This window comes from Saccopteryx leptura, chromosome 3 (genome assembly GCF_036850995.1).
Source record: "Saccopteryx leptura isolate mSacLep1 chromosome 3, mSacLep1_pri_phased_curated, whole genome shotgun sequence".
Lineage (NCBI taxonomy): Eukaryota > Metazoa > Chordata > Mammalia > Chiroptera > Emballonuridae > Saccopteryx > Saccopteryx leptura.
The window spans coordinates 295,269,180-295,341,268 of record NC_089505.1 but is presented as its reverse complement, the minus strand read 5'-3'; the positions used below and the strand labels follow the sequence as shown (position 1 = coordinate 295,341,268).

The 72,089-nt window shown below is 37.1% G+C and overlaps 1 non-coding gene across 1 annotated transcript; it reads right to left on the bottom strand.

Moving 5' to 3' along the window:
- Nucleotides 1–54,986: 54,986 nt before the first annotated feature.
- TRNAG-GCC (transfer RNA glycine (anticodon GCC)) lies at nt 54,987–55,062 on the bottom strand. Its single transcript has one exon. It is a non-coding gene; the product is annotated as a tRNA-Gly (tRNA).
- Nucleotides 55,063–72,089: the final 17,027 nt, after the last annotated feature.

Sequence of the window (72,089 nt, the reverse complement as noted above, 5' to 3'; positions counted from 1 at the left end):
AGTGCAGAGTCGATCTTCTTGGACTCTGCCTGGGGCAGCATCAGAGAAGCCTCAGCAGGATGCAGGCATTACCTGGGTCGGAGGGGAGACCCTGCCCATTGCACCTGTGTGAAGCCTATTGAAGTTTTTGTGCAGCTGTTTTATCACAGTCAGGTATGAAGTGGAGGGGAGACCAGGAGGAGTTTGAAGTGTATCAGAAGTATCCAATATATAAACCACCTTTCTCCTCTTAAAAGTGCTTATTCCTCACTCCTGACCTTAGCTGATGGGAATCTGAGGATATACTATATATAGCAGCTACTGACTAGAACAGAGGAAGGCTATAAATATGATAATGTATGAAATGTCATGAAATTTAGGAAGAAAAGTATTCTATATGAGAGGCTGTCTTTTGTTAATTGATAATATCAAATTTCTTGTGTGGAAATTAGAATTGATCTCGAAACATTCATCAGCTGATTGTCATTCCTTATGTGATCCTATTGTGATTTAAAAATCCCAAAGCAATTATGTTTGATAAAACTAAAAACATGAGTAATATTAAACTTAAGGAGAACACAAATTAGCATAATTTGCAATACAAGCATTCTTTCGATACTTAGTGATTAGGCATCTGATTTCTATATAATATTTCCCAAGTTAGTCATCATTTTAATTCAATTTAATCATCACAACAAAAATTCACTGACTGAAGAGCATTCTGGCTTTAGCCTTCCAAGAGGGACAAAGACAAAAATGTGAGCTGTTAACATGGAGGTAATACATTTTGACTTGACTTTGGGAAATTATTTTGGCTTTTGGAGGATTTGATTTTCTCACCTTAAAATAAGAGTTTTAATAAAATGGACTTCCTGTTCCTTCCATTTATAGTATCTTATTTTGTGAATTCTCTTAACATGGAGCCTATGTTGTTACCTGTCCATGTTTATCTCAATATGAAATAAATATAAAGTTGTTACAAGGCTTTCTCCAACATTCCATCTTGCATAGACTTTTAGAATCATCTTGCTAAGCATAGGCCTTGAATTTTTTTTTAAATTCCTAAACAATATGTTTTTATTTCAAAAATAAGCCCAAACCTGGCCCCATCAGGAAAGAGCAGTGAAGCCATTAATTTATTAAGGCTTCCTGGAGGAGACAGGCTGAGTGGGGTCTGGGACCAAATCTGGACTACTTTCCCGAGAAGATCCCACCTGGGGAAATTCGAGGGCATGGTTCTGGGAAGATTGCTGAGCACAACGGAGACAAATGGACAGGGCAGTGGTTGAACATCAGGCAAAACATGGTGCCTGGGTTTCTATAACTATTATTAACTATTCTCGCCTTTTCTAGCTGACATTGTACTGTCTGAAACATTGTTTGAATCTGAATCATAAATGTGTTTAAAGACTTTCACAGTTTTCCCTAAAAGCATATGGAAGTGACAATTGATTTTCTTGAGCTTATCATTGTACATGTTGACCGTACAATAATGTCTTATTGGTTTTCGTTTTATTTTTAGCCAAAATGCAATTAAAACTGCTGGTTCATATTTATTTGAGTCAGGAAAGTTTTTTCTATCATTTTAAAAAATGTTTCATTTAGATCTTGAAAGTAAAACATTATGAAGCTCCTTATTGCTTGCTGTCATTTTGATAGACAGAGTTTTATAAAATATTCAATGAAATTGAAAATTAGCGATGCAGTTTTTCTGTGCCTGGGTGACAGAGAATGGCGCATACACTTGCACTCAAAGATCACTCGATGCGCTGCCAGGTTTATTGGTTAATTTTAATGGTTACGATTGCTTGAAACTGAAATGTTGCAATGTCATTCCATTAGAAATTCAGTCCTTGCAAAATGGTAGGCCTTTACATTTTTTCATTATTTTTGTTTGTTTGTTCCTTATTTGAACCTGAAATTCTTAAAAGACTTGGTAAGTATCACAGTAACAGAGAAGAAACAAGTAAAGAGGAAGCCAGAAGAATGATTAAGCTCACTTCTTTCCAAGTGGACAGCCCTGCGATCACAGGGCTTCATGCAGAACTTCCAAGGCTGCGCGGAACACTCACATGCTTGGGTACCACATCTCCACATCATCTTCCCTTTGGTGACTGCTACCATCCTTAGCCTTGTGATGAGGACAGGGCTCTGCGAATGCTTCTATAATAACAGCTGCATTGTCAAGGCATAGAAACCAGATTGATTTCAATGGTGTGAACCTTATGTTCACTCTCCTTGCTGTTGCTTAGTCTTACAGAATAAAAGGCATTGGCACTTAACATTAAAAATAAAATAAACTAGGTTGAATCCCTAATTCTATCTCTTTTTGATTTGTTTCTGTCAGATTCAGTTAATTAAAAATAGAAATCAACACACTTGGCTTTTCAAAATCATTGAGTTGTGAGAATCAAAATTCAAATAAGGTGATGCAATCATGTGTATAAACCACATACTTTTATAAACGTGTGAAACTTTTTTTCTAGGCCTGGCAAGAAAACTTGGTTGGTTAGAGCATCATCTTATGATGGTTTGATCCCTGGTCAGGGCACATGTAAGAATAGATCAATGTCCTTTTCTCTCTACCCCTCCCATCTTTTATCTAAAATCAATAAAACATTAAAAAATTTAAAAAAAAGACTTTTTTTCAATATAGACAAAATTTGTTCTAGATTTTTTTTAAAAATGTATACATAATAAAGTTTGTAAGAAAGAAATTAATTATCAAGCCATAGGCTGCTTAACACAAATACTGAATCTAAAAATTTTCAATGTTTATCAATAATTTAAAGTCTTAACACAAAATGCACATAAACAACCCTGGCTGGTTGGCTCAGTGGTAGAGAGTTGGCCTGGCATCTGGAAGACCCAAGTTCGATTCCCGGGCAGAGCACACAGGAAAAGTGCCCATCTGCTTCACCATCCTTCCCCTCTTTTTCCTCTCTACCTCTCTTTTCTTCTCCCACAGCCAAGGCTTCATTGAAGCAAAGTTGGCCCAGGCACTGAAGATGGCTCCATGGTCTTTGCCTCAGGTGCTAGAATGGCTCTGGTTGCAATGGAGCAATGCACCAGATGGGCAGAGCATTGCCAGTTGGTGGGCATGCAGGGTGGATCTTGGGTGGGAGAATGCAGGAGTCTGTCTGCTGCTCCCCGCTTCTTACTTCAGAAAAATACAAACAAAATGAAGGCACATAAACAGAATATCTAAAATGAAACTGATGGAATTTTTCACATCAATTCAGTGTGTAATTTAACACCTCAAATTATACTCTGCAGACATGAAATTAAGCACAGGCATCATCCTATGTAAATAACTCTGCAACCAAACCCTCCAGGTTTGAGCTTCTTTTGTGTTTCCCCAATTCTTTTATCAATGGCCAATATTAAGTTTTCTTAAGAAAGCTTATTAATCAGAATCCCAATGAAGCATATACTAAGCTTTCTCATGTTCTAAACAAAATTTAGGAACTGTTTGGTGCAAAAAATACACAAAAACCTGTTCAGTGCTTCATACATGCTTACTGAAGGGACTAGTCAACACCACAAGTCTCAGTGAGTGCCAATGTGGTCTCCAGATTGGGGGTTGGAGGGTGTCTCACTTTCTGCTTGAGCCAAGCAGCTTCTTGAGAAAGTAAAATGCAAAAATGGACAGAAGTGCTGTAATTAATTGTAAAGTTCTTGTTTTAATGCTTATATGAGTGTTTTTAAGGATATTCTTTTATACAAATGTTTTATTGATTTTAATAGTGGAGGATAAGGTTGATAATTTTATTAAACTTGAGGTTTTTCCAAATGTATAAAATCCTGGGATTATCAGTCTAATTATATAATACTATACTATAAATTATCTCTTAAAATGTGGGAATGATTATATGCATAATATTTATATATGTTACTAATATGGATAATATATATTACACATAGTATATATTATTTATATATTATATATATGTAAATAAATATATAGTCCCTCTTTCACTCTGTTTATGTATATCAGAAAATTGGAGAGTTTATATATCTGAAAGGAGGCTTTAGAAAACACGGTGGATAACAGCTCTTTGTCAGGACTTTGAAAAATAAGGAAAAAACTAACATAGGCCAGAGGTTCTTTAGAATCTAGATACCTAAGACATTAGGATCCAGAAATAGAAGTCAATGGATCCTATCCAAAGAAAGAACCCAGCAACAACAACATTTCCAGGAAGGTAGGATTGGATTGCCTTGTCATTGCCCTAAGATTAATGTTTACTGTAGGGTGAATTCTCCAAGTTCTGCTCTGTTGCCAATTGGCAAGTATGGAACAGTTCCATCCAAAAATACTAGCTGAGAGTGTATCCCATTTCCTCTTGGCCATTCAAAACTCTTCTTCATTCACGATGCTTTTGTCTGACTTGTCATCTTGAGGATATTGTACTGAGGACAGATATTAAATTTTGCAGGCAGAGAAGAAAAGAGTAAAGAATCAGGAGAAGATTCTGGTGTGTAGTAATTACAGCCTTTGGTTCCTGTTCTTTCCACATAAGTATTAGGATTCTGTAACTGGAATACTAATATAGAAATATTATTTGCTATGAAGGATTTGATAACGTATTAAGAGCATACAACTATGCCAAAGTTTTATTCAGTTAATGTAAAGAGAGATACATAAGATAAAATAAATAATCCTGAATCAAAATACAGGCAGGAAGGTAAAATGCAAGAAATACAAGCTAGCTTTATACTGGCATTAAATGCTAAAATAGATGTTCAAGGTGTGTCATGCTCAGCAAAAATGTATTTATTATAGCTTACTTATACACTCTAAAACTTGATAGTAGGTAAGAGGTTTTTAAAATTTGCCCTAGATTATTATTAGCATCCTCAAAGATTAAAGTCTTAGTTATTCTTGTGGTGAAGATAGGAAGAAATGAGCCGGCCCCCGATCCCTGGACAGAAAGAGAGAGAGAGAGAGAGAGAGAGCTATAGGTAGATAGATAGACAGATAAACAACTCTATTTCCAGTCTTTGCTCAATGAAAGGGTTCTACTCTTAAACATGCTCAAAACACTTGGTTAAGTTTTAAGCCACAATGATACTTAGAGATCAAGCAAAGCATCTTCCAGAGATGTAGTCAGATATTGCTGGGAACACTTTACGGCCTGACATATTTTCATTCAAGAAGTTTACTTACAATAAACAAAGCTGCCTAACATGTAGTCAGAAATAATGGCAATGTGTTAAAATTATACCTTTTTGCACACTTTCTTCAGGAAAAGTGAGCATTAGAGTGCTTGAGTCTGAATGCCTGTTAGACTCTGTAATGCGTGATGACCTTGTCAGGATACTGACGGAAAGGTGGCAGGTAAGTATACTGTGCACGGGTCACAGAGCTCGGGGCTTGTCAGAGCTGTGACCCACAGCCTCGCCTACCCTCAATTCTCAGCAGGAGACTCTTGGAAGTTCTAGTACAACAAAATGCACAAAAGTGTGTGTGTGGGAGGGGAATAAAGGTGACTTGACAACGTAAAAGCTCCATGAGCTATCTTACTGCTTAGTTATCTCACACTAAGTGGCACTGTAAACATTTAACTGTACATATTAGCGAGAATTGATGCCGAATCACAGCAAGAGGTTTGAGCTTCTCCATTAATCAGAAATTTATTTTTGTCTTTTTTATTTTCTTCGCAGCCCTTTTCATAAGGTGATCAATTGTCCTCCTTTAGGGAGGACAGTCTTTCTTTTGTAAGTTCTGTCCTCCCTCAAAAAGTATCCCCCTGCATGTTCTCCTTTTTGATATTGGAAGACTAATCTGTAAATGTCCATATTTGATAAATGCAGTCGATCCATTGCGTGTGATGTGATGTATTTGTATTTGACATGATGATTCGTCAAGTATCAGTACAGTGCGGTGAGATGTGATTATGAGACGCATGTGCTCTGCACGGGAGACCTTGAGAGAGAGCGCGATATACTGAGTGCACAAATGGCTTTGTGTACTTCTTACTGAAACACGACACGGCACATACAACATTGTAGACTCACAATTATTTCTTTCTCAGTGAATATTCAATCATAGACAGGTAAGCACCATGTATGTTTTATTAATTCATTATCTATTTAATAATTTCCAAATACATATAATTTTATTTACAAGTATTTTCTCAAAATTCAAGTTTTAAAGTGGAAATCTAACCTCATACCATATCTATTAATAACGCATTTTGATTAAATAGTTGTATAAAACAGACTAGTGAAATAATGCAAATCGGCAAAGGACATTTTTTAATGCTGCCTTTTGTGTCCCCAACTACCCTCCTAGCAAATTCCCTTTGAGTCTCTAAAGCTATCCTTTCTTCCCCACTTCTTCTCATTCCCTCTAATTTAATAAGATGCCTACTTTATCCACCTACAGTGGAGGCCACTATCAAAATGACTATTTGTAAGAGTGCGCACAGAGTTCATCTCCTATACTTACATCCCCAATTTGAATTTGAAACCTTGAGCACGCATTAGCTGCTACTATAAGTGGTGGTCACTGAGTGTTGCCATTTGGCAGGTCAACCAAGATCTATAAAATCTCACAACTGTAGGAAAATCAATATCTCATTAAACTTCCATCATCAACTATTATTTCATTCATGTCTTAATGTCACTCTCGCACATTTCCTAACAGCCTGCCAGGTGTGAATGCAATACGCTCTCATTAACGTTGTGGGTACTTGCACCAATGAACTATCAGGCATCTTTTTCTTACTTTTGAAGTAATTTCATGGTTATGAACTCAAGGCATGGTTCTGACTGATAGGGGAAAGTGTTTGGAACAATTTGTGAATAATAGATAATTATGATTTTGTAGAAGGACTTACCCCCCAAATTGTCTCACAGTGGAATTTCAATATGCAAACATTTCATTTTATTTACATCTACCATACAGTGTAGTTAATTACAACAATGTATTTAATCATGCATTGATTATCTTTAGGAAATACTGAAACACAGACTGGAAATTCAATCCTTAGAAAGGTTCTTATATTTGATTTTTCATATATGATGATAAAATCTGTCTAAAACTACATTCAAGATTGTGTTTTTAAACAAGTCATCTTATTATTATTTGTGTGTGTGTGTGTGTGTGTGAGAGAGAGAGAGAGAGAGAGAGAGAGAGAGAGAAAGAGAAGAGAGAGAGAGAAGAAAGCAAGGAGCAGGAATCATCAACTCCCATATGTGACTCGACCAGGCAAGCCCGGGGTTTTGAATCAGCGACCTCAACATTCTAGGTGAACACTTTATCCACTGGGCCACCACAGGCCAGACATTTTTTTTAAGGGAAATATGGATGAACTTAAACCACAAAGTTGTAGCAACAGTTCTGATAGTCAATATGATTTCTCAAGTTTCCTTTGCATTTCACCAATAGTCAGGATCTAGAATTACCTCTCAGTACAGGTAGAAAGGGAGAAAATTAATTAGACTGGCTTTCCACTTCTATGATTTCCACAATATGTAATCAGGAAATTTTGACAAACCAGTCTTAACTGTCTGGAAATAGTTACATCATATTTAAAGATGAGCAGCAGTGTTAGTTTGGTTTTATTCATTGTTCAAAATGTAATAAAAGTATATAATTTTGAAGCAATAATAAGTTTCACCTAACAAGAAGCAACAACAAAATGCCCCAAAAGAACAACAGAACTGTAACCGGTCCGTGAGTTCAGATGGTCAGACAGACAAGACGGTAAGGGGGCCCTTCTCCCAGTCCCCCCGCAAAAAAGATGCTGAAAACAGGTGATGAGTAGGATAGGGTCATCCCGGCTGAAAGAGAGGCAACAGGGTAACTGGGAGGCGGTAAGGACAGGAAGAGGGGATGAGAGTGCTGAGTTGTAGACAGAGAAAAAATAAGAGGATAACAAAGGACAGGGGGCAGAAGGGAAGAAGAGTGAAAGTAAGATACAAGAGAGTGAGAGAGGGAAGATCGTCTTAGAAATTCCAACTACAATTAAGTGCAATCAAAGGTTGAGAAGAGAAAAAGATGACATTTTAAAAATGAGATAACATAAAGAATTGCCATCAGGATCCCAGTGGGATGCTGTTAATCCAGGTCCTTCGAACTCCCCGGCACCAGCCAGCCCCAGCAGCTCTGAATGGCTCAGGGGCTTCCTCAGCTCCAGGCTCCTAGAGGCCCCACCAACCCAGAGATGCAACCCATCATGGAACCTGTCAGCTGCCAATGCTCCAGAGGGCCATGACAGCCCCAGGTTCCCAAGGGGCTCCCATACACCAGGCTGCGGGCACAACCCTGATCAAGGAAACAATGATACCACCACATACACACAATGATATATTTAAAAGAAGGAAACCCTGTCATTTGCAACAACATTGGACCTTGAGGGCATTATGCTAAGTGAAATGAGTCCTACAGAGACAGAGAAATGCTGCATGTTCTCACTTCCACGTGGAATCTAAAGAGAAAACAGAGAGTAGACTGGTAGTTATCAGGGACTGGGGGTGGGTTGGGGAGACGAGAACATGGTTGGTCCAAGTATCAGACCTCCAGTTATAAAAAATTAAAAAGTTCTGGGAATCTCATGTATAGGATGACTACATTAACAATAACTTATTATATACTTTAATGTTAAGAAAATAAATCTTAAATGTTATCATCACACACACAACATATACATTATGTGAGAGGATGGAGGTGTTAAGTAACCTTACTGTATTTTTTTTTTATCACATATGCATGGATCGAATTATTATGTTGCATACCTTAAACCTGCATATGTTCTAAATCAATATCTCAATAAAGCAAAATATTTAAGAACTATTATAATTTTTAAAAAGACAAAATAAATGTATACAAAAAGGTACAAGTTGATAAGAAAGAAAAGAAAAAAAAAACTGGAAGAAAAGCCAAGCAAAGCTCAGAGTCCAAAATCAATAGACATGGATGAGCCTATGCTCCCATTTCTTGGAAGATTTTGTAAGGACAGAAACCATTTTCCAATTCAGTCGGGAAGGCAATTGGTAGTACACAAAGGCACGCTTTAAAGTTGCCAGAGTTGAGTAGACATTTTCATGCAAAAAAAAAAAAAAAAAAAAATCTAAGGTCCTTTCCCCCAGAATTTCCTAGCTAAGCAGATGCCCGAAAGTCCTCTATGGGCCACAGTGTCCAGAGCCTTCTGCCCAGAGATAACTGTGAAGCTTATTAGGGTTCGTCAGTACCCCGGTGTGATTGACCTAGGCATCCTCTGCTGGATCTCCACCTCGGTGGACACCTCACGCCTGGGCTGTTTAATACACTGCAGGGCATCAGCTGGGTCTGGAGGGTCTTGCATTCACGCACAAACCCAACACCACCGGGCATGCCAACCTCACGATGCCATGCTCCAAATAAGAGGAAGCAAATAAGCAGGGTCTTCGCCCTTGAATAAATGGCGTTTTATACAGAAGGTCACCATTTAGCTTTTCCAGAAAGAGCCATTTATCAAAGGGTGCCCTCAGCTTATCTCAGTTGCATCTTAATTCATAAGTGCTGTACCATCAGAAAAACTGCATTGCTACATTCAGCATTTGCCAGAGTGACATTTCTTTCTGATGATGAAATCTTATTCCTCTAATAAAATGTCCTCTTTGGGGTCACACAACGTGGATCACCGTGGCTTGTCTCTCCCAGGGTTTTTGCATCTATTTCTATTAATTTGACTCATGACAGATACCCTCTACTGAGTCTTCATTACAGAGAATGGAGTCATCTAATTCACATGGACAAGTTTCAATGATAGCTTTAAAATTCTTCCATGCTATCATATCCAGATGCCCAACTGTCACAAAATTTACCAAACAAACCTGAGAAAACGGGTCTGTTTTTCTGCTTTCAGGGTTTGAACATGGTTCCCTGCTTTCTGGCTGCTTCTACAAGGGAGGCTGGCTTCTGAGCCATGGCATCTAAAGAAGACCATCTGCTCTGTTAGAGGGCCCAGTGGCTCCTATCCCCGCCATTGCCACTTGGATGCAATTAAAGCACAATCTCCTTAAATAGTTAATATGTATAAATCATAATGTTGATGTTTTAAAGGTTGATTGTAATTTTATACAAAATTAAAACTCTTTACAATAACCTTTTATCTGGAATTGTAGAGTACATGATTGAGTTATTTTTTCTCTCCCAACAATTTTCTGCTGAGGAAAATGCTTTTAGGAAGTGTTGTTGAGTCATATAATTAAGGTATGTCTGCTGTGAGAGACATTGGTCATCTGTGTTACATATTTGGACAGAAAAGGATGCCCCTGTGTTGCCTTCATCAAAGATTTTGTTAGCAACATGACCAAAAAGAAAAAAAAAAAAAAAAAAAAAAAAAAAGAAAGAAAAAACAGATTGCAAAAGAAAATAAATTATTACAATGTCAATTCTTTATATACTCTCTAGTTAGAGCTTAATAAACTTGAGTCTCAAATTGATTTGTTATGCATTCTATGACCTTGGGGTTATTATTTGACCCCTTTGTTCTTAATCACCCTGTCTGTAAAAATGTAAATTTAAATTTTAAATAAGTGTACAGAATCTGCAAAATATTGCATCAGATTATTTATATTTTGATTGAATGTATATTAAACTATATAAACATAGACATAAGTATAAGTCGAGTTGTACAATTTGCTAAGCATAGTCTTTGTCAAATATCTAATAAAACTTACTTATTTAGACTTAGGTGGCAATCTATAAGCAGGCCTATCTATCAAATTACTTCTACCTCTTTTCAAAGTGGTTTTGCCACATGGAGGTGAATTACTCAGCTGTAAGTTGTTAGGAGAAACACCTGGTATGCAGAACTGTGATCATGCTCTACCTGTCTTCACCTGGACATGGAGCACTTATGTGGTGCGAGCACTGTTTTCATCTGCTCTGTAGATCAGCACCCAGCCCTTGGCCCGTGCAAATAAGTCTTTAGTACATGCTTACGGAATCGATGTTAAAACAAAGAAATGTAAACCTCTATGGTCATCCTCTCTCTAACTGAGCAGAGACACAATTGATTTGGGATAAGTAGAATTTAGGTTTAAATTTTAGATACATAAGAGTCAAACAGAGCAGGACTTCTCAAACATTAGTATATGTTAGAATCACCTGGGAACCTTCTGAACATACCACTCAGGTTCGGGAGGCACAAGGACCAGCCGGAAGTCTTGCATTTCCAATAGTCTTCAAGGTGATGCAGAACCGGACTTACTACTGTAACAAATAACCACACTATACATATATCTAAATAATATTTACTCAGTTGAAACCTTTCTGCATCTAAAAACAAGCTCTGTCATTGTATACTTTGAAGACTATTTCCTTTAAGTTTTTATCAGATTTAAGTTCCAAATTATTTTATTAACACAGCTTGGATACATAACCAAGCATCATGTAGATATGGATGAAGGAAGATGTAACTGGGTTTGAAGTGTATCATAAGCTACCACAAGTTATACTGTGAACTGTTGTGTCTGGTGTGTTCATGATGTTACAGGACAGAGTGGCCCATTTCCCAAGATAAAATAGAAAATGATCCAGTGCTTTTAGCAGCCAAAAAACGATCCACCAGGTTGCACTCTGGAGTGTGTTTATGAATCCACTAACAACAATTCAAGATAGATTAGGGGGATGGCTTCCGTGTTTATTCCAAGAAAAGTAACAGGACAGAAAATGTAAATGGGTTTGCTTTTGTTGAGACTATATTTTAGCCTGAGCAATACCACTCTTTGAAATGCGAACAGCCCTTTGGAGCAAAATCAATCTGCTTCAGAGACATCTATTCATCTTAATCACCACCAAACCCCTATGTGAGTCGATACTCCATCCAGCAATGCCACAGTATAATTAGATGCTCATCATGTGACCAGACATGAAAATAAATGCATAAAAATGGGAAAGCCGGTAACATTTATTTTCATGAAATTAAAGTCTAAAATGTGAAGGGAATTGAGGTGATTAAAAATGGCTTGCTTCCCTTTAGTGCAGATGAGGAGATGGGTAAGAAAAGCCTTCACATGACACTTAGTTACAGGGCACCTCTGATGGTATTCAAGTTAGTTTATCACAACATCTCTCCTTCTCTATAGTTCTAGAATTTCTTCATGTTCTGTTTTTTACATCCAAAGGTGAATACAAATGACAAGTTGTGTCCCAAATGGATCCAATCAATGCTTAAATGTCAATACCTTGGACATGCCTAGTGATTTCTATATTTATCTACATTCTGTCATCATAGATACAAAGACTTTAAGGTTATTTCCTACAAGACAAGAGAAGCAAATGATACTGTGTGAGCAGTTACATACACAAACAGTCTAGAGAATACTGGCAAATAACAGAAGCCGACGTGTGGTGTGGCAGGCAGCATGCAGGCATTTCATACCAGCTGTCCCGTGCCAGCCACACTGCTTTCACAGGCAGCTCCATGTGTACCACATGCATGTTGCATTTTATAAAACATGAAATGTGGAAATCATATTGAAGCATCCTTAGAAACAAAAGCCTCAATATATTCCTTACAAAGTTCTACAGATATGGATGACATTTGATTATGAATAGGGCTACAAATGGGTAGCTATTTTTCTGTAAAGTCGACCAAGGACCTGTTCTCATTTTTCCAAAATACAGGCCCTTCATGGTATAGCACATTAAATAGGCAGTCATTTTGCCATTTAGCTAATGACAGTTGCTTAAGAAAATTATTTGTTTTGGACAAGTCATAATTGACTTGTAAGGCAACTTCTTGTACTTACCAAAATTAATTTGGAAAAATCCATTAATAAATTTACAGTATATTAAGTTTGTAGTCCAAGGTATCTAAATTATTATGATTCTTTTCATGTCACCAAACCAAATATGGTATGATTAAAAATGGAAAAGATTAAAAAATAAAAAGAACACCATGATACAGTGATTAAAAGAGGGAAAGTGGGGTGGGGTAGAAGAGGGTAAGGAGAGATAAGGGTGATGGGAAGATATTTGACTTTGGGTGGTGAACACACAATACAGTATACAGATGATGTGTTATAGAATTGTACACCTGAAACCTACATTATTTATTAACCAATGTCACCTCAATAAATTTAAATAAATAAATAAATAAATAAGTAGCATAGACACGTAAAAAAAAAAAAAAACTTGAGCCCTCAGACCGAACCACTGATTACACCAGCTGACAGTCTGCTTTGCCTTAAATCAGTGGTGGAGGGCTTTGAATTTTGTGCTTCTGAAACCAGTTAAGTTTTCATGTAATCATGTTCAGAGAAGCTTGTTTGCCCTCTCTGTGTGTATTTTAATACTTAATTAGACTGTACATTCAGTAATACTTGACAAAACAACTTCTGAGCCACCAGAGGAGAAATGAGAATAAGTCCTCGATATTTAGGAAACCAAACTGAGCCCTAAACTTACCTCATTCTTAAGAACTCCATTGAGTTCTAGTCACTAGAAAATACAGGCTCGTCCTGGTTAATCTGTGAATGGATTTGAAATCTTGCAGAGAAAGCACTGCCTACAGAGAGACAGACGGACGGACGAGCTGGCAGGGAGATTGTTAGGGACGCATCTGCTGGTTCCTGGAAGCCAGCGGAGCCCCATCTGTGCGAACGGGCTGGACAGCAAATCTCAGAGTGGCTGGGTCCACAAACAGCACTGGCCGCCAAGTGGTTTTGAAAGTGAATATTTAGAAATGAAAGCTGATGGAACTGAGGAAAAGGAATCCTCATGCAACGGCAATCTTACCAAACCTACAAAGAAGAAGATTTAGAAACCACGTGAAAATACTGTGTGTACTTCGCAGGGCACATTATAGCTTTGTCCTTTTCAGCTCAGATCGGCCTTCCTCAAGCCCCCACTCAGCCCACCTCCTGAATTGGGGCCTGAGGTGAAATATTCAGTGGTAAACATTTGAACTTAAACGAGATAAAATAGGAATAGTTAAGCAAATTAAGGGAACTGATACTAAGACGTCTGAGATTTACATAAATATGTTGAGAAATGTGCTGTAGCCTTTGCATGCAAGTTGATTGTAATGAAGAGACAGAGAATTTAGGGCTATGGACACTCATTTAACTGGACATTTGCTTTACTGGGATTAATGTAACTGAATACGTAAGATTTAAATGCTTTTGTTTTGCTGATTGAATATTTAAATTGATAGTATTAAACTTTTTTTTTTAATTCAGTGAGAGGAGGAGAGGCAGAGAGACAGGCTCCCGCATGTACCCTGACAGGGATCCAGCTGGCAAGGCTACTAGGGGCTGATGCTCTGTCCATCAGGGGCCCTTGCTCAGTTGCTCAGCAATCGACCCATTTTTTTTAGTGCCTGAGGCAGAGGACAGAGAGCCATCCTTAGCACCTGGGGCCAACTTTGCTCTAACCAATGGAGCCATGGCTGCAGGTGGGGAAGAGAGAGAGAGAGATTGGGGGGGAGGGAAGGAGTGTGAGCCTGACCGGTAATCAAACTACAACATCCACACGCCAGGCTGATGCTCTACCATTGAGTCAACCGGCCAGGGCATGGATAGTATTAAACATTTTTACCCATTTTGAAAAGCCAGTCCTAGACTCAAAATCAATGAAACTAATATTTTAAAACTATGTTAGAGCGGCAGCCATCTTAATTTACATAAGATGGAACTTGCAGAATTTTAAGACAGCATCTGGGTTTAGGTGTTTGGTGACTTGAAGTCAAAGCTTGAAAATCTGGAAAGGTGCCGCTTGGAGAATCAAGAGGAGTGCCACTATGAACAGGAAATTTGGAGCGCCTGGAACCAATTACCAGACTTTTAACACCCTGAAAAATACTCCAGATCCCAGAGCCTCCTGAGCATACCCAGGAAGAAAGCTTGCCCACTATATAGTGACTTAGTGCTAACCACGCAGCTCCCTGATCTTTTCAGCCATTGGCTTTGAGGAACATGCTGTAACATCCTATTGGCTGAGCCCATGTATATAAGCTAGTTTACTTCCTTAATAAAGTGGGTCTGCATCACTGAAAAAAAAAAACAAAAAAAAAAAACAAAAAAACCTATGTTAGGTTTGGTGAACAAGATAATTTATGAACTGAATTTTAGACTATTATCATCTACTATTAAAAATAAATAAAAATAAATAGAAAGGCAATATATTTCCATGATAGAATCAATGTATTCTCTAATGTACCAATTTGTTCAACTAAAACTAAAATGTAAAGGTGGCCATGCATCCAGACACAGCCTGTCATTTTTGTAAGTCATTATATCTCAATGCACCTGTTGAAAATCACAGGTGTACTATTGAGAATTGCAATCAGGTTAGCTGAGGAAAGCAATCACTAGGACATCAAAGACATTGTGGATCCACAGCCAGACCCCATGTTCATCCCTTCCAAGTGTACTGCCATTGGGAAACTGAGGCACAGTCAGCCAAGCACTCTCATTGCCCATCCTGTTCCAGAGTTCTGAGTGATTGTAATAAAAACAGTTGGTGATCAACAACAGAAGAGGACCACGTAGTTTATAACAGAAGTTATTACAACTCTCATTATACTAAATAAAAAAAAAATTCAACCAGCAACCCCTTTCTGAGGCTGATGCTTAAATCAATAGAGTTATTTTTAGCTCCTGAGGCCAACGCTAGAACTGATTAAGCCACTGGCTGTGGGAAGGGAAGATGGAGAGAAGAGAGAAAGGGTTGGGGAGAGAAGCAGATGGTTGCTTTTCTTGTGTTCTGACTGAGAATTGAACCTGGTACATCCATAACCAGGCAACACTATCCACTGAGTCAACTGGCCAGAGCCCTTACTGGTTTTTTTGTATGTTTATAACTTGAGAAATAGTCATCTTTTTCTTTAGTAAGCCTACATATTTCTCAATTTTTTTATATTGCCAATTTAAGAGGTGACCCCGCCAACCAGTAAACACACACATCCCAACTTACTTTAAGCACAAACCTGTATCTGTCTGCATTTGTTCACATCTTATCTGTGGTGAGCCTGCATGCAGACTCAAGCATCTGGCTACCTCATTAAGTCTATTGGGCATTGTTGCCCTAGAATTTGAATATTGATTGCATATTAGTTCACTGTCAATTGCTTTTGTTGTATTTATCCCTTATGCTACAATTGTCCTGGTTTTTAAAGTATATTTGTTGCTAGATTATATATATTATTGAGTTTAATTTCAAGATAGTGAAGATGAAGTTTTACAATGATACCTCATTTAAAAGAATGCTGTGTTTGGGCCCTGGTCGGTTGGCTCAGTGGTAGAGCGTCGGCCTGGCGTGCAGAAGTCCCGGGTTCAATTCCTAGCCAGGGCACACAGGAGAAGCGCCCATCTGCTTTTCCACCCCTCCCCCTCTCCTTCCTATCTGTCTCTCTCTTCCCCTCCCGCAGCCAAGGCTCCACTGGAGCAAAGTTGGCCCTGGCGCTGAGGATGGCTCTGCAGCCTCTGCCTCAGGCACTAGAATGGTTCTGGACGCAACAGAGCAACGGCCCAGATGGGTGGAGCATCGCCCCCTGGTGGGCATGTTAGGTGGATCCCGGTCGGGTGCATGCGGGAGTCTGTCTGACTGCCTCCCCGTTTCCAGCTTCAGAAAAATACAAAATAAATAAATAAATAAAAAAAAGAATGCTGTGTTACCATACCTGGGGAGAACATATGTGCTTTCCAATAAATCAATTCATGGAACTAGATTCTGGAGGCAGTCTGTAATGGAGAAAAACTAATAAATACACCCCAACTCTCAGATTCTGTTAGGGCCAATGGTATACTGCAATAAAATACTGTTGTTGTTGTTTTTTTCCCCGAACCTATCAATGATGGTTTAGAGCAGGGGTCGGGAAACTTTTTGGCTGAGAGAAACATGAACGCCACATATTTTTAAATGTAATTCCATGAGAGCCATACAACGACCTGTGTATGTTATGCATTATCCAATAAAAATTAGGTGTTGTCCCAGAGGACAGCTGTGATTGGCTCCAGCCACCCGCAACCATGAACATGAGCGGTAGGAAATGATGGATTGTAATACATGAGAATGTTTTATATTTTTAACGTTATTATTTTTTTTATTAAAGATTTGTCTGTGAGCCAGATGCAGCCATCAAAAGAGCCACATCTGGCTCGCAAGCCATAGGTTCCTGACCCTTGGTTTACAGCGTCATATTCAAATAAATAATTTTCAAGAGAATTCTACATGGTAGAAGGAAAAGTTCAGACTATCCTTCTAAATGAATATACATCTTTTTAGGAGAGCCCCAAGAGGTGCTAAAAGTTTATCTGGCTGAATATCTGAAGTAGAGACGGCTGTACAAGGTTGCAGTCTCCTGTTTAGCCTCAGCGATAGTTTAAAGTTCTCCCCCATGCAATCCCTTCTCTGCCCCAAATACTGGATACCTGACATAGGGAAAAGTTCTTTTTAAAAAGGAAGTTATCAGAAATGTTAAAAATCAGAAAGTGCCTAGAAAAATACTAGACATGCTACTAAAATACAATACAGATCATTACGCATCAGGTCCCTTATTCTCTTTAGATGCTCATCTACACTGCACAGGTGCAGGGTATATGGTACTCAAGATAAAATAGAAGTATAGGTATATTATTTTCCAGGCCACTCATGCACACAATTTAGCAAACAATATGATTCACATCAAATATATTTTAAACTGCTTGAATGATTTTCTTTTGCTTAGATGTATTTAAGTGTAATCTCATTTAAATAATACTCTTTACTTTTTTAGTGTTTTGTCAATAGAACTGGAATTAGATCTTACTGTTATAATTGCTAGTTGCAAGCAAACCAAATATTATATTTGCTTTCTTGCAAAGCATACATTTAATACCTGTTCTATTTGAAATTCCGATTCATTACCATGGTCCTCATTGTTTAAAATTATTTAGTCATATTGTTATTAAATTATCGTAGAAGCTTGAAAGAACTTCTGATATGAAAACACTCTTTTGTATTATAGATTTTTCTCAGGAGCTTAAGATCAGCAAGCATGATAATCGTAGCTTATATTGTAATAATATGTTTCCTAATTATACATCAAGCCCTTAGAATTTGACCTTATAAGTAAGTTATCTTTTTTTTATAGACCATGAGTTTATTACTCCACAATATTTATAAAATCATATATTCTCATCAAAATCTATATTTTAGGAGGAGGGGTAATTTAAAAACCAAAATTATTATGGAATTCACAATGCTATATGCCTTCTTAAATCTTAATGATTAGGACAGAAAAACATCTACTTGAGAATTATTATTTGTTAGTCTTTATGTGAAGATTATCTATTCTTATCAAGAGTCATGATGCAGAGAAAGTTATGTCTCTATACCTGAAGAGAGAGAGAGAAAGGAAAGGAGGTTTGTAGAAGATACACACACAAAAATTAGGAAAGTCTAGTCTACCTTGCCATAATCTTAGATAGGATATCACCATTTTTAGATATTGCATATTTGAAGTTTATATCTTTACAAAAACAGAATTCATCCTGATGTTGCCAAAATTAAATTTTATCTTAATTTGGTCTGTTATTTTGACTTTGTTCAGGACACATGATCTCTGACTAAAAGAAATGAGTAATTGTGATTCAATGTCTATTATGTTTGCTTTAAAGGAGTATTTTCTGACAAAAGGAAACATTTTATATTTCATCAATCTATATCTTTCTCTATTTGAGAATGGAACATATAGATATTACTATGAGATGAATTTTTAAGCCAAAAATACAAAATAGATCACTTCAAAAGTTTTACTGTTCACCATTTTGGCCACATTGTTAAAATGTGATCTATATTAGTTAATTATCTTATCACTTAAATCAAGCTCATCTACTTAGAAATTACTAAGGTCATTTTTTAATAAATGAATATATTTTAATAAAGTTTTCTAACATATTTTATTGCAATAGGTTTTGATGAAAATATTCAAATATACTGAAAAAGATAACTATTTTCAATGACTGGGTTATCTGTGGAAATAAAAGATACCTAATGATCTAACCAATATAAACAATATTCATGTTATTGTCTACATTTGTGAAATTATCATATTAAAGTGTAGTCATTGATATTAATTCAATTTCCATTTTTTTCTTCATATTCTATAATTTTTAATTCCTTTATGACAAAAGATTTTGCTTTCTCAATGATTCAGAAAAGAATAGTTCATCAATGGTACTTGCAGTTTAAGCAAGAGAACAAAACATTGTAATTTTTTTATTTAAGATTTTTTTTAAATTTATTGATTTTACAGAGAGAGGAGGGTGGGGAACAAGAAGTAGTTGCTTCACTCTAGCTGTTCATTGGTCGCTTGTTGTATGTGCCTTGATCAGGTAAGCCCAGGGTTTCGAACTGGTGACCTCAGTTTTCCAGGTCTACAGTTTATTCACTGCGCCACCACAGGCCAGGCAAAACACTGTAATTTTAATGTGTATCATTTCGTGGTGACGTGACAAACACCTTACGAGTGCACATTCAGAAAAATCAAAGTTGAAGTGATCGTTTTTTTGTATTTAACCTTATGCAATCCAAGCCCCAAACAACTCTGTAATTCACACAGTTCTTAAAGTTTTCAACTGGTTAATCTAAACTTGCATGGAGTGTTGGGGGGAGAAAAGGACTCACTAATTCATAAATATAAAATTAGCCAATTTATCACTGAGCAAGCCAATACCCGGAATGCAAGCAGCTAGTGAGTGAGTGGCTAGCAGGCTGTGTTGGATCTCCAGCTCTATTATTTATATAGAATTTCATTGTCAGTTATATAGTGTTACTTTTAGTAAAGAGTAGTTACATTGAGCTCACTCAGACATTCTTTGCCGGGTTTCATCTGAACTTTTGCATTTAGTTCTTTATCAGTCACCATGGATGACTGTCCCTGATGGTTTATCTATATACATGATGAGTCTCATCCTTCAATATTCCTCAGGAAAGACAGATTAAGGTCAGTTTCTTCACAGGAGTCATATTTCTTTCAAGTCACTAGAGTATCATTATTCTTTGCTGTTGTTTGAAAATGCTGAGATTGCCTACGATGGTGTATCTTTAAAATATATTTTCTAAAGAATCTTAACTACTGAAACAATACATATTGTTGAGTGTATAATAAAGCTAACATAGTCAATATCTCCCAAACTTTGTCTTTTTTATTTTTGTTAGAGTATGCAAGCAGGTTTATAGCCATAGCATACATGCATAAAAGTTATGAAAATTGACACGCTCCTTGTTTTTGCAATGAAATATAAGATTCTCCATTCTTTCTTGCTCACAATCCTCTAATTGTACATTAACTTAAACCGAAAACAACAACAAAGGAAGAAAAACTACTCAGATTTTCTATACTGAATTAATTATGGAATCATCATCATCTCTTGGGTTCCTACCTCATTGAGCTCATCATGGAGGCACTAAAGCAGGAGAGGCAGTGACCTTCGACATTACAGATATCCACCAAGTTCAGCAGTCGTTACTGGGCAGTCACTTGCAGATGAAGCCCAGAGAAACTTGAGCTTGACAAGCATAGGCTGAAGAAACTTATGCATCCCTCATCTGAAGAGCTTTTTTTTTTTTTTTGTATTTTTCTGAAGCTGGAAACGGGGAGAGACAGTCAGACAGACTCCCGCATGCGCCCGACCAGGATCCACCTGGCACGCCCACCAGGGGGCGACGCTCTGCCCCTCCGGGGCGTCGCTCTGTTGCGACCAGAGCCACTCTAGCCCCTGGGGCAGAGGCCAAGGAGCCATCCCCAGCGCCCGGGCCATGAAGAGCTTTTATAGTGAATGTATTTCCAGGTTGGATATAGAATTTCATCATCATAGTCCATGGTTTTAAGATTGTTTTCTTAGAAAAAGAAAACTAAAATAAATAAGTAATAAAATGTTTCTAGCTAGTATGTCTATGTTGACTAAAATAATTTAAGGGTTTTCTAGCAATTATTTTTAGTCAAAATTTTGTTTAACCTTCTATGCTTGTTTTATTGTTGGCTTAATATAATTCAAATAATAACTTGAGGGAAGGGAGGATTTATTTTGATGATATTTATGCATCTCTAACTTCTTGAAAATCATTATTTGAGATACTATTATGTACATAACAATTAACTGTAAATATTAAAATTTATAAACAGTATCTTGGATAAGGTCCCACTTGCTAAACCATGGAAAAATTGAGCATTAAAATAAAGAGTTACAGTGATGGATTTTAAATCATTGAATTATTGTCAATCCATGAGTCCATAGTGAGATGATCAAATAAATAGAGACAGAAGAGAGGAGCCACATCTTTCATTACAATATAATAAAAATATTAAACAAATAATGTCATTGAATAATTGCTATAGTAATTAATGTTTTGAGCAAAAAAAAAAATTAGTGAATACTAAAACTAGTAAGTGGGCATTTAGTTAAATGACAGAAGTACATAGTCTTAAATTAACCCTCCATGGTACTTTTTAACTACAAAAAGAAAAATTGTCACTTTACAGCTGAGAAATGTAAAAGACACTACCTTAACTAAGAGATTCAAATTAATATCTCCAACAAAGAATAAATAAAAATCATCTGTATATAAAGCATCACTTCTGTGCCATTCTTGTCAAAATGTCCACCATCATCATATCATAAGGAAATACTACACTAACCCAAATTGGGGGATGTTTCACATAACGAAAGCTCACACACTTCAAAAATGACTAGATCATTAAAGACAAAAAAATACAAAAGAATGAAACTGCTTCAGAGTTTACTTTACTAATATAAATGATGACATCAATGCAATGAGTGATCCTAACCTTGGAATTTTATCTTCTTTTGTTGTAAAGATATTAAAGAAGTAATAGAGATTGTCACTGAGGTCTGTAGATGAGGTAATGGTATATTTCAATTTAAATAAAATTGTTCATATATTTTTGAGGAGTTATAAAATATATTGAAAAATCAATCACATAAGTTGTTGGGGAGAGTATTAAAGCAACAGAAAGAGAGAAAGAGAGACAGGGTGCGAGAGAATGATAAATTATAATAAAGTTATAAAATCATGAACGTTTGTGAAATTTGGTGTGATTTTAGAACTAAGGCTGAAAATATAGAAAATAAGTCTTAATCATCATGTAGTATCAGAAAATAGGAAAGTCCTTAACAAATCCCCCAAAACAAGAAAATATTGATGAGTATGTCAAAGGGACACAGTAGCCAATGGGCAAAGCTAATGTCCATTTACTTTAAAATAAAATAGTACTGGAGTTAACCTAGATTTTAAAAATAAATATCCATAAGTTGACACCAACATAAATATATGATTTAAAAATTAATTAATTGGGTGAAGAGACAAATTGCCTATGTAAAAAATTTCCAAATAATTTGTGTAAAAGTTTCACCCTCAGTAGTTAAAGCATAACTCTCCACTTGGCTAACTGTGGACTTCCTTCCAAAGAGTAAACCATAAAACGGGAGATAAAAAGAAAAAAAAAAGTATCCATGAAAAAATCTGACATATACAAACTCAGCCAATGATAAGATTCATATTAACAGTGATGCATCATGTTGATAGCACATGCCCTTAACAAAGCGTGATGAAAATGGCACAGTACCTCTGTGGCTGTCCTCCCACAAACAAATTATTCCAACCTAATCATAAACACTTCAGCTAGATCCCAATGCCAAGGTCATCAAAAACAAAGAAAGTCTGGTCATTTGTCACAGCCACGAGGAGCCTAAGGATCCATGAGAACTGGTATATGTTTTTCTGGATAGATTCCTGGAGCAGAAAGAATTTATTAGGTAAAAGCTAACAACATCTTACCAGAATGGACTTTGCTTAAAACTAATGTGTCTGTGTTGTTTTTTTAATTATTACAAATGTACTATATTAATGTAGATTTATTATCAGAAGTATGGTTTGGTGGCAAGGTATGAGGGCTGGGTATGGAAAATACACTTTAATTTTAACTATGAAAACAATTTTAATTTTAACTTTAGCTTTAGCTCTAATTATCTAAGTATTTTAGTTTACTTATCTGTGAAACGAAGATATTACCTTTATTACCTGTATTACCAGCCCAGTATCAAGACTATACGAGATAAATAGATGCAATGGGCTTTGAAAAAGTTTTTAAAAGCATATATAAAAGTAACATAGTATTATCAAATCATTTTTAAAGTAAAATTTTAACTTTGAGGAGATGCTCTATTTTCATTGATTTAATATTTTCTATTAAAATTTTTAATAGATATTAATAGACTTCTTAACATAATGATCTAAACCAAAACCAGACGAGAGCTTGATTGCAATAGCTTTCTTCTCTCACTTCTTGGTGATACAATGTTCTCTTTTTTGCATAGTAAAAATTTAATATAATTTTGCTTAAATAAGGGCAAATATTTTTTTAGTATAAGTCAGACTTAATCAGTGCTGCTTCTAGTTTTGGCCAGATCTTTTATCTGGGCTCTGAGCACCACATAAGCTGCATTACGAAAACTCTTCATGGCCCACTGTTCCCAGTAGGCTCCATTGCAAACTATTCAATCATAAAACTGCTGAAGTATTTTTTAAATAATATTTTATCAGTGTTAAATAGATTAAATTAAGTCTCAATTGGTTGGATGAAGCAGTATTAAGTCAAAACGCTTTAACTTTCTGAACCTTATTACTCAAAATCTTATAATTATGATTTTGTAATACAGATGATAACTTTTGTAGGACTAGCTACATAATTAAAATATATGGTGGCAAGGGGGTAGATCTGAACTGAAGAGAAAATACCATATACTTGAAGGTAGGGATAATTCTGTTTACTAGAAAAAGTATATATTTTAACTCTAAAAAATATTGACATTATAAACCTAAACTGCTTCATTTTTTTTTAATTTTTAAAAAAAAATCAAGAACAATAAACAAAATACCAATAGTTAATTTATAAAAAAATATGAGTTATGAGTAACAACATAGCTAGTTTAACAAAGAAAAATTAAACCATATCCAGGAATACATAGAAACAGATGCATAAAAATTTTAATGTATAAACATTAATTTCATGATTGATCTAATTGTTCATTAGTATTAATTATTGATATTTACATCACTTTTTATAAATTAAAATATTAGAAAACTTTAAAATGTGCATGTGTATGAATATATGTAGATAAAGGATTTTAAAGAGTTTGTTACATTAAAAATATGTACAATATACTGTATATAACATTACCATTTATTTAAGGATTTATATGTATTTTAAATGCAGAATGTGACTGGGTAAGTAGGCTGGTAGAAACAAAGTGTTTTTTCACTTTTAAAATCATGAGATAATGTGACCGTGTGTATATATTTACTAAATGTTGAATTTTGTGTGGTATGGTAGGCCATGAGCAGCCCCACTGTGCAGACTTGTCTTTAGGAAAACATGTTGATACAGTGAGAAATAAAATATGAAGTCATGTAGCTTATGCTGCAAGTGGTGAAAAGAATTATTTTTGTTGTAACAGGGTAGACCCAGGTGCTGGGATCACCTTTCCTGTCCCTTTTTCTCATTCTAATAATGTGCCAACATCAGCAAGTTGGAATTCGAGGTACCTCTGACCTAGTGGCACAGTAAGTGTTTAAGAATGTGTGTGTGTGTATTTCAAGGCACACTTTAGTCTCAAAATTTTTATCTCTAATCATTCACTGAATTACTTGAGTGTTGGCTGCCTTTAATGTTTTCACTCAAGTCCATGATGACTTTGCAATTATCATTTTATTGTATCTGTTCTAAAATACCATTTAGAATGTAGGGGGAAAAATTGTAAAAGAGAACATGCTAATTTTTGTAGCTGCTGTGACTATAACCTTCAAAAAAGTAAATGGTGTCTAGATTCTGATTTTGACCTTACTCTGCTTGATCCATGTTTTCTACTGGAGGCCTATACCAATTTTTACATTTAAAAAAAAAATCATATCTTTAATACACAAACCTTGGTTAACAGTATGACTTCGTTGAAAAAAAATCAGGGATAAGGGACTACATGAAGGAAAAATAAATAAACTCCTATTACTTACCTCTCATTAACGGTCTTTGTGTGACAAACTCAACTACTTAATGGTTAATTTTAGATTTAAATTTACTTAAAAGTGATAAGTTAAAAATCAATGCTTGCAAATATGGCCTTTAACAGAAAACACTGTACTATGAGACCAAAAATAAGTGAAAAAAAAACACCCATATTATTAAATTAAATAATCCCAGTAGGCAAGGTGAGCGCTGGAGGGACAGGAGCCCCAGGAAGGTGGTGATTTAAGGACAGAAACATTCGTGAAACTGCTGAGGGTGAACACTGCTCACTTGGCATCAGCTCATTTGAATCAGCGTGCTTTCCAGCCAGTACCTGGAAAGTTTTAAAAACCAGAAGTTATTGAGGAAAATAAAGTCTAGTGTAATATAACTTGAGTTCATTTTAATAAGCTCTATGAACATCTAAAATCCCATCAGTATTTTCTGCCAACAGTTTTGTGTTTGCACAAATAAGGGTAAAAATATATAGTATAGTGTTTTCCATTTTTTTAAAAGAATGTCATGATGTGGTGAAATTTATTTTCCTGATTTAGAATAAAATTATGCAATCATATCTGCAATCTCAGAATAATAATAATCATGAGATAACTGGTCCATCAGCTTAGTCATTTACATAGGGCAGACAGAAATTCATTACTTTTAAATATTAGTTGCAATGAATAAGCACTCAAGGTACAAGGCTTTTATTGAATAGATTTTAACAAGATTTTTGAAACTGTAAAATGAAGATGTGATAATCTGATGTATTTGGGAAATGCTATTAAATTTCATTTAAGGTTTCAGATATCCTAAATTATAGGTCAATTACATTTTAGATGGAGCTTTATCTTTTAACTTCTTGCTGTTTTCTGTAAGATGTTCTTTGTCATCTCATAAGTTAAAAAAAAATTAAGAGACAAAATTTCTCACTCCAACAAACATCGCGACCTTTATTAGGATATAGAAAGTTTAACTGCATGTCATAAACATAAACAAATATAGCCCCATTTTTATGAAATATAATTAACTGAAAAAGATAGAGACCAGATTTCTCAAAAACAAAAAGTAATATTGCACATACTAAGTGTGATTTTCATTCTGACATATTTTATCATTTAGAATAACACTAAAATGAAAGGAAATTATACTTTACGGTCATACCTTAAAAATGCTAACCAAAACTATTTAATTCTAGGGCATATTCTATTTCTGAAAGGTGTAAAGCACTGTTAAATAGATTTAAACCATCTTTTTCTTTCTTAGCCATAGGTACTTGAATGCAACAGAAATTATAGCAGGTTGGGTACCACTTTCCATCTCTTACCAAGAACTAATGCATATCTTTGCTTTCTATCTAGCCAACAGAATAAACTAATTTTGCCTTTTTTTTTTTTAGGATTCATCTCTGCTTTCAGTTTTGTTCTATTTTGAACACTTCTGACAAAATAATCAAATCATAGCATACACATTTGCAAGCATATAAAATAGAAGCCACTCTGAATGGTTCATAACATCTAGTAAAAGCTCTCTGACTCTCCTTGACATGAATTACTCTAAGAGTGCTTTTTTAAATTATCATATGAGATATTTTTCCCCATTAATAAAAAAATACACCCAATCTCACTAAACTAATAACCAGATCAGCGAAGATTTTCCTGTTTCATTTTCCAACCTAAAGCAGAAAGCAAACAACCAAAAGCAAAACATAACCAGAAAGCACAGATCATGTCAAATTTCCTGTCACTTAAAGTACTACATATCTAGAAATTAAAAAGTGAGTTAAGAGTCATTTTAGAGATGTTCCTCTGAGACCCAAGAATGACATTGTTTGCAGGAATTTCTCTAGTCTTGCCATTTGCCACATACTTTATAACTTAATCCGCTAACTTAGGCAACTTCTCCATTGTCTCCAGACCCGAGGACATGGACTTTTATAGCACCTGAAGATGAGCTAAGGGATGGTGGGAGTGTTCGATCATTTTAAAGCAGGGGTTTCCAAACTTTTTACACAGGGGGTCAGTTCACTGTCCCTCAGACCATTGGAGGACCGGACTATAAAAAAAACTATGAACAAATCCCTATGCACATTGCACATATCTTATTATACAGTAAAAAAACCAAAATGGGAACAAATACAATATTTAAAATAAAGAGCAAGTAAATTTAAATCAACAAACTGACCAGTATTTCAATGGGAACTATGGGCCTGCTTTTGGCTAATGAGATAGTCAGTGTGCTCCTCTCACTGACCACCAAAGAAAGAGGTGCCCCTTCTGGAAGTGCGGCGGGGGCCAGATAAATGGCCTCAGGGGGTACATGTGGCCTGCGAGCCGTAGTTTGGGGACCCCTGTTTTAAAGTAACCAGTACCCATGGCCTTAACATTTGTGTGAGCTCCTCCTATAATTGATCTGCTGAGACTGTGCCTTAGAGTCATTCTCAATTTCTTCTTCTCCATTTCTCATTTCCTTCTTCCCTGTTTTAAAAAGAAAGGGAGGATCCTCAGCACACCTGCACCTTGGGACCACGCGTTGCCTCAAAGTGTAAAAACTTCTTTGGGCTCCGCAAAGATAATTTTCAATGTTTGTTCAGGGAGAACTCTCCTAATGATTGACCAAAGGCAGGAGAGTGGATGGCACTGAATCTTGCATAAGAGGAACCAGGTGCCTGGCTGGCAGTGCCACTCTGGCAATTTCTTGTGCCTTGATTTGGCCATCTGTAAAATAGAGACATTACTAGTACTTATGTCATAGAGCTAATACAAGGATTAAAATTTGAGTATGTTAAAAAGTGCTTAAAACATTCAACATACAATAAATGCTACATGAAGGTTTGTTAAAATAATAAAAGCACCTTAATCATTCTAAAATTCTGTGATTTTCTGTCTTGTCTACAGTTCTGAGCAGAGGGCAGCCCCAGCTTTACAAACAATAAATTAGACAGATGGTCTAACCATTCTCTGACATTTTACAAGGAATGGAGGCTTTTTCAGGGAAGTCCCAGGTTAGCCCCAGTGACATGAAATGCTTCAGAAAGCACTTGGGATGTTAAAGCTGCTCCCCACACCCGACTCATTTCACTCTCAACATTATTTTGTGAATTCTCAATCTCGTCTCCCAGATTTGTCATATTCTGGAAAGGACATCCCTCTTTTATTTATTTATTTTTTTGACAGAGACAGAGAGAGAGTCAGAGAGAGGGACAGATAGGTGCAGACAGACAGGAAGGGAGAGAGATGAGAAGCATCAATTCTTTGTTTTGGCACCTTAGTTGTTCATTGATTGCTTTCTTATATGTGCCTTGCAGGGGACTACAGCAGAGTGAGTGACCCCTTGCTCAAGCCAGCGATCTTTGAGCTCAAGCCAGCGACGATAGGATCATGACTATGATCCCATGCTCAAGCCAGTGACCCCATGCGCAAGCCAAATGAGCCCACGCTCAAGCCAATTACCTCAGGGCTTTGAACCTGGGTCCTCCATGTCCCAGTCCGACGCTGTATGCACTGCACCACCACCTGGTCAGGCAGGACATCCTCCTTTAACAGCTAAACCATACAGGTGAATGAGGCTGGTGCTTTAAAATAAAACTTGAATATTTTCTAGAAATATGAAAACATCTCAAAACTCACTGAATGTGACAAATGGAAAAAAATGTCCTATTATTTCATTCAGAAACACAAAACAAAACATAGATATAAGTTCAACGCATTTTATAAAACCATTTCGAGAAATATTTATTCAAAATTGTATCCATCTATATCAAGTTCCATCCTTTAAAATCTTTGCTGTCTTATCTCCTGTTGACAATAAACACAAGGTATTATACGCATATATGTACTAATTAGTTTTATAGTATATAACTTATTTATTAAATACATAGAAAATATTCAGTGATATTGCCTAAATAATATTTTTTAGAATAATACAATTACCCTGGCCAGTTGGCTCAGTGGTAGAGCGTCGGCCTGGCATGCAGGAGTCCTGGGTTCGATTCCCAGCCAGGGCACACAGGAGAAGCGCCCATCTGCTTCTCCACCCCTCCCCCTCTCCTTCCTCTCTGTCTCTCTCTTCCCTTCCCGCAGCCAAGGCTCCATTGGAGCAAAGTTTGCCTGGGCGCTGAGGATGGCTCTGTGGCCTCTGCCTCAGGCGCTAGAATGGCTCTGATTGCGGCAGAGCAACGCCCCAGATGGGCAGAGCATCCCCCCCTGGTGGGCGTGCCGGGTGGATCCCGGTCGGGCGGATCCTGGTCGGGCGCATGCGGGAATCTGTCTGACTGCCTCCCCGTTTCCAACTTCAGAAAAATACAAAAAAAACAAAAATAAAAGAAATAGAATGATACAATTGTTTTTTGCTGTTGAAATATATAATTTCTAATTTTTATGAATAATTTTTATTTAAACCCTGACTGGGTAGCTCAGTTGACTAAAGTATTATCCCCATAAACCAAGTTTACTGGTTTGCTTTGATTCCTGGTCAGGGCACAAACAAACATCCATCAGTGGATGCATGGGTAAGTGGAACTGAAAGTGATGCTTTTCTTTTTCTCTTCCCTTCCTCACTCTCAATAAATAAAAATTAAAAAAAAAATTGTTTAAAATTACCAAAAATTTTAACATCAGTTTGATGTTCTCAAACACAATTCATGATAGAAAATTCTCCTGTATGTCATAATTTTCACTTGATATACAGTGGTGCCTTGAGATACGAGTTTAATTTGTTCTGTAACCAAGCTCATAAGTCCGTCAACTTGTATATCAAACAAGTTTCTCCCAATTTAAAATAACTGAAATAGATTTAGTCTGTTCCAGCCCTGTGAAACATCCCCAAAGTATCCTAAATTATGAAAAGGACATGTTTTTAATTAAGAAACACACATGTATACTTTACCAATGCATAACAAAATATATGAAATAAAAGAAAAAAGTGTTATTTAGTACTGTATTCTTACCTTGGAGACAGACGAGTGCGGCTAATGGAGGTGAATGGCAGAGGAGGAGGGAGGGAGGAAGGGATGCAGGCACTGTAGACACATAAACCTAAACTGCACTTTCTTAACACTAAATGTAAACTAAAACTGCATTTTCTTTACTTTAAACAAAACTAAAACTGCACTTTCTTTACTTAAAATGAAACCACAAAAACTTAATTGTAAAAAAATACACGTTCTTAACTTTAAATTTAACCTAAGCTTAACATTACGTATTTTTTCATTTAATCATCACCTGTTTCTACCTTTTTGGCTGCACTTTCAGCACTTTCACTTGCAGGACTTTTGAATAAAAATCTATCCAAAAACGTTTGCTTTTGCCTGCCTTTTAAAATGTTACGGAAATGTGAAAAACAAGTGTCATTAAAAAATGCTGAGCCCTGGCTGGTTGGCTCAGTGGTAGAGCGTCAGCCTGGTGTGCAGAAGTCCCGGGTTCGATTCCCGGCCAGGGCACACAAGAGAAGCGCCCATCTGCTTCTCCACCCCTCCCCCTCTCCTTCCTCTCTGTCTCTCTCTTCCCCTCTCGCAGCCGAGGCTCCATTGGAGCAAAGATGGCCCGGGCGCTGGGGATGGCTCCTCGGCCTCTGCCCCAGGCGCTAGAGTGGCTCTGGTTGCAACAGAGCGACACCCGGGAGGGGCAGAGCATCGCCCCCTGGTGGGCAGAGCATCGCCCCCTGGTGGGCGTGCCAGGTGGATCCCGGTCGGGCGCATGCGGGAGTCTGTCTGACTGTCTCTCCCCATTTCCGGTTTCAGAAAAATACAGAAAAAAAAAAAAAAAAAGTGCTGAAGCACGACCAGTTGAAACTTTTTCTGGGTGGTTTTTTTTTCAGTGAAACTTGAAAGCTTCTCCCACATTGCCAGCATGTCTTTAATTTCACTTGTAGAAATCACTTCCTCTGACTCTACCTCCTCCTCACTACTAATCTCTTGCAGAAGCTCCATATGTTGCATCATCTGTAGCTCTTTCAACTCCTCAGTTGAGAGTCCCACCTCATGTTCCTTGACGAGTTCGTTTAGGTCACACTCATCTACCTCCAGACCCATCGACTTTCTAAGGGACACAATCTCCTCCAATGCTTCTATCTCAGTCTCGGTCTCTGGTTCGAATCCTTTGAAGTCCCTGTCTGCAAGAATATCAGGCCATAACATTTTCCATGCTGAGTTCAAGGTTCTTCTGTAACCTCTTGCCACGCCAAGTCAGTAATGTGTAAACATATCACGATGTTGTAGTGATCTTTCCAAAATTCTCGAAGGGTTAGAATTGTATTCCCAGTCATCTCAAGGCAGCAGCAGAACAAGTGCTTTGTGTAAAGCTTCTTAAAGTTGGAAATGACCTGCTGATCCATAGGTTGCAAGATTGAAGTCATGTTGGATGGGAGGTAGAGCACTTTCACAAATTTGAATTCATTGAGAATGTCATCTTCAAGACCAGGTGGGTGGGCTGGAGCATTTTCAAGGATTAGTAATGCTTTCATCGGGAGTTTATTTTCTTGAAGATATTTCTTCACTGCAGGACCAAAGATGAGATTTACCCATTCAATAAAGAACTGCCGCGTAATCCATGCCCTAGCATTGGTGCACCACATAATCTGCAGTGTTTCTTTAAGAATCTTGTGAGTTTTAAAGGCTCGAGGACTTTCAGAATGATACACTAGCAGTGGCTTTACTTTACAGTCACCGCTAGCATTTGCACACAATGCCAGGGTCAGACGGTCCTTCATGGGTTTATGGCCTGGCTGCTTCTTCTCATCTGTGGTGATGAAAGTTCACCGGGGTATTTTTATTCCAAAACAATCCTGTTTCATCACAGTTGAACACTTGTTGGGGGATGTAGCCTTCCTTTGCAATAAGCACAGCAAAACGTGTGATGTACTCCTCAGCTGCCTTAACGTCAGCACTCGCAGCTTCACCATGCCTCACCACCGAGTGGATGCCAGATCTCTTCTTGAAATTTTCAAACCAGCCGTGACTTGCCTTAAATGTACATTCTGCTGCCTCTTTTGAGGTTGATGGTTCTTTCTTCAAGTCGCCATAAATAATACGTGCCTTTCCGCATATTACAGTCTCCATCACTGTATCTCCTGCCAGCTCTTTCTCTTTCACTCACACCAGCAGAAGCTTCTCCATTTCTTCATGGATATTTGTCCTTAACTGGGACAGAATTGTAGTTTCTTTCACTGGATTTGTGCTTTTAATGGCATCCTTTTGTTTAAGGATGGTACAAATTGTAGAAGTATTGCGGTCGTACAGTCTTGCCAGTTCAATCACTCGTACACCACACTCATGTTTTTCTATTATTTCTTGCTTTACTTTTATCGACATCATTCACTTCTTCTCACCACTGTCCTTTACACTCACTTTCTTCAGCCCCATGATAGCACACAAAAAAAGTTAGTAAAAAATGCAAGAATGAGTACAGCGCACAAGATTCAAACTTGATTCTGTGGGTAACACAGGAGAAAGAACGAGATGCTGGTGTTGTGCTGCCGATACTGGACCCGTGTGCCATCGCATCAACTAGAGGCAGCTTCTCGAATCACAACTCGGTCTCGGAATTTCGCTCGGATCTCCAACAAAAATATGGACTGAGTCGCAGCTCGTATCTTAAAAAATTTGTATGTTGATCTGCTTGTATATCAAGGTACCACTGTATAACATATTTTTACCTATCTAAGAAGCCATAGAATTTCCCATTAACTTTTTTCTTTTTTTCTTTTTTTTTTTTTAATTTTTCTGAAGTTGGAAATGGGGAGGCAGTCAGACAGACTCCTGCATGCGCCCAACCGGGATCCACCCAGCACACCCACCAGAGGGCGATGCTCTGCCTATCTTGGGGCATCACTCTGCCACAATCAGAGACATTCTAGCGCCTGAGGCAGAGGCCACAGAGCCATCCTCAGTGCCCAGGCAAACTTTGCTCTAATGGAGCTTTGGCTGCGAGAGGGGAAGAGAGAGACAGAGAGGAAGGAGAGGGGGAGGGGTGGAGAAGCAGATGGGTGCTTCTCCTGTGTGCCCTGACTGGGAATCCAAACCGGGATTCCTGTATGCCAGGCCGATGCTCTACCACTGAGCCAACTGGCCAGGGCTACTTTTTGTTCTTTTTTATTTGTCATAGAAATGAATAAATCATCATGTAGCTTAGTTTAAGCAGAACAGTTTTGTAGTTTTGTTTTATACCAAACATCACTTACTATTTCTTCCAATCAATGTTTCACATCATTTATTAATTCTTATTCCCCTCTTACAATTGTTTTGATTAGAGTGATAAATTATACAGTAAGCCTAATTTTTATCATATTTATGTTGCCTTGACTACTTTTAATAGTATGTCACAAAAACTTCTTTAATTTATTTTTAGTATATTTTATAATAGTCCTAAAATTAAATATTAACATAACTATTTAAATTTAAAACAATGGTTTTAGGGTTTCCCTAACTGAATAAGATTGGTTTGACAGCAAGGATTGACTTTGCAAATTTATTTATATGATGGGTATTTTTCATAAGCACCATGGGCTAAATATGCCTTCTAATTATGCAATAGAGGTGTTTTGAATAAAGTACATTTATAGAAAAGTTTGTATCATTAGCAAATGTGTGTTGAAATGGTAATATCTCAAATAGTTTTGTATGTACTGAATTAACCAAGGTAATTTTTAAGTAAAATAGAAATAGGTAGAAAACAGCCTTTGGAAAAGTTGCAGTGAATCCTTTCCAGGCCTTGAGACAGTCAATGACTCCATTAATATGTCCTCTGGTCGGTCTCCAGACTTCAGTGGTCAAGTAAAATCGACCTAATTGAAGCTAGGTGTGGGTATTCCACAGAAGTACTCTCTCCTCTTCCATGTCTTTCCTGATGGTTGATCTTATGTGACTCTTCTGATCATTGCAGCTTCAATACTGATAGGGCCAAGGTCAGCTGTGTGATGCTCAGAGGCAAAGACACCTTTCAGGGTTGGTTTCCCCACACAGAGGCAAAGGGGTACCTGAGGCCCATGTGTAGGATATTCCAGTCAACTAGGGTAAATTTGAAAATATTTACTAGAATTTATTCTGTCCATTTTAGCCATCATATACAGTAAAAATCTTTGGTACAGTGTGAGGACACTAACATTTGAAATTTTGTTGATCCTGCAGTTCTGCTTAATGATCAGGTCAGGGTTTGGATCCTAAAATGGACTGGAGATCAGTGACTTCTGAATGAAAGAGGTTGATGGCTAAAGTCAACTTCAAACTGGTCACTAGCATGAATGTTGACAGAAGAATATGAGACAAACAAAAATGTCCTAGAAATATAAGGAAATTTAATCTTTAAAACATAAATGCCTTTAGAATATACTTTAGTTTTTATAAAAACTAATCCAGAAATATATTATAAATCTAGGTTCACATCAATTACGTTAAACTTTAGCAAACAAGAATAACTTTAAAATAGTTTAATTAAAACAGCTATTTTTACTCTGATTTATCAATATTAGATATAATACAAATCCATTTAGGTATGTTTTTCTTAAATATATACAAGTTTAGTGGAAAAATTAATTAACATTCATTCTATTGATTTAATTATTATAAAGTAAACAAATTTATTTGTAACTATGTTTTTAAATATCCTGACAGATTTTGTTTGAAAGAAAGCAATAATTACATTTTATAGCATGACCACTTGAAGATAGCTTTCAGGATCTTTTGATGACTTGAAACAATGGACTGACACTGAATTAACTAATAGGTAATCAATGTATATCCAGATCATTTTTTAAGTAAACAGACTACTGAAACATTGATTATCAAACATAATTCTAACTGATGTTGCATTTTATTTTTGTGTAGCACAAAGAGAATATGTCTTTGTGCCATGTTAACAAATGTGCTTATTTTTACCATCTTGAGAAGTTGGTAGGTGGAGAAAGTTGTACTCTACTCCATGCAAACCCCCGGCGTGCTGATCATCTCAGAGTTCTCCGTTCCTTCCCTTCCCAGCTGCCTGTGCTGAGAAGTCTGCTTGGGATGTGGGACATTCAGTGATAAAACCTGGGCAAATCAGGATGAATTTGTCACCTGCTGATAGTGAGCTATATGGGTTAAAAGATATAATCAATATACGTGGTTTAATCTATACCTAGAAGCAACAGTTATATAAAAACAGAACTGTGGGTGTTTTCTTTCTGTTTTTAAAGAAAACAGTGTGTGTGCATATGCATGTGCATGTGTGTGCGTGTGCGTGTTCCTAGCTGGTCTCCCCATCTCCAAATTTTAATTGCTAAAACTATTTAATGATCCTCTCTCAAATTTCTGTTGTTTTGGAAAAAACAATCAATATTTACCATGTTAAAACTGAAACTGAGAATTAAAAACATTTTATTGAATGATTCATTTGAATAAAACAATATATATATCACATATTTGTAATCTTTGGTATTATTGTGAAATCAGTCTAACCTCACAGACCCCTGAGATCTATTTTAAAGTAAGTTTTCAGTTTGTTTACAGAATATAAATAAGCATACAAAGGATAACAAAACAAATTTTATTTGCATTGTGTCTGCATCTAAAATGATATGAAATATGTTAAAATCTTAGCAAAGTTTAACCGATTTTGGTAGATTGGTTTCATGTTTTATTGTCCATTGGCTTTATACTACAAAATAATTTTTTTTATTCTTTGCAATCTGTCTAGATTGTTTTCCTGTAGTTCTTTTCTTTTCTTTTCTTTTCTTTTCTTTTCTTCTCTTTTCTTTTCTTTTCCTTTTCTTTTCTTTTACATTCACTCTATCATGCTCTTGAGAATTTAAGGAAGCAAAGATGTCTCCATCCTGAAAGAGCTAATGTTCTTGTATTTGTGTTCCTTTATATGTTAATTATCAAATGTTTTATTGTTACTTGAAATAAAGGGATAACCCTGTATTGTTTCTTAAGGACTCATGATCAATCTATTTTAATCAAGTGTCAAATCTCCTTGATAAGTATTTTGGGGGGAGGTTGGTGTAGAGGGCAGGGGGCTTTTCCCAATCAGATCTTCGCAGTAAAATAAAATAATATCCAGACTATTTTTGTACGAAAAACTGACTTTTAGATATCACCGATGGTCCTTGAAAAATCACACGAAGGTTTACTCTCTCACCCTAAGGCAGGGGTCGGAAAACTTTTTGACTGAGAGAGCCATGAACGCCACATATTTTAAAATGTAATTCTGTGAGAGCCATACAATGACCCATGTACGTTACACATTATCCAATAAAAATTTGGTGTTGTCCCAGAGGACAGCTGTGATTGGCTCCAGCCACCCGCAACCATGAACATGAGCAGTAGGAAATGATGGATTGTAATACATGAGAATGTTTTATATTTTTAATATCATTATTTTTTTATTAAAGACTTGTCTGCAAGCCAGATGCAACCATCAAAAAAGCCACATCTGGCTCACGAGCCATAGGTTCCCGACCCCTGCTATACGGCTATTAGAAAGTCATGTCCTTACCTGACATTACTGCAGATGGGCTGGGATAGAAGAGGTAATGATCAGAAGACATGCTTAACTTTCCTGAAGTTAAAGCTTAATGGGGAAAATGTTATTAATGTCAATATTTTAAAATCTGTGTTTTCTGAGACATCCTCAGTGATTTAGCAGTGCTCTCATTTTTTATATCTTGAAACTTGAAGAAAACATAGAGAGAGTCACCTGAAAATTCTGTCAATTTTTACTGCATTTACCAGAACCAGAGACGTTTTGCCTCACAATGAAAGGCAACAGAGAATATAATTCTCAGTCATTATTTCCAGTCTTCAATATGATAACTTGTTAACAAATTTACTTCTTTACTTTGAATCTAGCATCTTCTATGCTAGTGGTGTTCAATTGGGGAATACACATTAATTTATCTACAGAATTTAATAAAATCACAAATATCTTATACCTATTAAAGGATTGCAGAATCTTTTTACTTAATATTCTTATTATTCTTGTTATGTGCCTGATATATTATATTCTATTTTATCTGATATATAGGTATATATAATTTTTCAGGTTTATTGTATGTTATACATGAATTTTCCCTCTGTAAAATTTATATTCTTCCACTTATGTAAGTCAGATTACAGAGTCACTATGTTCTTTGAAATGAGACTTCTATAATTGGAGACAATTTTTTCCTAATTTTTATAATGTTTTTGTCAAAGTTTTAAATTGAATATATTGGGGTGACCATTGGTTAACATAATTATATAGGTATCAGGTGCCCAATTCTACAACACATTTTTGTGCACTTTATTGTTTTTTTCACCCCCTACAAGTCAAATCTTTGTCCATAAACATTTATTCTTTCTATATTCTCTTCCACCTCCGTCCAACAACAATCACCACACTGTTGTCTGTATCCATGAGTCCTGCTCCCTCTCCCTCTTTTTTGGGGGGAAAGGTCCTTTTATTGCTCATTTTCTTTACTTCCATCTGGTTTTCTTCAGATTACATAAATCTTTTGCCTTTTACTAAGATGTTTTTTGAAATGGCTTTATTATTCTCTCTAGCATGCCCCAGAAGCTACCAGATTTCCTTGTCAGTGTCTCTGGTGTTGTCATAAGCTCTCACCAGGCTTTTCCACTTGTAAATCAGCAGGAATAAATTAATCATAGCACCTTATGTCTCTTTCACCTGACTTTGTTTTTCTCTCACACTTCTATGGGGATTCTGCAGAAAGGCCTAGATTAGGATTTGTGTCTTCACAGCTGACTCTCCAGGGAGCTGGCAGGCAGTTCTTGCAGCTAATTGACCTGGGTGTATATCCCTCCACTGAAGTGCCAAAATCAACCAAGACTCAACTACAACACTAGGGTTACACAGCAAGGCAGGCAGGGGAGGGTACACCTTGTGTGCCCAGCTCTAATGAATACAGAGGCTGTGCCAATGAACCCTACAGGACACCTACTACAAATGGCCACTCTACTAAGCCCGGGAGATGTAGCAGCTCTGCCTAATACATAGAAACAAAAACAGAGGAGCTGCCAAAAAGAGGAGACAATGAAACATATCCCAAATGAAAGAACATAACAAAACTTCGGAAAAAGAACTAAACAAAATGGAGACGAGCAATCTAATAGAGGTGGAATTTAAAGCACTGATTATGAAGATGTTCAGTGAACTTAGAGACAACATCAACAGCATAAAAAAAAGACATGGCAACCATAAAAAAGAACTAGTCATAAATGAAGTTTACACTAATTAAAATAAAAAAAATAATTTACAGAAAATTAACAGTAGATAGAAGAAGCTGTGAATCAAACCAGCAATATGGAAGATAAAGAAGCAAAAAATACCCTAACAAAACACCAAAAAAGAAAAACAAATGAAGCTAGAAGTCTTTGAAACAACTTCAAGTATACCAGCTTTTGCATCATGTGGGTGCAAGAAGGGAGAGAGCAAAAAATTGAAAACCTATTTGAAAAACTTACGATGGAGAACTTCCCTAACCTGGTGAAAAATATAGATGTACACGTGTAGGAGGTGCAAAGAGTCCCAAACAAGATGAATCCAAAGAGGCCCACACCAAGGCATATCACAGTTAAAATGCAAATAAATAGAAACAACGAGAGAACTTTAAAAGCAGCAGGAGAAAAGCAGTTAGTTACTTACAAGGAAACTCTCACAAGACTGTCAGATGATTTCTCAACAGAAACTTTGCAAGCCAGAAGGGATTGACATGAAATATTCAAAATGATGAAAAGCAAGGGATTACAAGCAAGATTTGCTGAATTACAGCAAAGCTTTCATTTAGATCAAAGGACAGATAAAGAAATTCACAGATAAAAGAAAGCTAAACTCTTGATCAAAAGTATTATATGCAGAAAAAACGAAGAACTATATGATTCCATACATAGGTGGGACATAAAAATGAGATTCAGAGACATGGACAAGAGTGTGGGAGTTATGGGTGGGGGGAGGAGAGGGAGGGGGTTGAGGGAGGGGAGGAGCACAAAGAAAACCAGTTAGAAGGTGACAGAAGACAATTGGACTTTGGGTGATGGGAATGCAGCATAATCAAATGTCAAAATAACCTAGAGATGTTTTCTCTGAACATATATACCCTGATTTATCAATGTCACCCCATTAAAATTAATTAATAAAATAAAATAAAAAAACTATGAACAAATCCCTATGCACACTGCACATATCTTATTTTAAAGTAAAAAAACAAAATGGGAACAAATACAATATTTAAAATAACAAGTAAATTTAAATTTAAAAAAGTATTATATGAAATGTTAAAGGGTCTTCTTTAAGAAGAAGAAGGAAAAAAAGTTCAAAAATATGAACAATAAAATGGCAATAAGTACAAATATATCAACAATTGAATCTAAAAAACAAAATAAATGAACAAGAAAAACAGAAACAGACTTATAAAAACAGAGAACATTTTGATGTTGATGTTTGCCAGATGGAAAGGAGTTTGGGCGCATGGGTGAAAAAGGTGAAGCAATTAAGAACAATAAATTGGATATTACAGGGTAGCCTTGGGGATGTAAAGTACAGAATAAGGAATATAGTCAATACTACTGTAATAATTATGTATGTTGTCAGAAGGGTATGAGATTTATTCTGATGATTACTTATAATCACTGGGTTGTACACTTGAAACTAATACAATATTCAATGTCAACTGTAACTGAAAAATAAAAAATGGTATAAAAAAAAGACCTCCAGCAAATTTAAGAAGACTCATCCATAAATAAACATTCTGCCTCTACCTATATAAGTCATAAAGTCTAACCTAAACTTTTGATCAAGAGTAAGCTTTTATTGAAATAATTTTTGAATCACAAAGGGGTGAGTGTAGTAAAAATTGAAATAAACAAAAAATTACTAGATATCTCTAATGAAAACTGTATTGCTTTGAACACATCCTTATAGTTGATTTGATTCTTCCACACTGGTGGGTAATTTACAGCTCTTCATGCTGCATATGGACATGTAAGTAAATTATTTCTGATGGACATTCAATTGTCTTCTGCCCTCTCCTCGAGATAGACAGCCTCATGTCTATTTGCACTCATTTCTACTTTACTATATATAAACCCGCACTTCTTGACTTCTTCTTTGAGCCCATTGTTTCATTTGCCTATTTCTCCCCATTAAAATTGAGTTAAAATAAAATCTTTACATATGAATAAAAAAGTGTGAAGTAATTTTATGTTTCCTGGTACAAGATATAAACTAAAGTTGATGAATGATCAAATGACTCAGACTTCAAGTGTCTTATTCTCCTTAGGATAGCAGAGATGCCTCTAATATCAGTGAACCTAATTATCATTAACAGGATGTTTTTGTGTGTGTGTGTGAGTTCTTGAAATCAGGTATGACATGTAACTTAAAAAGCTTAAACTTTTAAATCATCATTCTTTTCTAAGCATGTGTCACCCTATGTCCACTGCTGCTTGGCTGCTTTCTTGAATCCATCAACCATCAGTGGAGTTAATATCAAGTGATGGGGTTTGAACTTGTGTAGGCAAGGCTATATTGAGGATCATAGATTCTGCCACAAAATCTATTCACTTGGGTTGACCCCATGTCAAGTTTCAAGAAAAAATTAAACTTCATCTTCGTGAGACTGTTCAATTAGCAAGAGCATTAAGTAGGACCATGTATGGCATGCTTAAGGAAACTGTGTTAGTGGGGACGAGGCCACATGGGAGTGAGTCACAAAATTAGAGGAAAGGCAGATTATAACATATATGTAAAGTTTCCCTTGTCTTCAGAATCAAAACATATCTTCTTATATTTAATGGTTAGCTCAATATTTAACTTTCACTATATTGATTGATTGATGTTTGATTGATTGACTGATTTTAGACAGAGAGAGAGAAACTTTGATTGGTTGTTCCAATTATTTCTGCATTCATTGGTTGATTCTTATATGAGCCCTGGCCTTTGGTGATCGAACTCACAACTTTGGCTTATGAGTACAACGTTCCAATTAACTGAGCTACCTGGCCTGGGCTAGATTTCACTATATTTTAAAAGGCCAGAAACCTCTAGCTAAAGCAATTGAGTGTATTTAGCAATAGAAAGTTGATTCTTAAATCACTTAGTGGGCATATAAATTTTGCAGGGTTCTTTTTGTATTTTACTGATTTAAAAAATAAAAGTCTAGTTTTTTTATAGCAAATTTTCCTTTATTTGTGATAAAATGCCTTTTTTTAAACTTCCCATATATATAAATGCTAAAGAAACCTATTTACTTCCCAGGCCCTGTGAATATTACTATAGCTCTATATATAGCTTGTTCTTAAAGTGTTTTCCAAATCTAAATTTAACACGGAAACGATGAGCAAGATTTCACAAGACGTTCTGAATAACTTCATACCTCAGCCAGAGCCAGTGCCATTTTACTGTTTGGCATTGTTTTAATGCATAATTTAAGTGACTAATTTCTTGAACTTCTGTTCCATAACTTCTAAAAGAGTTCAATCAAATTATGTACAGTTGAAGTTCTTGGTGTTCCAATTACTTTTTCCTCAGCTCTTTATAATTTCATAACATTTATAGAAAAAAAATAAGCTAGATTCAATTGATTTGTGTTATTTTACACAGAAAAGTTGAATTTTATTTCTTCATATTACTTTTGTTGTCTGTTTAATTCTATTTTTGGACAAGAAAGTACTTTTGTGTCATCAGAAAATAACAACAATCCCAGAAAGTATCTTTCAATTTGCAAATTGTCCAGGCATTCTAGTCAGTGGAGTGTGAAGGTGGACGGAAGGAGGGAGCGTGATTGCTGGTTACCGATCTGTCCAACCCTCGTTTCATATTGAGAATCACGGCTGAAATGCAAGTCTGTTAACTTACTGAGCTTAACTCCAGCCTTTGGGTTCAGTTGTGGAGCCAGAGTTATTAAATACTTATATTTATTTCATGGTTTTAATTTAACTTGGGACAATTTTCTAGATGCCCTGATTAAGAAGTGGTAGTCTGAGTCTAAGATGATATGGTTGGTGTGTTTTCCTCATAGTTATTCAACATGAGCTAAATATTGAAACCTTTTTTACTTCATTTCTTTAATTACTAAGCAGAATTATATAATAATAGTGAGTTTCCTTTGTCTTAGAATGCCTTAGGCTTGCTTTTTTTTAATATATATCTTTATTATATGCGGCTTAAGTGTCTGTCGCCAATAGCTTATTGGTTGCTTGCGTAACTGTACTAGCCAATGGGGTAAAGTTGCCACGGCATTTAAATAGTCCCGCCTTCTGGTATGCCACCTCACAAACTGAGGTTAAAGATTGGAGCAATTATTATGCTGTTAAGAAATCTTAACACCAGAAGAGGTCTTTGCAATGGTACAAGACTAGAGATTCTCCAATTGAAAAATAATGTCATAATAGCTAAGTCTTTGACTGCCTCCTCTAAAGGTGAAATACATGTCATTCCAAGAATTGATTTGGCTCCATCTCAAACAGGGTTGCCATTTCAATTGAGATGTAGACAATTTCCTGTAAAACTTGCCTTTGCTATGACCATCAATAAGTCTCAGGGCCAAACGCTTAAGCGTGTTGGCATTTTTTTTACTTGAGCCTGCATTTGGACATGGTCAACTTTATGTTGCCTATTCAAGAGTTCATGAAAGAATGGAGGTAAAATTAAAAATAATTGATGGTCCTCTGCAAGGCGAACTTAAAAATGATGGAAAGATCTACACAAGAAATGTTGTGTACAAAGAGATCTTTGACATGTGAATTAACATTTTATTATTTAAATCACCTTTATTTATTGAGCTAGCGGTGGCTCTTAAGAAATGTACCACCAGTGGTTTCCTTCATTGCACTCTACTTTAAGCAATTAAGCAAGTAGAAGTGGAAAACCCCATGGGGCAGTAAGCAAAGGGGCGTCCTCACTGCCTGCCCTGAGTAATTAAGTTTGAATTAGCAGACACCTTTGCACAAATCATTTTAATTACAATTTATAATATCTAGAACAGTGGTCATTTCATATGACCGCCGAGCTTTCTAGTATATATATATATATATATATATATATATATATATATACTCTAATTTTATTTGTACCAGAAACTAGGTATAATCCATAAGAAAGAAATAAAAAAATACTCAGGTACTAAGAATTAGTGGCTGATTCCACAGTGATAATATATACTCAACAGGGGTGGGTTAAAGTAGGTTTATACTTGTTAGTAACATTTTTTTAAGTTAATAAAGCTATTGCAATAACCATAACCTACATGCCTTTTTCCATATAAACAACCATAAACCTTTTTTTCCCACCTCATATATTTGATGACTCAAGATCAGAAAAAAGGGAGCAATTGCAAAATGTTTAGATGATAAAAGAGTGTCTTTTGCATATTTTGTTTTGAAAATATCTGCAATGACTTTTGACATCCACTACCTGGAAACAGGTCAAGTATTATCTGCAGAAGAACTGCCCTCACTTCAGATTCTGGCTACTATCTGCAGAGCTCCCAATGCCATCCTCAGCTCTAACCAGTGGGCTCTAAACTAGGGGTTCCCCACTAGTTGCTCAGGTTTGTAAACCCACTAGGACAGCTTACACATCACGGGAAAGCACTCTGTTTACAATTATAGTTTTATTACAGCAAAGGATGCAAAATAGAACCCGTCTGAGGAACAGATGCATAACTAAGCCTAGGAGTGTTCCAAACATAAAAGTTTCTATGGTCCTCCTTCTGTGGGCTCAGGGTGTGTAAGCATTGTGCTATATCAGTGGGTGACAAGATGCAGAGGACTGCCAAGTAGAGAAGCTCACCAAGCTTCAATGCTCAGAATTTTGATTGGATTGGAATTTGATTATATGGGCATGCTTCATTGAATCGTTGGCCACAACTTGGAATGTGATCTCTGGTACCTTCATCTCTCTGCAGGGATGAGGCTGATATTATGTGGCTCTAAACCCCAGTGCTCTAACCACAAAGTTGGTCTTTACACCCTGACCAGTCTCCATCCTAAGTAATCTTGTTTGCATAAGTTATCTAGGGACCTACACTGTGTCACTTTGCTAGCATAAGCCATTATGAATGAGAAAGTTACTTCTATCACTCAGGAAATTCTAAGGATCTAGAGCCCAACTAGACATGGACAATGACTTTTCCACATTAATTAAATATGAAGGGATCTCTGGAACAACAACAACAAAAACCCAAATGGCCAATGCAATCTTGAGAAAGAAGAACAAATTTGAAAGTATCACCTTCCTAATTGCAAACTATATTACAAAGTTATAGTAATCAAAACAGTATGGTATTGGCATAAAATCAGACACATAGGTTGATACATACCTTAAAACCCTCAGGGAGTGTATACTAAACAGAACCTTACAGATAAATACCTGTGAGAAAGTATTTAATTGAAAATCTAACATTAATAAACATTAAATGATTCACATCTGAAAGCAGTAAGGCATAAACACATTTTAGAAATTATCATAAATCAGAGAATTTAGTACAGGAAAAAAATCCAAAGCCAAAGCCATTAGATCATAATATGTTTTAATCAGCAAGGAGATCAGAACATGTTTGGACACGTATAATTATATTTAATGTGCACTCTTTTGCCTTGACAATATTTATAATTTTTTGACAAGTAGGTATTATTCATATCTCAAAAATATTCCAGTCCTTCAGTAATGAGATATAAAATATTGTCAAAGATAAAAATTTGATGCTATATCATGAAATGACATCTATTTTTTTTATAATTTAATGTAAATGATTCGATGTTGTCCTATACCTGACAAGCTGTCTTGAAATATTATTGCCACATTTGACTTATTTTAGACACAGTATAAGGGGAGTTGCTAATTGTTATGCCAAGTGATCCAGATCATTAAAAATTAGTGGGTTGTGTTTAAAAGCGAAGCATGTAGACGTCAAGTACAGAAATGTAACAGCTTGAATTGAAATCGGCTGACAGACCCTGCCAAAGACTTTAATAATGGAGCTACATGAACCTTGACTGTTTCCATTCATAAGGTATTTGTAGAAACTTTTCCCCTTTCATGAGGAATAAAAGTCTTGAAATCCTGATTTAATTTCAAGCTTCAGTTAGACTCCAAACAAGATATGAAATTCAAGTGACATCATTTTTCTAAAAGCCGAGATGTTGTTGAAGTTAATATCCTTTATATACCTAACTATTATAAGAAACAAAAATCCTGCAATCTACATTCTTTCCAATGTCATATCCATGGTGCTCAGGAACACAGTAGATTTCTAATGGCTTTGATTATGAGGAATTGGTCCCAAGAATGTTTACCATGACATCCCTGAGTTCTAGCTCACCATTAAGGACTTGGAGTTCCATCCAGTTGGTTGTAAACTTTTCATAATTGTTTAAAATAGAGCTAGCCCTCAATCCAAACCCTCTAAAAGAATAAATAAACATACACCTGGATGTCAGCAGAAGAGATTCATACTCATCCAAGCTGCTTCCAAATAAGCTGTCAGAGAGATTTGCCTCAATAGAACACTTATCAGCAGGTTCAGAGCTGATGCTGGAATGTCATTCAGGTGAAACCTTTGATTTCCGCATGATTGTGTGTGGAGGATAAAGAACTCATGTACTCAACAGAGAGCAGTTAAAGTGTTTATGAGATCTGCAAATTAAGGATTGAAATAATACCCCAAATATTACTAGGGCATGCAATTGTTTATAAAAAACAAAACAAAACAAAATATGGCTTTGATCAGATTCTGAAACAGCTACATGAAACATAAAAGGCTATAAAAACCTCACATCGTAAACACCTCCCATCTACGAAGCATGTTTCACAATTCACTTCACCCTGTATTATCACCAACTAGAGATTTGGGTTCTGGCTGAAGGGGAAATACGGAATAGTGGACAGACAGTAAAATAGAGGAAATTTTAAATAACATTTGTATTTTCCCCAAACTTAATAATTTCCTTTAAAAACCCAATCTTTATTTTTAAAATGACTGCATTTATAAAACACAGATTTCATTGTTTTCTTGGAACTTTTTACCCTGATGTCCTGTAATATTAATGTTAGTAAATTTTTAACAGTAAATAAAAAATAGGTGAGAAGAACAATACTAAGTCAATAAACAAATATTCCAAGAGGTGTTTTTGGTGTATTCACATTACACTTGCTACTGTCTCCAAATGTGAGGTAACCATGGTGATTAATGTTCATGGACATATGTTGGGGTTCTGTTTATTTCTGGAAATATCCAGTGAGTCTTCTACAAAACTTGGCCCTCAAATATCAAGGAAAAGAGCAAAATAATAACTTAGACAAATTTTTTTTCATGCTTCTCAATGATGTCAGATAAAAAGAAAAAGTGCTATAATCAATAAAGTGGTTTTGAAAAATAAACTAATTCCAGAAATGAGCTAAATAAAAAAAAACTCATAAGATACTGTCAAAATGTTTGCTAAGATCCTGTTTTTCTTCATAATGTAAACAAGGTAAGTAATTGACATGATTTTCGGGAATGTTTGTTTTAAAATACGATCATTTCCCAAGTTTCTGATTGCTTTATTTCCCTTGTTTGGACCTGAATCATTATAAACCCATAAATTTATTTGATTATTACAGAAAATCTGTGAGTTAAACAGGAGGGAGTTTTTCCTTCACATTTTTTTTTTTACCCCAATGTATTGGTCAGGAGAGCAAGACTCAAAGAGAATACAATCTTCCCACCACCAAACGCAGACAAAACTAGCCTTAGAATCAGGCTTTGGTGTCTTTTTGTTTGTTTTTTAAAGTTGAACTATATAGGAAATTAGCATGGATATTTTGAATGATTATTAAAAATATTATCCAGGATATATGGTATTTATCAACCATATCAATGGCTCACCAAATTTCACATATTTAAACCTATTTTCCTTCATCAGTGATTGTGCCAGAGGGGCTTGTAACTCACGGGTTGCTAACAATGTGTATTTTTCTCTTGTTTTGCATATCATTTGTTCTTTCCTTTGTCTTTGCGTTAGTTATGTGTGGCATATAGGCAGTGTTGGCTTTGTTAGCATTATTTGTGAACAGTGGTCATGCTTCCTTGTATGTTGTTTGCCCAGGGCTCGTTGAGAGGCAGGGCTGAGGTCAGAGCTGCCATTGTACATATTACTGCTCTTCCCATCACGTTTTGTTCTGCAGGTGTCACTGCTTCACCCCTTTGTCGAAAGTCCTCAGTAGCTAAAGCATTAACTTCTCCACTTCTCCTCCTTGTACCCCCCTTGTGGCCCAAGTGCAGGGCTCCAATCTACAACCTTTACAGCAGGGGCTTCTGGCCTCAGGATGGCTTATCTGCATGTGGAGGACTCCCACCACTGTGTGTAACCTGCAGAAGGAGGCCTTCCTCCTCACCATCGTCCCTTAACTCCATCTGGGCAAAGGTGTACTTAAAAGCTAGCTTTATTAGTTTAGAGTTTGAGGTTGAGGCTGATGCTTAGTCTTAGTGACTATTCTTTAGTTTTTCTCTTCCATGTTATTTAAAGTATGGTTTTCCTGGTATTCAGAGTGGTAAATAGAGTAACACTGTTTGTATTCTGAAATTTTAACCATATTTTGTGTGTGTGTGTGTGTGTGTGTAGGTGGAAGTATACCAATCTTTTTCTTATTTGTATTTGTGTGTGTGTGTACTAAAAAAGAGAAAATAATGTTTGCAGCAGCATCATAATTCTGTTTTCTTAAAGTCTGCTGAGCTCTTTATAAACATATAGATAGATGCATGAAATTATTATATCTATTTTATCTTCCCTGCTTACTATTATACTACTTTATTTATTTTAGGATGCAGGATTAAAATCAGGATATTTAAGGAAAGTAAGTAAATACATTGTCCAATTTCCTAAATTTCTTGTTTGATACTAAACCCTGTTGTTCTGTAAAATGACACCTGTATTTGTGGGTCACAGGAATGTTCAAATTAATGCTGTTGTTATGTCTAAAGTCATGATTTTAAATAGAATCCCTCACAGTAAGGACATATCTTAGAGCAGCATTCAACTTGAGAGCTACCCTAAATGGTTCTCTGATTTATAACCAAATAATTCAGATCCATGGGACCAGACCGGCTCTTCAAAATGAATCCCAAACCAATATTCATCACTCACCCCAATTCCATTCCTTGTCCATCTCACCTACTTATCCTGGAACCCTCTCTTAAAATATTTTTTTATTGTTCACATAAAATTCTTATTGTTTAGATCAATATACATTCACTTATTCAAAATATATTTATAAAGTGTTATAATATATCAAGTCCTGTTCTGGGCAAAGTGAACGGAATAAAATTCCTACCATAATAGAGTTTATAATCTGGTGTGTAGAAGAAGGCCTACAATAATTAAGTAACGTGGTAAATCAGATGAGGGTAAGTAAGTGCTGTGAATCTCAAAAACCATGAATAAGGGCACAGAAAGTGCTGACAGTCTTTCAAAATGTCTTTCAAAACAGTGTTCAGGGAAGCCTTACTGATAAGGTAACATTTGGGCAAAGAGCTGGAAGAGTTGAAGGTCTCAGTGGTTAGGGTATCTAGGGATGACTGCTCAAGATAAAACAGCAGAACCTGACCAGGTGGTAGTGCAGTGGATAGAGCATCGGACTGGAACGCGGAGGAGCCATGTTTGAAACCCTAAGGTCACTGGCTTGAACGCGGGCTCATCTGGCTTGAGCACGGGTTCACCAGCTTGAGCGTGGGGTCGCTGGCTTGAGTGACCCCCATGGTCACTAGTTTGAGCCCAAAGGTCACTGGCTTGAAGCCCAAGGTTGCTGACTCCAGCAAGGGGTCACTCACTCTGCTGTAGCACCCCAGTCAAGGCACATATGAGAAAGCAATCAATGAACAACTAATGTGCAACAACAAAGAATTGATGCTTCTCATCTCTCTCCTGTCCTCTCTGTCTGCCCCTATCTGTCTCTCTCTGTCAAAAAATATAACATAAAGGAAAATGTAAAAGAAAGATAAAAACAGAGAAGCTCAGGAGTGCCTAGTGTATCGATTACCATCAAGGAACTTGTATGACTGTGTTGTGATGTGGACACGTGAAGCTGTGGTAGACATGACATCGGTAGCCTTGTGGAGCCAGAGCATAGTGAGCTCTTTAGGTTTAATTATGAGAAAGTGGAAAATGGACTGGAGATTTTAGCAGAGATGTTGTATGATATTCCAGGATTCACCTCCATTGCCATGGACATACCTAGAAAATGCTCTGTGTGTGCATATGTGTGTGTAATTTGAAGGCTGTTCCCATTTCAGCTCACTTTGGATCAACATTACACACCTTATTCTCAATCAGTAAATATATTAATAACATTGACATAGTTTTTTTAAATCTTAGTTTAGAGTACTTATCAGAGGTATTACATTTTAAGGCGATTGTTAGAACCTGAGGCATTCTTTCTTTTTCTCTCTTATATATTGACATTTAAAAACATTTAGATATAAGACAGGCATGGTTTTTTTAAAAAGTTCAATTTCTGAAAGATAAAATATTCCACATTAGTGATTATTATTAATTTAACTTTCCAACTTTAATATCCTATTATTGTAATGTGGAAAAGCATATTTTAATAATTACAATGGGTAAAAAGAATACTTATCTAGATTTAAAAAAACTATAAATTATCTTCTGAAGCAGATATATTTGAATATGTCTTTTTAATATGTTTAAATTGCAAATTCAGAAAATAAATTACTAGCACCATGAGCAAATAAAATAATGAGTACATTTTTCTGAATAAGATAGATATCAGTTAAATATGAAATTAATGTTATTATTTCTGCTAAGAGAATCTTGGGAGCTGATGATATTTAACAATAAAATATTTATTACAGCAGCTTCTATATTTACAGATATGTTTAATACTTTGTCAAGAATAAAATTAGATCTAAATCTGTTTTAGAAGTCACATGCAATTTGTGATGTAGCTTAAAGAAAAAGTATAAAGAATACTTTATAACTTTGCTTTTGTTTTATTTTTAATCTTGTAATGCTCATCAGAACCATTTCATCTTTTCAATAGTCAAGTTTTTAAATAGCTTGGTCCTTTCCTTTATGACATCATCTGATTCAGTGGAAGCCAGCCAATTCTAAATTATTATAATTGCTGAAAATGGACGCAAAAATGTAAAAGATAAACAGCTAAAGAGAGAGGCAACAGATTTATCTCTTAAGTACACTTGTTTGTGTGACAACAGAGGCTAAAACCAAAAGTTAATTTTTTTGATATTTAACTGAAACATTAGTATAGTAATGCTATAATAGGTGACCTGCACATTGCAAAATGTTTTGATTATTACAAATAAATGACTTTTTGTAGATGTAATTTACTTACACAGAAGTTAATCAGAAAATGAGCTTTACAATGTGATGCAGGGTTTAGAATGACTTGACAGTCTCAGCAATAAAAATATCCTTCTTTGCATAAGATAAAATATTATAATTATGTCCCAAATAACAGTAATTTCTAATTAATTCTGTGTGTTTAGATGGGGGTACAGATGATGATGGACAGAGACTTGATGTGGGGTGGTGAACACACAGTGCAATATACAGATGATGTGTTACAGAATCATAGACCTGAAACCTGTTTAATTTTATTAACCAATGTCACCCAATTAATCCAGTAAAAAATTAATATAAATGATTATTGAAATAAATAATAAAACCTTCCTCCATCTTTTGGGATATTTTTATTAATTGAAAAATTAAAACATTCCACTTATTTTTAAACAGATTCACTTTATAGAGATTTAAGAGGAAAGGTAATTTTAATACTCTGGTTTTATTCCATTTTTCATCATTGAATTAATTATATGGGGTTGATCCCAGGACAGAGGTGTTTTTTGATTGTGAGGGGAAATGAAAGACTTTTTGAGTGTCCATACAAGCCATTTTATCTCATAAGTTAAACCTCTTTGGTTGACATACAAACGTATATGTTTACAGAAAGACCCTCTTAGACTACAGGCCTCTCTTCATAAATAACTAATTTGAGTTAAATCACATAAGTGCTGTTACAGATTAAATAATGCAACTACATTGTACTGTCTTGTTCTTAATAAATTATTAATTCAGATTGAAACAATTTCTTTACATTATTTGTCCTATCTACTGATATCCATAAATATAAGCTCCAAGTAATAATACCTAATAAAAACAGCAAATGACTATATTGAATGTTTTATTCTGGCAATAGATTGCGATCCATTAACAATATAATCATCTCCTTCAGAGATGTATTTATATAAAAATAATACTCAATACTATTCAATATTTATTTATCAATATTTGTTGTATTTTATGATGCCTGTCTCAAATATTTACTAATAGTAATAATAATAACCTAGCCCAGAAAAAAAAAGACCTTAAAAATTAAAGTTATATAACAAGAAGTTACAAGTTTTAAAAATTAATAAATAAATTTCCATCTCTTTACATATTTTCTGGCAAAGAAGTATGATGGGTAGCCAAATTAATAATGTACCATCAAAAAATATTAAATTGGTATGAAATTCTATGCAGTATGATCCAATGAACAAGCTGGTGACCTCACACTAAAGCTAGATGAGCCCATGCTCAAGCCAGTGACCTTTGGGTTTTGAATCTGTGTCCTCAGCATCCCAGGCTGATGAATCAGGTACCACCACCTGGTCAGGCAAAAGTCAATATTAATAGTGTATCAGATACTACACTCAGGCAGTAGTATAAATGTTGATGAAATATTTTAGATATCAATTTGTAGGCTTCAATAATATTTGTGTGCTCATACAAATACAGAGGATTTGAAAACAACAAGGGTACAGGGACAAATTTAATCAGCTATCTACTATTAGCAGTGGTAAAGAATTAAGTCTGAGTTGATTCGTCAATATAATATGAATTTAAAGACTTGAGAAATAAAAATTATTGCATTTGAGAAGAACAGTATGTATGCCATAAAAGTATGTATGGCAGGATCGTGGGTATGCGTCGGCTGTCTGAGCTTCCCAAGTCTTGCAGGTCTGTGGGGACCTTGTGATTGGTTTCGACCAGTAACTGTGAGCCACTGAAGAGCTGAGTTGCTTTTCTACTTCACTCTTTCCTCCCTCAATGACCTTGGGGGCTATTGGTGATAAATAGCATAGTTTCATGTGGCAGGAGAACCTGCAACCTAGATCAAACTGTGTGAGAAATAAAGAAATATGGTGTGCGATTTATGTAACTGTGATTTTAAGGTGTTTTTTTTATTATAGCAGTGTGTGTTATTTTGATTAATACCAACAATGGTAGTTTGGAGTGAAATACTCTCATAATGACAATCCAAAGAGAAAATATTTACTTAGTGTTTGATCAGTGAGCTGCAAGGAAAATGTTGTGATGTTTCTTCTAGACAGATGAAAATCCATATTTCCGAGGCTGAAGAATTTGATCTATGTGTCAGCTGATACAAGACTGCAGTGGAGTGTTAGACAATGGGAAGAGTTACTGATGACTGAGTATCACAGCTAACACAAGATGTGATCTCTATTTACGGAAACCGGAAACACTGAGAGAGGAGCTGTTTTGGTGTTGGAGTATATCAGGAATTCAGTTTCGGATATATTAAGCTTAACATGCTAAACACCCAAAGAAATGGTATTCCGGGATTAAGTCCTAGAACTCTCAAACATTTAGAGGCTGGAATATGGAGAAGAATTCGGAAAGGAGACTAGGAAAGACCTGTCAATATTGTGGAAGAAAAAATGAGAGGAGCAGAGAAAGGGGGGATGAAGTAGGAAGAGAGGGTGGTGAAGAGGGAGAGGAACAGAAGGAGGGGAGGGGAAAGCAAAAATGAGAGAGGAGAACTTGGATGCTAAGTGAAGGTTTTATGAGAGACGATGATAGACCAGTGTTGACAAACGCTGCTGCTAATTGGTCAGGAAAGATAAGAATCCCAGATGACAGTGAATTTGACATGATACCATGGAGCAGAGACTGGCAGCCTTGCCTGATGCTCTCTGAAACTCCTTCCTGCACACAAAACTATTTCTGTGAGTTTGACACACTGGGAATGTTTAATAATCTAAATACATGACAAGTGGCTTTGTCTGGACTGTTAGTGAGTGAGTCACCAAGCCTTATTGTTTTCGTTAATCCTATAGTCACTGTTAAATAGTCTCTTTGTTAATGGCTCTCTATGAAAACCTTTGGGAGTTCTGATGAGCTCTGTCAGGACCCAAAGGGCCTCCCAGTTTATATTCTAATTTCAGACTCCTCAAGTCCTTTCACTTCCAGGTTTTTCTTGGTGTTTTCAACCACGTGATGCAGACATGAACTGTGAACAAGACTGGATTGTGCTGTCCCCTATACACACTGTCCTGAGTTTGAGGCTTCGAGACCCGGCTGGTTGCTAGCTTTGGGCCAGCAAATTGCACAGCCCCAAAACCCAAGACTACGTCCTCTCTTCTGAATGTTTAAATAAGAGCTTTTATTGAATAATTTTAATTGCATTTTGGATTGATAACCCATGAATAATTTGAAAGTTTTCTTTGTGAAATGCAGTATAAAACAAATTCATGAGGTCCTGGCCTGGTTGGCACAATGGTACAGCGTGGGCCCAGGATGTGGATGTCCCAGGTTCAATTCCCAGCCAGGGCACACAAGAGAAGTGCCCATGGGTTTCTCCACCCCTTGCCCCTCTCTTCTCTCTCTCTCTCTTTCTCTTTCCTTCTCCTCTCCTCCTGCAGCCATGGCCCGATGAAGCAAGTTTGCCCTTAGTACTGAGAATGGCTCCATAGCCTCCATATAAGGCACTAAAAAAGCAACAGAGGAAGGTCCCCAGATGGGCAGGGTATCACTCCCTAGTGGGCTTGCCAGGTGGATCCTGGTCGGGTCACATGCAGGAGTCTGTCTCCTTTCACTAAATAAATAAATTCATTCATTCATTCATTCATAGAACAAGATAAGTCACACAATAAACCAACTCATTTCATGTTGACATTGTCATTCCTTAGATGTATATGTTTTATGTAAAATTTTCAACAAGTATAAAAAATTAGGTGATTTTTCTCCTCACTAAAAAAAAAAAAAAAAAAAAAGAGAGAGATTGCAGTTTTTTGCTATTTACTTGCATAGTCCAAAGTAATGAGGTACAGGAGAACAATACATGTTATTAGATTCTGTAAAAATGTCTGTTGGGTTGAAAGGAGAAACCTGCATATAGCTGGGAGTCTATTCCTGTACTCTTCCCATTCAGTTCAGAATGTCCATGGGATGAAGGTTACGGAAAGAGTTTGAAGCAAGCATTTGGTGGTAATATTTCTTCTGACTCTAAGGCAGAAAAGTCACCTCTACTTAGGGCTGCTTCTGTCTCAGACATATATGTGTTTCCCATAATGCGTTCAGTCCAAAAACATTAGCATAAAGAAAGAGTAATAAGACTAAATTAAAGATTTTGTAAATTTTTTTGTATGTACATAGAAAGGATGGAATACTGTATTCCTGGTGATGATGCTAAAACCTTCAGTCATTCCCTCCAAATCAGTAGACAGGTAGAAAAATATGAGCTAGAAGACAAGTAATTGCCAGGAAGTTGAGGAAAGCAGAGTTAACAAAGAAAATGACAAAGTAATATCATAGAGAGTGGGCAGAAATATAGAAATTCAATAAAAAAAAAATTTAAATTAAAGTCAATAAACATTACAATAAAAAGGCTTAAAAAGTAAATGAGTCTGTTTTTTTTTGTTGTTGTTGTTGTTTTTTTGAAGCTGGAAACGGGGAGAGACAGGCAGACAGATTCCCGCATGCGCCCTACTGGGATCCACCCGGCACGCCCACCAGGGGCGACGCTCTGCCCACCAGGGGGCAATGCTCTGCCCCTCTGGGGCGTCGCTCTGCTGCGACCAGAGCCACTCTAGTGCCTGGGGCAGAGGCCAAGGAGCTATCCCCAGCGCCCGGGCCATCTTTGCTCCAATGGAGCCTTGGCTGCGGGAGGGGAAGAGAGAGACAGAGAGGAAGGAGGGGGTGGGGTGGAGAAGCAAATGGGCGCTTCTCCTGTGTGCCCTGGCCGGGAATCGAACCCGGGTCCCCCGCACGGCAGGCCGACGCTCTACCGCTGAGCCAACCGGCCAGGGCCAAATGAGTCTGTTTTGGACAGAGATTGTGAGAAACCTCTCAAACCTCTAATTTCCTAGACAGAAACATGGGGTCATTTTTGGAGATGGAGTCCGCAAAAGTTTAGGGAGAGAACAATTAAACCAAGAACAAGAGAAAAAGATTCAGTCCATCCTCCCGAATGAATGAGCAATCAGCCCCTTGTTGAGATGGACCTAGAGGTTACCAATCCCATAGATATTTATAAGGTACTATCTCAGCACACTGGAAATGAGGTTTATGCTTAATCATCTTAAGAAATCTGGTAATGCTTTATCAATGTGGTAGGTTATATAATTTTTGAAAATGCCACTTCTGTGCACATTTCCAGTGGGAAAAAAATTCACAGTTGATCACCTTGAGTATGTGGTGGTTCTGATCTGCCTCACTGTTCAGGTGGGATTCCTTTATTACTTAACAAATGACTCATCAGGAATAACTTAATTACCTTACAAGTAGAGAGAAAGACAGTCATCAATCACCTAATTAACCAGGAGGTAGGAGAGAAGGAAGTTTGGAGTCCTCTGAGATGGAAAAATATTATTTCTGCATTTCAGTAGATACTAAGTTAAAGGGGGGGAAACTGATTAAACCCATTTGTAATATCATACAATTTTATTCTTGAATCTATGTAAAACAATAGTTAATCTAGTCCAGTGTCTCCCCAAATTGGGTAATATGTAGATTTCTTATAATTAAAAATAAAAACCGCCTGACCTGTGGTGGTGCAGTGGATAAAGCGTCGACCTGAAAATGCTGAGGTCACCGGTTTGAAACTCTGGGCTTCCCTGGTCAAGGCACATATGGGAGTTGATGCTTCCAGCTCCTCCCCCCCTTCTCTCTCTCTGTCTCTCTTTTCTCTCTCTCTCTCTCTGTCTCTCCCTCTCCTCTCTAAAATAAATGAATAAATAGAGGAAAAAAAAGAACTGGAAAATTGTCACTTAAAAAGAAAAAGTAAAAACCTCATAGAACTCTGAAAATATGTTTCTGTGACCATATGGGGTATGGATTTCATATGTCTCAGTTGGACTTGAATTCATCTTTAATAAATTGAGCCTTCAATAACTCTTATTTACAAAAGTCTTAGAACTGTAATACAAATAAAGCATCTTGAGTTATATATATCAGTCTCTGGGAGCTTCCATTAACGTGACCACATCTCGAAGAAAAGGCTTCACTCTCAATCTGTTGGTCAGTCAACAATGCTTCTGTGCCTCAGAGAATGACCCAGGTCCTGGGGTTTGCTATTTCAGCAACGAGAGAAGCCAACATTGGAGACTTCCTGAAGGCTGGCAGCTCTCTCTGATGGAGGTACCCACTTGAACATTGCTTCAAATTAATATGATCCTAAATTTAACTTGCTACCGAAAGTCACAAATCAGTCATGAGAAAATATGGGTGAAATTGTTTTTATTACTATTTGCCTGTTCTGTGTAATTTTTGTTGTTAATTGTCTTGTTCTACTGTTTTCTCATTTACTCTATATATCTATTACCTGTTTTAAAAAACTAATTATTTTAGGTCCTGGCCGGTTGGCTCAGTGGTAGAGCTTCAGCCTGGCGTGCAGGAGTCCCGGGTTCGATTCCTGACCAGGGCACACAGGAGAAGCGCCCATCTGGTTCTCCACCCCTCCCCCTCTCTCCTTCTTTTCTGTCTCGCTCTTCCCCTCCCCCAGCCAAGGCTCCATTGGAGCAAAGATGGCCCGGGCACTGAGGATGGCTCTGTGGCCTCTGCCTCAGGCGCTAGAATGGCTCTGGATGCAACAGAGCAACGCCCCAGAGGGGCAGAGCATCGCCCCCTGGTGGGCATGCCGGGTGGATCCCGGTCAGGCGCATGCGGGAGTCTGTCTGACTGCCTCCCCATTTCCAGTTTTGGAAAAATGCAAAAAAAAATGAAAAGAAAAAAAAAACTAATTATTTTAAAGATGTTTTATTTTATTTTTAACTTTATTCAGTTTTTTTACAGAGAAAGACACAGAGAGAGAGAGAGAGAGAGAAGGGAGAGGAGCAGAAAGCATCAACTCTCATATGTGCCTTGACCAGGCAAGCCCAGTGTTTTGAACCATCGACCTCAGCATTCCCAGGTTGACACTTTATCCACTGCGCCACCACAGGTCAGGCCAAAAAACTAATCATTTTAAATAGCTGTATTTGGTGGACTGAACTGGGTCAGCTTTACATTTTATATAACACTGTGGAGGAATATTTTTATAATACGACAGAGGACGAAATCTGGTTTCTATCCTTTAGTGGATTTACAATTTGCTAACATTGCTATTTCTGCCCTGATAGCTACTTCAGAAATCTTGTAATATGCTGAGCTAGCAAACCAATCCGACACCATCTAATATCATGACAGGAAACTTTGAAAGAGTTTTCTTTCATAGAGAGATATTCTTTTGTTCCATTATATTCTCCTTCAATAAAAGGTAATATTTTGCCTTCATGAAAAAGCAATCTAAAGGTGTTTAATTTTGCCATGCAACCTAGCAATTCTGATCAGAATGCAGTTAAAACCCATAAAGAATCTATTTAGCTGAAATATGTAAAACCAATTCAGCTGTCATTTGTCTCTTTTCCCTAAAGTCCACTAAAGAACCTCAAGGCATTTAAAATGTTATCCTTCAAAGGATACCAAAGGAAGGTAATACAGGTTCACGTTCAAGGATTACAACGTTCCTTCACCTGCACGATGAGCCTTCTAGGAGAATTTCAATTCAATACAAATGTCAGAATCTCAAAGTTTCAGATTTTAAAATAGGAATGCATGTGTAAAATAAAGCCATTCCACAATCCTACAGTGATAGCTTTAAAAATCAGACCTCACTAAACTAAATAAGGGCCATTGATTATTTCCTGGGTTGATAGAGGTCTCAGCCTAAAGTGGGTTGTAGAACACAAGGACAGTCCTCCTCAGGAAAAAGGCCACATGGCAACTTCAGCAGCAGCAAGATGTGTATGTCTCTCCTCATCCTCAGCATGACCATTTTACCCTAAAACAGTGGTCCTCAACCTTCTTTTAGGCCACGGACCAGTTTAATGTCAGAAAATATTTTCACGGACCAGCCTTTAGGGTGGGACAGATAAATGTATCACGTGACCGAGACAAGCATCAAGAGTGAGTCTTAGACGGATGTAACAGAGGAAATCTGGTCATTTTTTAAAAAGAAAACATCGTTCAGACTTAAATATAAATAAAACGGAAATAATGTTAAGTTATTTATTCTTTCTCTGAGGACCAGTACCAAAAGGCCCACAGACTGGTAATGGTTCACGGCTCGGGGGTTGGGGACCACTGCCCTAAAACACCCAAAATTCTTTGAAGGCATTTTATCAGTTCTGGAAAGTTCTGCTTGAGTGCTATCCTAAAGTTTTGTTTTTCTTTTTCACAGAATTTATATTTAGCAGAGTGTTTTGGATAATGACCCACAAGAAAGCAAGTGTCTAATGACGAGAAATGGGGTGACAAAGGGACCAATGTGAATTTTGCATTTGCATATTAGTCTGAGTATCTGGGCATCTTGAAAGAGGCAGATGGAAATTATTTTAAGATGTGTCGATGGGAATTGAAAAGCCCTATGCCTTTCCTTGGGGAAGCCATTACTTCTAAATGGCTTCTTTTACAATACTTACGTTTAAGCATTCCTACTCTCTAAAGAGCAAAAAGTTCAGATGGCTTATCAGCTTAGGCATCTATATCAAATCACCACAGACTGGGTGGCTTACAAAACAAACATTTTTCTTACAGTTCTAGAGGTTGAGAAGACTAAGGTCAAGATGCTGGCAGATCTGATATCTTGTGAGAGCTCTCTTCATGGCTTTCAGATGGCCACATCCTCAAATGGGGGAGGAGGAGGAGAGAGAAATAGAGAGACAGAGCATTCTTCTGCTGCTTCTTAGGGCACTAATCCCATTCATGAGGGCTCCACCCTCATGACCTAATACCTCCCAAGGCCCTCCTCCTAATACCAGCATGCAGGAGGTTAGAATTATAACATAAATATGTAACATATAACATATAAATATGTAACATAAAAATATGGCACAAACATTTAGTCCATAACAGATGACATACAAATGAAAATATTTTGTTATTAATGCAAGCTATAAGATTTTTCTACAACTCTGAAGAAATCTGTTCCCCAAAGTGTTATATTATTTTCTTCAATCTAATTGCATGGGTATGTATGTATCTAATCATTCAAAAGTTGATAATTTTCTAATTCTGGTTTTTCTCCTTGTTGAGTACTCAGAAGATACTTAAGCTTTTCCTGTGTCTTCAGATATTTAAAAGTTAGCTACTGCAAACCATTTTTAGACCCTAACGACAGAGTAAGTTTCTTTGAAATCATCAAATCACCTTCAATGCAGTTTTGTCTTTGTTCTCTGTGAGAGTGGGAAGAAAGTGAAATTCACAAGAGAAGTTAGAAGAAAGAAAGCAGGAACAGTTTATTAATTAAAAACTTTCTTTGTGGAAATCTGAATATATAAACTTAAACCGATATTGCAACATGCATTGTTTAATGAACATATCTGTGGCATCTGGGAACAGATACAGACATTGGATTTGGAGTCAGAAACTCTACATTTACCTCCTCGGAATAGTTTATTTTCTGTGTGTGACTAATCTTTCTGGATTTCCATATCTTTTAATTGTTCAGTAGTGTGATTCCTGAGAATTTTTGAGTGGCTATTATTCACTATGCATTATGGAGGATAGAGTTTATGCAAGATTATGATACGTTAGTGGATAAAATTTCAGGTTCTTAATTGTTAACATGGGTCTTAAAAACTGTAATGGGATTTAAGGAAGGTAAGGATAAATATTATGAAAAGGAAATACTCTAGTAACCCATTAACAGGGTTTTGTTGACAATGAGAGTTTTAAGAATCTTGTGATGATAGGAAAATAGCTTTGCAGCTAAAAGACTAAACAATCTTTTTTTTTTAAGAACCAAGGTCTAGATTATTTATGCTCTCAGCTCTTCATCGACTGGTTGGCTTAGTCATAGCTGGTTGAGCTGTATTCTCAGCATCCACCACCTTGTTTCTCTTCAGTGCTGTCCACACTGTTGGCTGCACAACTCTCTCTCTCTCTCTCATCATATTTTCAACTCAAATTTTAGAGTGAATCATATTGGCGTAGTTACAACTCTGATCTATTTTGCGAAGCTTTCTTGCCAAATGTCACTTCCAGGTCACTGCCAAGCCTGTAGACACTCTACCTTGAGTTGATCACCATTTCAAACTCAGCCAGCTGTTGCCAAGGTGGAAGCTTTGTCTGATTAAAAACATAACTATCATTTCCCAGGGAATGCTTTGAGTCATTTCTTTAATCAAAACAATTTCCTTCTATGAGGGTGATTGTCATGGCAGTCACCAAAATGGACCTGCTTCCAAATGGGTAGTAAAGTGAACTGTCAAGATTGACATCAGCCTTGCTTGAAAGCTTAAATTAAGAATTAATAACCTGTACCATCTTTCACACTGAATCATTATCTTGGCCTTCAAGACATGGTTGGTCATAGTTGATATGGAATAATTAAGTAGATCTCTGAGTCTTGGGAAATAAGCTTGAGAAACATTAGCCTATTTTTTCTGTCTAAGAAAATGGTTGAGGCCCTGGCTGGTTGGCTCAGCGGTAGCAGCATCCCAGTGTGTGGAAGTCTGCTTCTCCGCCCCCTCCCCCTCTCCTTCCTCTCTGTCTCTCTCTTCCCCTCCTGCAGCCGAGGCTCCATTGGAGCAAAGTTGGCGAGGGCACTGAGGATGGCTCCATGGCCTCTGCCTCTGGTGCTGGAAAGGCTCCAATTGCAGCAGAGCAATGCCTCAGAGTGGCCAAGTATTGCACCCTGGTGGGCATGCCAGGTGGATCCTGGTCAGGCGCATGCAGGAGTCTGTCTATCTGCCTCCCCACCATTTCTCACTTTGGAAAAATGCAAAAAATAAAAATAGAATAAAATGGTTGATAATGAAAATTATTATTTCATATAAATATTTTTTGTTTTTCACTCATAAGGCTATTTGAAAGTTTGGTTCTATTGGAGAAACTGTGATCATATTTTCTTTCTTTCTAGCTACACATTAAATTTTTACTTTATTTCAGGTGCTGGCTCATCTTTGACTGTTAAAGACCTGGAATTTGCCTCAAACCTTTATTCCACAAGAGTCTGGCCCTTTTATGGGTGCCACTCAGTGCTGGTCTTTCCCTCTGTGTCACTTCGCAGCAGGTGGGGGCCCTGCCCGGCACAATGCTGAAGTGGTATTTCACTGCATCCTTAGAGTGTGGCTGTCTGCTTATCCTGTCTGTGACCATGCTTTATTACTTTATTAAACTGCAGATATTAAACATGCATAATTTCTACCCAAGATTGTTGTTGTAATGAAACAGTATGCCCAGTCAACAGATGTTATATGTCCAATATAGTTGTTAAGGTTTTCATTGAAATTTCAGACTTCTTTTCAAAGGCAGTGTGAAGTTAGGAGTTGAAGGTCAAAGTCATTTTTATTCTGAGCATCAATCTTTTAAAACCCTGTTATCAGCAAGGTCTCTTCCCAACAATGTATTATATATAAATGTTTCAATCATGGCTCATTTTTAAAAATAAAGATGGAAGGTCACACATGTTTTATCTGATTGCCCTTGGAAATACAGACTGGTGAGTAAGTTCAGGAAATTGTTTCCTTCTCCACTGCAGTTGCTGCACTTGTAGTCTCTAAAGGGCTGTTCCCACAAGATATAAACGGGTGTGCTTTGAGGCCATGTGGACCATGTTTAGTCTTTGGTAATAGAAACAAAAGAAATATACACCAAGACAGAAACATATTTCAAAATAATGATACAATCATACTCAATGACAGCATTGCACAGCAAGCTGTGTTTATTGTTGACAAATCTAATAGCCCCTACCATCAAAATAGAAAGCTTGTGCACACTTCTATGAATCCTTTCACAGAGCATGCTCACAACAGGACAACTGTCACCTGTCCCTTTCCCCCATTCCAGTTTTTAGTGAGAAATATTGATGGCTGGAAATGTTACTAAAATTTCCTATCACGATCTTGACTTTAAAATATAACATCTGACTAATAATAACATTGGTAATGAAAAACACTCTGAATGAAGAACAAAGTCCCAGTTATAAGTCACGAGGATGTCACATACAGCACAGGAAATAGTCCGTAATGCCATAATAAGTATAGACAGTGACAGATGGCTAGCCACTTTGAGGTTGGTTCATTTTGTAAGGTATATGAATGTTGAATGCCCATACTGTACACCTGAAATGAACATAATATTCTGTGCCAGCTATAATTAAAAATAAAATTTAAAAAAAGACTGTGAATGATTACATGAAAACAGTTTTCTGCTTACTATTTTCAAATTGTCTAACATAGTTATGGTCTAATAGTATTTTTTTTTTCTGTATGACATGGGCTGGGTCTAAACAAAATTATTGCAAAGGAAAATTGAATTTCCACCAATTATTTTTCATTATGATGTATCTGATTTTTTTTCCTGTGAGACAGCAATTTAAAGCAATGTATCCCCAAGGCGATTCCCTTCATCACATTACCAATCTTACCTGAGTGATGAGGGAATGCTGTTTATTTAATATGTGTAAGACAGAAAACAAAGGCCTCATCTTCAAGAGAATCCCAGATCTGAATGTCCTTCATCATTTGATTTTTCTACTAGCATCCACGGACTTTTATCTAACTCAAAATAACACAATAGATGTGACTGAAGTAAAACTCCATTTTCTGGTATCTAATAGCTGGGAACTGACGGGTTTAGAAGCTGTTTGATCTATTCAAACAATTCTCTTGGTGAGAGGCTTATTTCATATTAGTGGGAGCTGATCCTGAGATACTATAGTGACACGCTGTGTACGGGAGGATAAATACATCTTAAGAAAGTAATGAAATTAAATTATAAAGCAAGTTAGGAAAATTTTTTCTCACTCGTTCACTCATTCAATCAATAAAATTTATTGGGTATCTTTCATGGCTACCTTCAGTGATTTTGTGGGTAACACAAAGGTAGATAAACAAAAGTTTCCTCTCATGAAAGTGGTTAAGATAGCAAGAGAGGCTACATGTAAAACAGGAAAATCAATCCAGTGTGGCACCTGTTTGTTGCTGTGGTAGAAAGAAGGTTGGGGACAGCTTCATAATGTCAGAGGGGTTTCAAAACATGGAAGAGTGGGATGGTAGAACCTGGGAAGGGGTTTTCCACATTGAGATGGGGTGATTACAATCTTTCTGAACCTGTAGCATATGAATGACAACACAGGATATCCACTTTTTAAAAGAATGTCTATCAGCAAAGGGGGTGGGGAGAAATGAGGGAACTCACATGCCTTTACCTGATTATATTTGCTCCAAAGCCTCAGTTGCCACAGCAGCCGACCCCTCTGTGAGGGACCTGGTGAGACAGAAATGCAATGCCCATGACCGTCCCTAGACTGTGATGTAACTGCGCCCACGTTTATCTTTTGGACATTGCTTTTCAACAAGGTCAGGGAAAATTGGAGTTACGTCTAAAGCACCATCTAAACAAGCACTTTATAACTGGCTCAGCCTTCTTATCGGAAACATTTACCAATCAGACACCTGCACTTTGAGATGACACAATTCTTCCCGAGATTTCTACCTGAGACTTGGGTCTTATTTTCTCTTAACACCTAGCTAAGTGAGAGAGAGTCATATTTTTATTCATCAATACTAACCAAGATAGATTTTGTTTTATTTGACACCAAAACATTCTGCCAGGAGGCCTCCTCAGCAGCCACCAAACTCTGAAGAGTCCATACCTCCCATCTCTCTTCTGATGTGTTAGTCTTATCAGTAATCAGTAGAGTGTTCCCAAACTCCTCCTGGCTTTTCCTTTCCTTTATTCCAGTCTCTCCCCACAACCACGGCTCTAAGCAAATTTATCACAAAGAAAGCCCCTTAACATTGCAATGTATCCTTTACAATCATGATAAGAATATGGAATTTACCCTATAGTAAAGAGTGGAAATCGATGGAGGACCCTAAAAAAAGTAAAATGCCAAACTGCTCATATCTAGTGTTGTGGAAATAGGTCTTGGCCCAGGTGTAATGAGTGATTTTAATTTCTTTCTTTTTCTTTTCTTTTTTTTTTTTTTTTTTTTTTTTTGTATTTTTCTGAACTTGGAAACAGGGGGGCAGTCAGACAGACTCCCACATGCGCCTGACCGGGATCCACCCGGCATGCCCACCAGGGGGCAATGTTCTGCCCATCTGGGGCATTGCTCTGTTGCAACCAGAGCCATTCTAGCACCTGAGGCAGAGGCCATGGAGCCATCCTCAGCGCCCGGGGCCAACTTTGCTCCAATGGAGCCTTGGCTGCGGGAGGGGAAGAGAGAGACAGAGAGGAAGGAGAGGGGGAGGGGTGGAGAAGCAGATAGACGCTTCTACTGTGTGCCCTGGCTGGGAATCGAACCCGGGACTCCTGCACGCCAGGCCAACGCTCTACCACTGAGCCAAACAGCCAGGGCCTAATTTTTAATTTACATATGTTATCATGGTTCAACTCACATAGAGTATGCATGCCATTACAATTAAACCAATATGTAGGTAAGCAAAAATCCTGTGAACACATACTTTTAATTTCTGTGTCCTTTACATCACATTCACAAAGAAATAACTGACTTTTTTCAGAGTAACTGAAAAGAAAAGATGATCTCTCTGGGTTTTAAGGGGGCATGAATTATAAATTAATCCATTGTCTCTAAATTCATTTCATGAAAATCTGTAATGAGAGAGTGAGACCAGGTACCGCCATGTTCGAAGCTATGGAATGCAGTAATGCACCTGTACCTTAGTCTTGGAAATGTCATGTGAATGGACAGCCCAGTGTGGTGCTCAGTGGTGGTTAGAAAAAATATAAATGAAAAACACTGTTTTCATTTTGTGTAGACTGGTTTGTAAATAAATCTGAAACTCACGGTGCACATCTAGAAATAAGTCAGAGACACACCAGGGAGGATACAGGTCCTGAGCTCACAGGTGAAACAAGAGCCAGAGAATTGTGAAAACCACTGTCAGTCTGTCTAATTTTTACTCATAGGCTAATGAGACTGGAAGAGACTGGATTTGACAGATGTTAACTAACCTTACAATAAGTTGTTTTTTTTTTAAGATAGGCACAGAAAAAAGAGACTAAATATCAATCCACTGCTTTGTTACTCTTTCATAAGGAAATGTGACATACTTATTGTATTTAAGGTTAATGCAGAAAACTTTCCAAACATGCTCTGTTCTTTCAAGTTCTGACACTAAACTTTCCAGAATCTCTTTCTCTGCTCCCACTTTCCATCATCAGAAATGCAGTTGTTAATTTTCATTTAGCTCAGAAACTGACCTATCATGGTCTAATCAGGGAGTAACCAATAATGACCTCAAAAAACATAGGTTACCATTTCTAGGAAATCCATTTAAAAATGAAATTCCAAGTTCTCAAAATGTCCTAATGCCTGGAGCCAAACTCTGAATTCATGCACAGACACTTAACCATCAGAGAAATGAGCCTATGGAGGCAGCAAGGCCAGACGGGTCACCTTTATTGATGAGAGTTAATGACTGACAGGCAGACATAACCATGACCACCTCATCCAGACATCTCATGGTCTTGTGGTCATCCTGATCTTAACAATCTACATGTCATCATATTAACTTAATGATGGGGACAGTTTTATATAAATAAAAAGCCACTCTTTTTGCAAAACCCTAGCTATTAAACATTTTGGATTTGATCAGTAACTGAATAACTGTCTTGCTCTACAAGGCAATAAAAAATAATGAGGTTAAGGATCACGTGAACATAATTAAAATAGTGACATGCAATTTACTAAATCTGTAAATATGCAAATTATCTTCTTATAGAAAAATTAAGAATAATACAAATCTTGTGAAATAGGGGTAGAGGTGAGTGTGGAGAGATAGACAGCATCTATTGCTGTGTTGGCCCCACAGTAAACCTTCTCAGTTTAAGGTCCTACCAGTTTCATGTAATTTAATCTTTCATGTAATGCTTCCAGCAAACATGCATTTTCCTGGTTTGTTCTTTAGTTCTTAACTCCTATGCTTTTCCTTTTTAAAAAAAGAATTTTATTCCTTGGCTGGTTGGCTCAGTGGTAGAGCATCCGCCTGGCGTGCGGGGGACCCGGGTTCGATTCCTGGCCAGGGCACACAGGAGAAGCGCACATTTGCTTCTCCACCCCTCCTCCCTTCCTCTCTGTCTCTCTCTTCCCCTCCCGCAGCCAAGGCTCCATTGGAGCAAAGATGGCCCAGGCGCTGGGGATTGCTCCTTGGCCTCTGCCCCAGGCGCTAGAGTGGCTCTGGTCACGGCAGAGCGACGCCCCGGAGGGGCAGAGCGTCGCCCCTGGTGGGCGTGCTGGGTGGATCCCGGTTGGGCGCATGCGGGAGTCTGTCTGACTGTCTCTCCCCGTTTCCAGCTTCAGAAAAATACAAAAAAAAAAAAAAAGTCAACCAATAAATGTGTGGATGGGTGGGTGGATTAAGAAAGAAAAAAAAAAGAATTTTATTTATTCATTTTAGAGAGGAGAGAGAGAGAGAAAGAGAGAGAGAGAGTAGGGAGGAGCAGGAAGCATCGACTCCCATTTGTGCCTTGACCAGGGGAGCCAGGGATTTGAACCGGCAACCTCAGCATTCCAGGTTGACACTTTATCCACTGCACCAGCACAGGTCAGGGTGCTCCTTCCTTTTTAATCACAGCACCACCTCAACCCTCCAAGTTGATGGCCATCTTTTCCAGTTCACTGAGAGAACATCAGTGGTTAAAATAATTTCCACCAAATATAACCAATACATACACACTCTATACTTTCTCCTGTTACTCTGGGTGAAACAGTTGCATGCTCCAAGAAAAGGCAAAACCTTCTAAACGTACAGTAGGTCCCTCCTGGCAATTTAGAGACATCAATCACCACAATATTTGTGCTTTTTCTCCTACATCATCATTTGTCCTATTTCTGGATTCTTCCAAACAGCAAGCATTTAATAGCCTTTTAATGGCCCAGGCTATTTAAAGGGGTCCTCTCTTAACTCTTCTTCTCTGTCTGTATTGTTTTGCATATTTTCTTGCCTTATCGCAACAGCCCTGGAAAAGTTCTCTGGGCTCACTTCCTGTTCAGCCACTCTACCTCAAGGTCAGTACATGGGTCGTCTGCTCTCTCCTCTCCACTGAAACTGGCTTCTCAAGCCAGGGCTGATCTCTTTGGTGAATCAAATAACCAATTCTCATTCTTTTCCTTCTGGGTTCTTCAGCAACATACAAGTGGTTAAAAATCTTTCCTTGAAACACTGTCTTCATCTAGCTTCCTGATCAAGGGCATTTCCTGATTTGGGGTGTTATTTGTTTTTTGTTTTGTTTTTCCCCAACAACCATGGCCACTTCTCAGTCTCCTCTGATGATTCTCAGTCTCAGATGGTAATACTGAAAAGACATCATCCTTAAACCTTTGATTCCATAAACTACAGAGTCCTATACAGGGCTACCTCCCCCTCATAACTCTGTTTGAATTTCTAAATGAAACCTGTCACTCATCCTAGTCCCAACCAATATCCTGATCTGCCCCCAGCCCCTGATTCATTTCTCATGCAGTCTGTCACAGTTCAGTGTTGACAACACTATTATTTCAATTTCTCAGTCCCTGCATATTACAGTCATACTCGATTCCTTTTATACCATCATCCACTCTGAGAGCAGAATCTATTGGCTCTACACTTAAAATATAGCCTTATCTGCATTGCGGACATTGCATGGTATAAAATAAGTCAAACAGAGAGAGACAAGTACTGCATGATCTCATTTATACGTGGAGTCTGGAGAAAACTGAACTCATAGGAATAGAGAGCAGACCAGTGGTGTGGGGGAAAGAGGTGAGGTCACAATGGGCATGAACCTCCAAAGACAAGATAAATAAGTCCCGAGGATGAAATAAATGTACAGCACGGTGACTTAGCAAATAACACTCTGTTATACATTTGAAGTGTTTAGGAGTATATATTTAAAAAGTGCTCACATACAGAAATTGCAACTATATGAGGTGATGAATATGTAAACTAACATAACGATTTTGTGGTATATATGTATAATGACTATATTTTACACCTTAATCTTACACAATGTTCTGCATCAATTATATCTCAGTAAAGCTGAAAATGTTTTTTTTTAAATAAAAAAATAAAGTAGATAAACCTGTCACTCCTTTTAAACCTATTGTGATTTAAGTCAGCATCCTCTATAATAGTGGCCTCTCTATAATTCCAATCATTCTTCCTTACATATACATGTGCAACATGGAAGCTACTGGCATTTTGTTAAAAGGAGAGTGAGAGTGTATCATTCTTCTTATCAAATTCTTCTGAGAATTTGCAGGCCAAACCCTGCAAATTCTCATGATGGCCTGTGAGCCCCTTCCCAACCTGACTTCTCTTTCTATCTCACTGTTCTGCTACTAATTAAAATAGTAAATATTTTGTTCCCTCTCTGCTCAGCACATGCAGTCCTCTTGGCCAGGAACTTCCTCAACCCATCACCCCCAGGTTCACGCCCTCACTTCTCTCTGAGCTTGGTTCTATGTCAGTCTCTCACGGACACCTTCCCTGACCACGGTATTTCCAATACCAGTCCACCCACCCAACAACATCTGTCACTACTCTCTCATTTGTGTTTTCATAACATCTGTCATTACCTAACCTGCTATCTATGCTCCTTATTCATTTGATCAGCTGCAGACTCCCAGGAGAATTTAAACATCAAGAGGGTAGTGATTTGTGTCTATTAAGTTCGCTGATGTCATGGTGGCCCAGGCTATGTCTTAGCTCATAGCAGATATGTAATGGATATGTGTTAAGTGAGTTGCTTAAATACAGAATTTCAGTCCTTCATAAAGTTTATTTAGGAAATTATTATTCACTCATTGTACCAATGTACTTCAGGAGTACTAGAAGGATTTATCAATTTTCCTGTTTAGAAGAAATTTTAGAGACCTTGACCAGGACCACGGTACAAGTCCCTGTCTGCAGAACAGCCCAAGTTGATCAAGATGTGGGGACACAGCTCCCTACCATCCAAGTCAAAAGTCAGAGTTGCTGGATTCTTAAAACAGGTAAAAAATGAGTAAGTAAAATGATATTTTAGAGATAAGAATCATAGAGTTAAGAGAGGTATCAATTATTCTAAAATAATAGACGCAAATAAAAATAGAAGCTGATGATTATTTATTTAACATAATCATGAAAACTTTGTAAAGCTGTCAGTCAGATAGATTTTGTGCCGTTAATTATTGACACACCTTTTATCTCAGACTGACAGTTTGAGAGGATGGGCCATTCCTGACAGCAAATCAACTTTAGTACCAGAGTGGATAGGATTGGATCCAGTGTCTCAGCTACTGTGAGATTATCCCGAGAAGTGTTACAATACATTCTTATTCCACACGACTCAAAAAAAAAAAAAATTAAGGGATATTTTATCACTTAATATTCATTTTGAAATATCCCCTAATTTTTTTGAACAGTATATATTTTAATCATTAGGTATGGCATGCATAAACAATTTGTTTTATTAAAAGAAGATACTTGGCCTGGCCAGTTGGCTCAGTGGTAGAGCGTTGGCCTGGGGTGAGGAAGTCCCGGGTTTGATTCCCGGCCAGGGCACACAGGAGAGGCGCCCATCTGCTTCTCCACCCCTCCCCCCCTCCTTCCTCTCTGTCTCTCTCTTCCCCTCCCGCAGCCGAGGCTCCATTGGAGCAAAAGATGGCCCGGGCGCTGGGGATGGCTCCTTGGCCTCTGCCCCAGGCGCTAGAGTGGCTTTGGTCACGACAGAGTGACGCCCCAGATGGGGCAGAGCATCTCCCCCTGGTGGGCTTGCCGGCTGGATCCTGGTGGGGCGCATGCGAGAGTCTGTCTAACTGCCTCCCCGTTTCCAGCTTCAGAAAAATACTAAAGAAGATGCTTAAGAGTCTTCCTTGTGGGATACAAAGAGCTCATCCAACAACAAGATTAGGGTTCAACATTCATTTTTAAATTTGGAAACAATCTTAAAATTATTCCAGATTCACAATCTATTTGGGGGGAATAATGCAACACTGCAGTTGATTTAGAACGTCTGTCGCCGTAGACACTCTCCCTCTGCCTTGTTCCCTCAGGCATCATTAAAGTGATGTCGCTTTGCATTGAAAAAAAATCAAAAGGGATTTCTATAAAATAATATAATGTCATAATTTCTGGGCCAAGGTTCAATGTAGTTCATTTTTATTCAAATTACAATAGGATACTTAAGGATAGACCACATGTCAAAGAGCTAAAACCCACTATCTTATTCGTTCGTGTTACATAATATCCAGTTTTCAGTGATTGAAAAGGCAGCTGATATTCTCAAAATAGATATCATAGATAATATTTTCTATTTAAAAATTATGCAAATTTAATATTAATTAGTTTTTCAGAATTTTAATGTAATGAGAAAATATGGCACAAATATTTTTTATTAGTAGAATCTGACTAATGTGTAGAAAATAATTTTAAAAATGCAAACAGAAATTTGGCAATTATTTGCCTCTGAAATGCAAAAAAATTTCTAACATTTGCAATATGTGCATATTTGAATTATTTACCTAATCATTAAACTATTTACAAATTTTATTTAAAAATGTAACTTCTTTTTAGCAGTTGTCAAACATTAAATTCATCTATGTTGTTTAACAGTAACACATATAACACATTTGAAGTATATTGTGTGAGAAAATAAGATGCTTACACTGATAAAATTTAATTTTTTTCACATAAAGATCAGATTTATGACCACACAGTAGTGTTTAATCTGCTCATGTAATTGTTTGGCATACAACAAAAATGTGTGTATGTGTTTTAGTACCTTAAAGAAGATATACAATTGTACAGATGTAGTGAGGAAGATGTTAATTATAGTTCTTGTTAAATTCTGGAATGGAGAAAAATAAATCAGGTAACATCTGCCAGTTCGGTTGCAACTATACTTTATAGACTGGCTTGGTCACATTTTAATTATTGGCTATCCCCTGCATTTTCTAAAGGAACTGGAAATTCATATATAATGCGTTCATTATGCTTTCATGGAAAATGAAAATCACAAAATGGTATAGAGAACACAATAGATTCTGAGCATCCAGGTGATTTTTCTACAAGGAATGAAGAGTAGGTTGTGCGCATGGAGCTCAAATCTTCTGCAACAGTCTGGACCTGCTGCAAATGACACTGTTTCAATTACCGTGAATGGCTGCTTAGTGCCATCCATCTCTGTGTCCTTTAATTGTCTAAAGTATACACTGTAGGCTTTTAACAGAAACAATTACACAAGTGTACCAGGGACCAAACAAGCTGATGGTGTGATTTGGGGAATGGAGCTGAGCATTAAAAACTAGTTCCCTGACATTTTCAATTAATGATAGGAACTGCTGGAGCAGTTTGTTTTAATGATTCCATGAATGAGATTTTGAAAAACTAAATGATAACCACTTTACTGCTCTTTTTTTATGGAACTGATTTTTAAAGCATATTTTTATTAACCTCTCAAATTGCTCATTAATCATTTTTAGTCTTAATCCTGCTCTTGTTATATAAATATAATAGCACACTTATTCAGGGTCTGGAGTAAAGAAGAGTGTTAATCAAAATTTTGTTTAAAACACTTTTTCATTTGATCAGTGAACACAAAGTAAGTCAGCAACTTTTTGGAGAGTCTATATCTGCTCTTGTTACAAATAAAGAAATCGGTACTGTGTCACTTAACTTTTGTTAACAAATTATTTTTAAAAAATGGAATTGCCAGGCCCTGGCCAGTTGGCTCAGCGGTAGAGCGTCGGCCTGGCGTGCGGGGGACCCAGGTTCGATTCCCGGCCAGGGCACATAGGAGAAGCGCCCATTTGCTTCTCCACCCCCCCTCCTTCCTCTCTGTCTCTCTCTTCCCCTCCCACAGCC